At 37.3% G+C, this 72,089-nt stretch overlaps 4 protein-coding genes across 8 annotated transcripts; 1 reads left to right on the forward strand and 3 right to left on the reverse strand.

The window, feature by feature from the left end:
- Positions 1-234: 234 nt before the first annotated feature.
- On the reverse strand, positions 235-38,162 carry LOC103720937 (ent-kaur-16-ene synthase, chloroplastic). 4 transcript variants are annotated; one of them, XM_008810908.4, is made up of 15 exons: positions 38,006-38,162; positions 35,560-35,710; positions 25,716-25,762; positions 25,349-25,634; positions 25,089-25,269; positions 16,055-16,272; positions 15,840-15,960; positions 15,659-15,756; positions 15,330-15,547; positions 15,099-15,211; positions 14,923-15,021; positions 14,621-14,836; positions 14,382-14,523; positions 14,059-14,304; positions 235-695 (listed from the first exon to the last, which is right to left on the reverse strand). In XM_008810908.4, exons 2-15 carry the CDS (start codon positions 35,681-35,683, stop codon positions 372-374), a joined length of 2,433 nt encoding a protein of 810 aa, XP_008809130.1. In that variant the 5' UTR covers positions 35,684-35,710; positions 38,006-38,162; the 3' UTR covers positions 235-371. The 4 variants fall into 4 exon arrangements, with proteins under 4 accessions (XP_008809130.1, XP_026665755.1, XP_026665757.1 ...); XM_026809954.2 differs by lacking the exon at positions 38,006-38,162 and adding an exon at positions 35,828-36,148; XM_026809956.2 differs by lacking the exon at positions 38,006-38,162 and having other exon boundaries at positions 14,391-14,523; positions 35,560-36,149.
- Positions 38,163-39,017: 855 nt separating this feature from the next.
- On the reverse strand, positions 39,018-47,154 carry LOC120106278 (ALA-interacting subunit 1-like). Its single transcript, XM_039119254.1, has 8 exons — positions 46,840-47,154; positions 46,274-46,332; positions 46,087-46,161; positions 45,884-46,000; positions 45,646-45,716; positions 42,974-43,274; positions 42,303-42,592; positions 39,018-39,284 (listed from the first exon to the last, which is right to left on the reverse strand). The coding sequence occupies exons 1-8, from the start codon at positions 46,934-46,936 to the stop codon at positions 39,230-39,232; spliced, it is 1,065 nt and encodes a 354-aa protein (XP_038975182.1). The 5' UTR covers positions 46,937-47,154; the 3' UTR covers positions 39,018-39,229.
- Positions 47,155-54,417: 7,263 nt separating this feature from the next.
- LOC103700770 lies at positions 54,418-59,718 on the reverse strand. The gene is made up of 2 exons (XM_039119255.1): positions 59,464-59,718; positions 54,418-54,740 (listed from the first exon to the last, which is right to left on the reverse strand). Exons 1-2 carry the CDS (start codon positions 59,670-59,672, stop codon positions 54,650-54,652), a joined length of 300 nt encoding a protein of 99 aa, XP_038975183.1. The 5' UTR covers positions 59,673-59,718; the 3' UTR covers positions 54,418-54,649.
- An 8,325-nt stretch (positions 59,719-68,043) lies between these two features.
- On the forward strand, positions 68,044-70,465 carry LOC103720939 (myb family transcription factor IPN2-like). 2 transcript variants are annotated; one of them, XM_039119257.1, is made up of 6 exons: positions 68,044-68,488; positions 68,753-68,829; positions 68,960-69,017; positions 69,190-69,256; positions 69,341-69,410; positions 69,510-70,166. In XM_039119257.1, exons 1-6 carry the CDS (start codon positions 68,323-68,325, stop codon positions 70,164-70,166), a joined length of 1,095 nt encoding a protein of 364 aa, XP_038975185.1. In that variant the 5' UTR covers positions 68,044-68,322. The 2 variants fall into 2 exon arrangements, with proteins under 2 accessions (XP_038975185.1, XP_038975184.1); XM_039119256.1 differs by having other exon boundaries at positions 68,046-68,488; positions 69,338-69,410; positions 69,510-70,465.
- The last annotated feature ends 1,624 nt before the right edge of the window (positions 70,466-72,089 follow it).

Consider the following 72,089-nt stretch of genomic DNA (forward strand, 5'->3'; position numbering starts at 1 on the left):
TTTACAATATATTTATGCCAATTAAAATTTCTTGCTCGGCTATTAAATAAATTTAATTTAAATTTTTATTATTTTCCTTGCATCGTACAAGTATCATACTTGTTCTCTATTATTTGGATAGATAGACATACTCAAAAGTATAAAATGTAATGCATACTCATAATTTGTGGACAGCAGCTTATTTAATAATCAAGCTTAGATCATCCAGCATCATGACATAACAAACTAATAATATGATGCTACCACATCATGTTGAAGATCAAATTGAATCTTAATTGGATCACTCTGTTCAATAAAGAGAACTTTAGAAGTGTCTAAACAAAAATTCATGTACCTTTTCATTTTAGAACACATGTAAATAAATCTTTTTATCAATTAACAAGTGAAAAAATGTGACCAACTTTAAGTGGTTCATAAATCACTGCATTCACCGCACTAACCATTTCCGTTGGTGATGTGAATCCATCATTTTTCATATAAAAGAGGTGCAGTATTCTGCTCATCTTCCAAAATAGGTCCTTGCAAGCTCTTGGAACCACACTACCCTCATTCTGCAACACAAGCCTCAGCAGTTCTGCTCTGCTAGAGTCAACAATGCTCTGAATCTCCATAATAGCCTCTTCTTCAGATGTCGAACCAGAACCATGAGCAATACGAAGCAACACACTACTCAGCTTCCCTTCTTTGCCTTCCCTCTGTCAATATACTCATTAGTTTCAAAATGAAATACGAATCCACAAGCATAAGAAGAGCTTCATAGCAAGGATATTAACCTCCACTAATATCGTAACGTAGAATCAACCCTAAGCAATATATTACCCAGAACTTGAAAACTACACAGTGGTCAATAACTCAATATAGTAAGTTCGAGGTTAGTCTAACTCCTAGGAGGCAATCCCACGTTATTCCATTTTAGCTGCTGCTATTTGAACATGCCTTGACTTGTCCTTGTGATCAAAAGAAAGAACACTATAAATTTTTTTAAGACATCTTGTTCTTCAAGGGAGCAGGTATTATTTGGTTATATGAAACATAAATAGAATTAGGAAAGATAAAGTCGAAACTATTGGGTAGGACAAAATAACAATTGAGGCTATAGGGAGAAAGGTTATTTATAAGTAGAAATTTAAATAGTTTTGTTGGAGAATTTTGTTTATTACCATGTTCACTCTCCATACTTTCTCAATATTTCAACAGTTGCTTGATAGCTTCGCTTTCATCAAGGTCATCCCTATACTAAACAGCAAGTGCACATGTTTTTCATGTATGTTTTCTATAACACCGAAGGGCATTGCAACAAATGGAGTAACATCCACAAGTTCTAAGAATTTAAAGATGCAAATGATTAGACAAGATTCTAGAGTGATGCTGGAAAAATAGAGGGGAAAGACAACAACAAACACTCCAACACCAACTAGTAATTTGAGAATAGTTGTAAACCCAAAATTCCCAAGAACAAGAACAATGGATAGATAAAAACTAACCACCCAAAGAAATCCACCCAAGGGATACAGAATTTGATGGAAAAAGAAAACTCACCACCCAAAGATATCCACCCTAGGAATACAGAGTTCTAGTAATCACCACTCACAGATAATCTCCTCGAGATACAGTGCAAGAGCACGCTCACCACCCAAAGAAAAGCATAGAGATACAGAATACCCAAAAGAAGAAAAACAAGCCAAAGGCTTAATTTCTTAATTCATTCAAACTCGAATTAAATTCTCTTTGAAAACAAAACATAGGGCATGCTTTTATATAGACACGTTTGGAATGTTTTTCAAGCAATTACAATCAATAATCCTAAACATAAGGAGAAAGAAAAAATACCATAAGAAAAAAGATCATAATAAAAACGTGAGAAAAAGCATCCTAAACTTGGGCAAAAAAAAAAAAACATCATAAATAGGCGTTCCAAAATTGGCCTTTGCCTAGGCATAAACTAAAAATAAATTGTAATAGAAAAAAAAAAATTTGGCTCCCCCGATTGAAAAGGACTCTCCTTAGGCACCTATGTCAAAATCGCCATAGACAAAATTTCTTTTTGGCTCCTCCGGTTGAAAAGGACTCTTCTTAAGCACCCGTGTCAAAATCACCATAGACAAAAAAATTTTGTTGGTTCCCCCGTTTGAAAAGAACTCTCCTTAAGCACCTATGTCATGCTTCCCCGATTGAAAAAGACTCATCCTCGAGTCTAGACCAGCTTCATGTTCATCTCCATGATAAGGGGACAAGTCAGATATACTAAATGTAGCTGAGACACCACAGTCTCCTAGAAGTTCAACCTTGTAAGCATTCTTCCCGACATGTCGCAGCACTTTGAATGGAACATCATCTCTTGGCATCAACTTCCCATACTTCTTAGTTGAAAATCGCTCCTTCCGAAGATGAATCCACACCAAGTGCTTCATAATGTCTCGCTCCATTCTAGGCCAATAGAAATGAGACGCCACCAACTAAAGAGTTCTGTCTCGCCCAAAATGTCCAGCTAGGCCATCTCCAAGAGCTTCTAGAATAATTGCCTCTCGCAATGAGCATTGAGGAATGCATAACCAATTGTCCTTGGAAAGAAATCCATCCTGCAAGACAAAATGATTAAATGGCCCTTTCATGCATTCAGCTAGAATAGTATCGAAATACGGATCATCTTGATACAACTCCTTAAGAACTTCAAAGCCAAAGACCTTCACTTGCATGGTAGACAGCAAGGAATATCTTCGACTTAGGGCATCGGCCACTTTATTCTAAAGTTCGGACTTATGCTTAATGGTGAATGAAAAGATCTGCAAAAATTCCGCCCACTGTGCATGTCGTCAGCTCAACTTGTGCTGCCGATTGATGTATTTCAGTGCTTCATAATCAAAAAAGAGAACAAATTTCTTGGGCAAAAGATAATGGCTCCAATGATTTAAGGCTCGCACGATGGCATGGAATTTCTTGTCATAAGTAGAATATCGCCTCCAAGACTTACTCAACTTCTTGCTGAAATAGGCAATAGGCTTACCTTCTTGACTAAGGACAACACCAATCTCCACATTAGAAGCATTACAATCTACTTCAAATAGGCCTTCAAAATTCGGCAATGCTAACACAGAAGCTTCAGTTAGCTTTTTCTTCAAAACCTTAAAACTCTTCTGAGCTTCTTTAGTCCACAAAAAGACTCCCCCTTTCAAGCAATCAGTGATAGGAGAAATAATAATACTAAAATTTTTCATAAATCAACGATAAAATAAATCTAACTCGTGAAAACTTCGAATATCATGAATAGACTTCAGAACAGGCCAGCTTGTGATTGCCTCCATCTTGCTTGGATCCATCTTAATTCCATCACTTGAGACCACAAAGCCTAAGAAGATGAGGCTAATCATGCAAAAGTGATACTTTTTCAAGTTCGCATGCAACTTTTGCTCCTAAAGCTTCTCAAAAACTTGACGAAGATACATCAAGTGCTGATCAATGTGCTTGTTGTACACTAAAATATCGTCAAAGTAAACCACAACAAACAAACCAATAAAAGGTTTAAACACATGATTCATAAGGCGCATAAAAGTGCTCAGGCATTTGACAATCCAAATGGCATAACCATCCACTCATGCAATCGATTCCTTGTCATGAATGCAGTCTTCCACTTGTCTCCCAGCCTCATTCGGATCTGATGATAACCGCTCCTAAGATCAATTTTCGAAAATGTAGAAGCACCACGTAATTGATCAAGTAGGTCATCAAGACGTAAAATTGGAAACCGGTACTTTATTGTGATCTTGTTCACTGCTCTACTATCAATGCACATACGCCAAGAACCATCCTTTTTAGGCACAAGAAGTGTGACAACTGGGCCTGGGCCACCAGATGGGCCGACCTAGACCCATGTCGGCAGCCCATCTGGAGGTCGCCACCTTTTTCTTCGGAGAGAGTGGGCGGTCCAGCTGCTGGGCGGAAGGGGCCACAGCTGCCTAGCCGCTGGAGGCGATGCTTGGAGGCTGCCACCTCCTACTTCGGAGAGATCCAGCTGCCGGGCGGAAGAAGCTACAACTGCCCAGCCGCTGGGGGCGATGTTTGGAAGCCACCATCTCCTACTTCGGAAAGGAGGGTGGGCAGTCCAACTGCCGAACGGAGGACTGGACAGATGCCCAGCCAATGAGCGGTGCCGCTGAACACGATATTCACCGCCTAGGAAGCCTCAAAATCCCCTATAAATATGGATCTCACTGTACGCCTCCTCCCTGAGAGCGAAGTCCTTGAACCAGAGAAGCCGGAGCGAGGGACGTCGCAGCCACTCTCCGGAGCAAGGTAGACCCTAACCCCTATTCCTTTACCTTTTGATAACGAAAAGAAAGAAAAGAAGGAAGGGAGAAGAGCCTACCAGGGTTCTCGGCCGTGGATCTTGCTTGGTGAGCTTGGCCGCAGTCGTGGTCGCAGCCGTCGACGGCCGGAGGCCCTTCCTCCCCTTCCTCGGGCGCGGTGAGCTCGACTGCCACCTTCCTTGGTCGCGGCGAGTTCGGCCGCAGCCATGGCCGCGGTGGTGGTTTCTTTCCCCCCACTGCAGTAGGGAACGAAGGAGTAGCCTGCTTTGACCGCGGGCGTCGGCCGCAAGTGCCGCCGGCCGTGGCTCAGCCCCTTCCGAGTTTGCCTTCCTCCCTTTGCAGGAGAAGAAAGGGGGAAGGAAAAGAGGGATCGGGAGAAGAGAAGAAAGAAAGGAAAAGAGAGAAGGAGGGAGGAGAAGAGAAAATAGAGAAAAAGAAGATTCGAAAAGAAACAAGGAAGAAAAAGAAAAGGAAAAGAAAGAAAAAAAGAAGGAAAAAAAAAAGAAAAGGCCCGAACGGGTCGGATCTGGGTTCGGATCCGAAACCCATTAAGCCCAATAAAACAAAATGGGTTTAGCCAAATTTGACTAAACCCAAGCCCAATTAGACTGGGCTAAGTCTGGACGAGCCCAAACTATAAATTGGGTCAAATCCGAACCCAATTAAGCTAGGTTAGTTCCAGCAAACCCAATTGAATATGAATCAGGCCCAATTCAAGCCCAATTCAACTAATTTGAGAACAAATTGGCCTCAGGCTGACCCTGACTCAAGCCCAATCCTTTAATTAAAAGCCCAATTGACCTACGTAAACCCAATTTTGTTCTAAATCGAGCCCAAAGGCTTCAAATTAGGTAAATTGGACATGAGATCCAAGCAAGTAAATTCATGTTATGATAAATTTAGAAATTATGAATAAATAGGGAATAATGTGGTCCCTATGTTATTAATTTAGGTGATCAAGGTTTGTCACCCAGACGTAAGAAATTTGAAAGCGAATTTCGGTAAGTGACCTGTCTTAATCTTATTGTAGATCATATATCACGTTTTATAAGATAAACAAGTACTATTCATGCAATTTAAATTGTATATATGATTTGTGAAAAAAGTAAATAACATTCTTAATCTTATTATTTTATGGATCATGTATACGCTTGCTTACATAATTTATAAAGTATTATTTATGCGTTTGAATTATGCATAAGATTAGTTGTTTGAAATACTATTAATGAGTTTTCACTCTACCTATGAGTACTATTTGCGAGAAGTACTACGTACGGGCTCTCAGATGCTATGGATTGGCCCCACCGATGGGTAAGAATAATTGAGCATATAGACCCCGCCAGTAGGGGAGAATAACTGGCTAACGATCTTTGCTGTGGGAGTTAAATACAGCCATAACTATAAATCTGAGAGTATAGATTTATAAAACTTTGTTTATAAAGTATTATTTATACTTTCAAATAAGGATCAAGCAAATATGCATGATTTACCAAAGATAGCATGATTCATGAAATATGGTGTTACAAATGCATTAAAATGATATTTATAGCAGGATCATGAAAGTAATGGTTTGAGGTGCCATTAATCAGTTTTCAATCTACTTATAAAGTATGATCTATGAAAGTTATAATTTATGAACTCTCAAATGCTATGGATGGCCCCCGCCAGTGGGTAAAAATAACTGAGCATATGGACCCCGCCAGTGGGGTTGAATAACTGGCTAACGATCCTTGCCGTGGGAGTTAAGTACGGCCGTAGCTATAAATTTGAGAGTATAGATTTCAAATCATGGAATAATGGCACAATTTTATGATGAATAATCATATTTATGAAACTGCATGATTGTACATGCATTGATTTATAGCTCGGTTTGAGTATATATTATATATATGAAAACTTGTATTTGATATATATGTTAGCTTCTCAAATCCTGCATAAACATGTTTAGCATTATGATTGATCCGGTAAGATTATACATGATTACTTACTGAGCCGTATAGCTCATACCAATTTATTTACATTTTTCTTTCAGATCACCGCCAGTGATAGAGGCGAGAGACACTTTTTGCATCAAGGTTTCTTTTTGGGTAAAACATATATTTGTGTACATAAACTGTTTTAGAAACTCTGTACTTTGTACCATCCAGTAAGTTATACTAGAAATGTTATATATGAAAGTTAACCAGTTTGACTGCCCTATTATGTGATTATGAGGTTTCGTGCTATTGTGGACGGTAGTCTGCAATAGCATGGCCGTGTCACAGATCAAGGTCCGGGTCGTGACAAGAAGAGCTGAAACCGCACATGGACTCATGCTTTCCCTCACTAACCCCTTAACAATTAACTCATCTTCTTGCCTTTGTAACTCTTTTTGCTCCTTAGAGTTCATCCTATATACTGCCTTGTTTGGGAGACTAGCACCGGGATGAAGACAATGCAATGTTGTATATCTCTCATAGGTGGTAGTCCAAATGAAATTTCATCGAAAACAATATCAGAAAATTTATGGAACAAAGTTTTCATGATAAGGGGCAACTTACGCTTCTCCTCATTCTCCTCTAGAACAATAAGAGCATAGGTTCTACAAGATTCCACCATGGCCTTTTCAATTTCAGTCTTGGACAAAAGATTATTTCTCTCTCCTTTAGAAGGCTTGGGACTGCTCTCTATCTTAACACAATCTTCACCCCATCCTTTATAAAGGAATATGTATTTTTGAACCCATCATGGATCACTTTTCTATCATATTGCCGTGGATGACCAAGTAATAAGTGACATGCATCCATAGGTATAACATCACAAAGCAACTCATTGGAATATTTCTTGCCAATAGAAAATTGAACAAGGCACCGCTTGTGAACCTTTACCTCATTACTCTTGTAAAGCCAAGAAAGCTTGTATGGTTGAGGATGATCTTCTGTTTTAAGCTTCAATTTCTCCAACATTGATGCTGCCACAACATTCTCATAGCTCCCCCCATCAATGATCACATCACAGACTTTGCCAAGGGAAGTACATCGTGTATGAAAGATGTTGCGAAGCCACTCGTCATCCTCTACATGTGCTGCGCTCAAGCTCCTACAAACCACCAGAGATTCTCCTTAATCGGCATAAACCACTTCCTCTTCTTCTACCTCCTCATCATATGTTGGTTCATCCAAATCTTTGGCTTCGCCTTCGTCTTCCTCCACAAGAGAAGTAATTTTACAGTTACGACAATCAGATGCAATATGGCCTATACCTTGGCATTTGAAGCATCGACGACCGATAGGAGGTAAGGAACGACTAGAACCAGCTGTTAGACTTTCTGCCTTTGAAGGAATTTTTGACAAGGACACCTTGGTGGAATTAATCTTGGAAAATCCAGCATTCCTCCAGTTAAAAGGAGTGTCTCGACTTGTAGGGCGAAAAATCTCTCCCACGTGGCTCCTTCAATTGCTTCTCCATCTTTGCTACAAGCTTGCACAGCTCGTTAAAAATCCAATAAGGTTGCAATTGTACCACGTCACAAATTTCACAACGTAACCCACCAAGATAAAAGGCTATGGTTTGCTCATCAGGCTCCACAACATCACACCACAACATTAGATACTCAAACTCAGCAGTATAATTGATAAGTGCTAAAAATACATAAATTAACCCATTTATCATAGCACTTATCATTATTATTATGCACATATTTCACTATAAAAAGATATATTTTCCTTCAACGTTGCATTCTAGTAATTTGTCAAAAGTAATTCAGGTTTGTTTGATTTTGGGTCGAATTCTACGTATGCAGGTTGGGTCAAACCCATCATCTGGTTCATAACCATGAAGCCTGATCACGCTAGAGCACATGTTGCAACCAATCTGAGTCCCTCTCTAGAGCCCGTTCAAAGAACAAAGCCGGGATCTCCCGCGCCTCACGAATCAGTTTCTCATCCCATGAAGCATGCTCTGATCCCCTCATGAATCCAGCCTTACCCCTTGCTTCGGAACAAAGTCTCTAGTGTCCACATCCCATGTTGTTCTCATACCTTCCACGTCATTCCTCTTCCGAACCAAGTCATCTTCCCTTCCATCCGCATGAACCTAGCAACCGCATTCATCCCGCGATGCGACTTCATCCTCCCAAGCTTCCCAGCCTCAAAACAGAGCAACCCATCTTCCTTAGAAGCTAGCAGCCATCCGCGATTCAAGGCCCCTTCCAGATCAGCTGCCAGCCGAGTCCCAAGCATCCAGCTTCATCTCTTCCGCATTCCAACTCCCTAGCCCTCCTTCTATCTCGGTTCATCCTTATCTTCCCGTTCACGTATCCTCTAGCTCATCTTATCTTCATCTTCCGAATCAAGCTCATCCCAAGTTCACGTGCTCACCTCCCCTATTCCGAGTCCATCCTATATCCAAAGCAGCCTTATCCCACGGACCAACCATCAGCCGAATCATCTACGGATTCATCTCAACATCCATGGTCTCCTCCAAATATCGAGCTTATCCTCCCAAGATAGAGCCAAGATCCCATCTTCTCCGGATTGTTCGCGACAGCCTCTTTCCTCTTCTTCGGATCAAGCCAGTGAACCTTCCCAGATTTCCCTCGCGGACTCAAATCAACTTCCGGATCCCTTGAGAACAGAGCTTATCCCCTTCCCATCGTATCTTCACAACAGTCTCCACGTCCCAGCCATCTTCCGGACTATTCCCAGCAAACTTCCCACACCTATCCTCTCAGGTCTCCCACGAATAGAACCAAGTCAACCGAATCCAACATTCTTTCAGATCACCTCTTCCCAGCCGAGATTCTCTCAGCCTCACACAAACCTTTCCTCCCCTGTTTTAGCTTCAAAACAAAGCCAATCTCCTATGTCATAGCTTCCAATCCCTCTTCCCAGATTTCACGAAAACAGAACAGAGCAAAGGAGCTTGATCTCTAGCATCCATGGATTCCGAACTCCCCGTTAGAATCAAATCACGTCCTCCACAGCTCTACGATCGAGTTTATCTTCCCAGATTCACGGATCGGTTCCTAGCTCGCATCCAGCCATTTCATCCCCCTGCATCCAGCTCTCATCCACGAGTTCTTCCCAGCCGAGAACATCATCCCTGTTTTCAGCCAAAGGATTCCCAGCTTTGTCCGCGATCTGGCTTCATCCTCCCGAGCTTCACGGACAGGCAAACTCGGCAACCATCTCCTCTTTATCACGGATCAGCTTCTTCCGGATTCTTCACGTCCGCGGATCACAGCCAGCAGCCGTCCGCGATTCAAGGCTTCTTCTGCATCATCTCTCAGCATGATTCACCGAATCCAGCTCCTCCCAATCTCCTTGCTATTCCCTTCATCCAAGGATCAATCGGCATCCAGCTTATCTTCTTCCAACTTCCGGATTGGCTCCAATCTCGTCGTCCAAATCTTCCATGCACGCGTCAACCGTTCCTCTACCCTTATCTCTTCATCTCTTCACTCAGGAAGCTTATCCTTCACACAATAACAGAGGCTGGTGAAGCTATAAAAGGGGAGGAGACGGATCCCATGAAAGCATCTTTCGGAGGCTGAATCCCATAGAAGACAATAGGGAGAGAATACTTTTGGGTATTATGGGAAGACTTCCCATGGAAAGAAAAAAAAATGAAATGGAACGAAGGAGGGGAAGGGGAAACAGAGCTTCTTCTACCATCGCATCATCACGCTTCCTTCTCCGACTAAAGACACCAGCCATGGCGTCTTCCTCCTTCTTCACTGTCGTCGTCCATCACTCCATGGAAGGCTAAACTCTTCTCTAGGGCTGGATGCAGCCCTAGCAAAGGAAGACGGGTTTTGTTTATTTAATTTCATATTCTTAGAATTGTATAGACATTCTTGTTCTTAATAAATATCCTTTTACCTCATGCTTAAATTCTGTGATTTCAAGTATGAAGTCTATACAAAAGTTCTTCATGATCATTGAAGTAAAAATAAGATAGTTCATGCCTAAGGAAGATGCGATGTCCTACCACCTTAGATTAGGATAGACATTTCATGCTAACTAAAGATGGATTATGCCTAAATTATTTTTGTGAAATTTTATTCAAATGCTTATTAGGCTTATAGCCGATCTGCATAATAATCCAAGAATGAAATAAATTACAAATAACCCTTATTCCTAAGTTAGTGGTTAATTTCTTGCCCTAGGTTCCCCCAAACTGATATCATTTTAATTGCATTTCTTATTAAATTGCTTAGTTTAATAGTCTTCACAAATTCTCTTTTTCAAATATTTTTAAGAAAACAACTGTACCCCAATCCCTGTGAATCGATACCCATAATCACTATCCTACCAGATACGTGCTATTGCGTGGTCTTTAAAGTTGACTATCAATAATCTTCCACAGATAAATCTTTTTGCTTAAAATTATGAAATCTGAGAAAAATATTTTTCCTGTAATTATTTGAAAGAAATTTCTGTCTTAGCACCTTTCTCATCTTTTTTCATGTCACAATTTGTCTTTTCCCTTCACGTGCCCTCTGCTTCTTAAGATGCTCCCACCAGACAGAGGTGTGTTTCTTCAACTTGATAGCTACAATTTTTATCTTGCGATCTTCTGGTACATCTCTTTATTCAAAGACACGCCCCACCATATGCAACCAATCAATAAACTCATCAAGATGTGCCCTTCCTTCAAAATTAGGAATATCAACTTTGATGTCGAACTCTTGTTGAAACTCGCGACTCCTTCGAAAATGATTAGATGTCAGGCTATGATCACGATGAAAAGGATCGGTCTCTTCTCCCTCATCATGTGAATCTTCTTCCTCTAATTCATGATTTGGGATATTATGTATCAAAGTGTGAAGACGTGCCAAATTTTGTTAAAGCCAACGCACTTCTCTCTACAATTTTTCATTCGCAGCATCACGAAGATCCCGCTCGCGGTTTGGCCCTTCAACTTCTTGCCCTCTTCGACCACGACCTCGAGTACCATGACAACTTGGGACACTCTGATACCAAATCTGATGAAAAAATAGAGGAAAAAGACAACAACGAACACTCCACCAACTAGGAATTTGAGAATAGTGATAAATCCAAAATCTCCAAGAACAAGAACAATGGATAGATAAAAACTCACCATCCAAAGAAATCTACCCAAGGGATACAGGAGTTTGATGGAAAAAAAAAACTCACCACCCAAAGAAATCCACCCTAGGGATACAGAGTTATAATGATCACTACTCATAAACAATCTCCTTAAGATAGAGCAAAACCGCGCTTACTGCCCAAAAAAAAAACCTAAAGATACAGAACACCCAAAAGAAGAAAAACAAGCCAAAGACTTATTTTCTTAATTCACTCAAACTTGAATTAAATTCTCTCTAAAAACATAATATAGGACATGCCTTTATATAGGCACGTTTGGAATGCTTTTCAAACAATTACAATCAATAATCCTAAACATGAGGAGAAAGAAAAAACACCATAAGAAAAAAAAGACCATAACAAAAAATGTGAGAAAAAGCATCCTAAAGTTGGGCAAAAAAAAAACATCATAAATAAGCGTTCCAAAATTTGCCTTTGCTTAGGTATAAACCAAAAATAAATTGTAATAGAAAAAAATTCTTTTTAGCTCCCCTGATTAAAAAGGACTCTCCTTAAGCACCCATGTCAAAATCGCCATAGACAAAATTTCTTTTTGGCTCCCTCATTTGAAAAGGACTCTCCTTAAGCACCCGTGTCATAGAGGCATCAGTAGGTGAAAGTGATACTTTAAACAATCAGCAAACATGTCTTAGGTTAAAAGATCTTCTTATTAGAAACAAGCAAGATATACTCAAGAAATTTAGTGACTGAATATTAAGTCATATAGCCTAATGAAGAAAGTTCTATATCAAAGCAATATGCAAATTAAAAATTAAATGCCATTATAGATTAAAAAAAAAATTGAGGCCTCACAAGCGTCAATGAATCTCAGGAGTATGGGTGAACCAAGAATCATCAGTATTAACATAAAATGTTGTGATACTTGACATATCCAAACTATTTAAAAATGTAGTTTTATAAAATTTGCTTCCATAAATGATATTATTGTTGATATTTGGAGCTTAGAACTGTTAATGTGGTGTAGAATGTGTACTTTTACAGTGGGGAGTAAAACAAAATGCACATCCAAAATCTGAAGTTATTATTGTGTTTATTAGAAAAAGAACATATATTTTAAATGATCAATACTTGTTTATTCATAAACAGAAAACTATCTAATATAATCTTCAACAGGAAATATTTCTTTTTATTTCACATCTTTGAGCATCTATCCACAGCAGCATTCTATGTACTGACATATACCAGATGGTACAGGGCATATGGTACTGACTTGGTATGGTATCAATAGGTATGAAGGCTCAGCCTGCCCAATTTGACATATGGTACAGGTGGTATGCCAACTCCAACAGGGTACCATGTGTCAGTACGGGAGCTACCATAGCATAGCAGTAACATAGTAGTATGGGGTCCAATAGTGAGACTTAAAATATTGATTCATAAAGTTGAAATTTCTCACATCAAGGTTTACCAAGTGTTGGCACATATAGCACCTTGTACATATTGCATAGAGCCATCTTATGTGTGTGCAATACACAAACCTTGCTTCTCTGTCTCTGAAGAAAAGTGCATGTCAGGGTGAAAACTATGGAATGGTGAAAAGGCAAGGCAAGTAGTTTTGCTAAGAATGGTGGAATGAGCTTCCATTTGTAGTGGGTTTGCACCTGACAGTAATAAATTCTTATCTTTCCATACTTGCCTTAGATAAACCAAAAAATATATGAAAGAGTCCGCATTATTCATTTGTCAATCAATAGATTGATAAAACATGAGTAAAAAAAAAAAAAAGAAATTGGCATACAGAATAAGATCTTAATGGCAGTAGAGTGGAAAAATGCCCCTAGAAACTAGATAACATAGAAACTGATGGCAAGATATGCCCAAAGTGATCGATACCTAACCAGATATTGAATATTAAAAGAAAGGAATAGATGGAGAAGCATCCAACAGAATTAAAGTGGATGAAATGAAATGTAGTGTTGTTTCTAGATAATGACTTAGGAAAAACATTGTAAGATAGCAGTAATCTGGCATGGTCAATGGTTTGGAATATCAGCACAGAAGGAACCAAAAAAGATGTTTTTAATAGGTGGAAACAAGTTTGCATATATATTTATGATTAACAGGCATAACTCCATGAAACAGCAAATCAGAGATGTCTATTGGTAAACCATAAACGGATAAACCTGTGTTTCTGCGTGCACAAAACATAATGATAAACAGCATAATGCATGTTGTTTGATAGCATACGTCTTAGTGGTTATTATTGTATGCATGCACTCACATGTATACACACAGAGAGACACACATGCATGCAGAGGGATGGAGAAAGGAAAACCAAACAAGTTTAAATGGAGGAAACTTTCAAATGAAGGTGGTGATATAAAATTTGAAAATGAAATCTGTCAAAGAACTTAAACATGGATGGGAGATAATAGATAAATAGAAAGGTTGAATCCAATAAAAAGTACAAGGGAACAGGCTTGGAAGCTTGACTATCTCAGGTACATTATGTACATAAACATGCTCATGCATGTAAGTTAAGAAGACATACTACACTACGCTTAATCAGTTTGACTCCCTAGATTTCATCTTTGAAGGTTCTGTATGATGTCCATGAAGCAATAGCTCCTTGGTAATCAGATCACAATATTTCATTCAATGAAGTATATAATGAACAAGGAAGAGAAAAATAAAAATATTACCTCAAAACTTTGCATGTCATTAAGTAGACGCCCACACAAGCTCACTAGTTTGTATAGATTATGATACTCTGGATCACCAATGGCATCAACTGAAATCTCCGGTCCAACAAAATAGAGTGCTGGGAGTATAATGGGTCCTAAAGCAAATGATACATAACCATTTGCCATATATTCATCCATTGTGGGCACTGTCTTGGTCTTCACCCACTCTGCCTCTTTCATCATTGCTTTCACCAAAGTAAGCCACTGTCAATTATAAGACCAAATGTTACACCCCCTCAAAAATACTTAGCTGAAATTAGAATTGCGACATAAGATCTCACTATCTCAACTAAATGGTCGGTGACGCTACGCTTTTGCAATGCAGATGCCTTGGCTCCGAGTTCATTAATGGTACTGCAGATAGCAGAATAGATAATTTTGACTTGTTCTGAGCAAAATTGTTTGTCATGATTTTCATCCCACCTGTTAGAGATTTGAGGAAAAGAGGATGATGATCTATAAACCTAATAAGTTAGCCAGCACTATGGTAACACCAATGAAAAAAGAAAATAAGTCATACTTCTCAATCAATGATATAAGATTTACTAATTCCTCTCTAGATCCTCCATGGTCAAAAAAGTCATCAACAACGGTGGTTAGCACGCCATTTTTGGCCCAAGACATACGAGCATCAAAACTTTCAGGGGAGAATAATGTAGCCGCAGCTGAGAAATAGCAAAATGTCTGTTTCTGCCGAGCAAATTCTAGCTGATCCAATCTGTTTTCTTTGACCCAACTGTGCAATTAAAATTATCAACATACATTGAACTAAGAAAAGGAATAGGCTTGTGTTGCACTTAAAAGTGAGGAAAGAATATCTACCTCTCAATATATTGGAGTTCTTTGCGGTATATAGACTGACATAAATTGAAATCTTCCAGTGCCAGTTCTAACAGATCCTTGTCATCAACGCCAGAAGACCTGATAAATGGTTCAATGCATGAATTGTAAGTGCAAATGCAAGACAGGATTTTCTTTCCTGACAAGTTAATACGTACGTATATGATGTTTTGAGAACCTGAAAGTTTTCAACTTTAAAGTTCTCAATATAATTCTTGTGCTCTAGGCGTTCCAAGTTGGCATAAAAGGGAAATTTAAAAGCATAATCCACCTGAGATGATAAGAATTTGAGTTATGAAACTTCCGTTGCTATTTCCAGATGTTTACAAATTTTCTGTCCTGAACATGCAAGTACATTGAGATTTTACAGGCTCAAATCAAAAACTTGCCTCCTGAGAAAGAACTTGGAGTCCATGCTCTGAATTGGTGGATAATTCCTCTCTCAGAAAATTACTTGACCAAGAACCTAGTTTATCGAGAATCTGCTCCATTGGTAAGATTTTGATTTGTGATGCCTTGTATAACTCTAGGACTGTTTTCATATCTTTCAGATGTCCTTGGATTGAATTAAAGAAAAAGCTTGAGTCACCAAATTGAGTTAAGGCAGCTGCATCACATGTCAACACATTAAATCGACACTCAAGATAGATATATACAGTATACACTATACACCACAGTAACCATGATTTAAAACCCTCTAGCTTAAGGCAGAAAGTACCTGATGATATATCAAATCCATTCATACGTAATAGACGAAATGCCATGGCACGTGTACCCATGTCTGTATTGATCTCTTCATCATTCTTCAACCAGCATCTGAATGATAGCTTAAGTCAGATTTGTAATGAGAATGTTACAATAATACAAATTTTAACTTTTTAGCATGTTTTAAGCTCTACCTATATATTTTGTCCAAAACATTCTTTATCTCATAACTAAAATGTCGAGCAATTCCAAGCCTCTCAATTTTGTCAACCACACAAAGAAGTGTGTAGATATCTATTGGATATGAAGTAGGAACTGTACAGAATCAAAAGCACAAAGTTACAAGCATGCAAAAGTATGACATATAGGCAATGTAATGTTTTCAATAAAATAAAGCAGCGGCATTTACCTGAACTTCCAAACTTCTGTAGAAGTGAACGCAAGTACTCAAGGGCTTCAGCATCATATATATGGCTCAGTGCAGCAGCCGTTGTGGAAGGTGAATTGAACAGAGATCCATTTTCCCTCTGATATTTCATAACCTCGTGCCAATCCTGTGACTTGCCCAATCCTTCTGCAACATATGCCAGATAGGCTTTCCTTCCCTCAAAACTGTTTCCAGTCACTCTGAACAAAAATACACAAACTATTACATTTTAGCCACCACACGGAGATAAAGATGTGATAATCAAAAAGATGTACATGATAAAATGAAAGAATTATGTAATAAATAGTGCTTAAATTCGGAGAATTTCATACTATAAGAAATAGGATGTGGCGACACTCTATTAGACTGTTCTGCTAAAGATCATTGGATGCAACAAATTAGACAAAAAGGTATGTAATTATGTATTATACAAAGGTTATCCAGATTTTTCTTATGATTCTTCATTGGGAATAAAATCCAGAAAGGAGCATGAGATACTAAGTAGTTTGTCACTTCTCACATTTTCAAGTTATGGTCTGGAGACTAAGCATCCTATTAAAAGAAGAAAAAGAAAGAAAGACTAAGCATAGAATTGTTCTAAATTACTATCATCCCTTTCCTGCAAAGCAATAATTCTGCCCACAAGATTGTACAAGTGAACATTCTTCTCATAATAAAAATAAGAAATTCAAAATAAATGATTTATCATCCTACAGTGTTACACCACAATGCCAATACGAAATTTACCATATAACTGTTATCTGTTTTAAACATTGAAGATTAAAGCAAGTTTCCATCTACTACCTTGCATGTGGTCTGCATATCATATAAATGCGGGACACAACAAATGCCATACAACTGTATGAACTGAACAATTACAGCTATAATGCTTGATGTAACAACTCAAAACTTTATCCCACCCTCATACGATCCCTTGATTCAAGTGATTGCTGTGTAACCATGTCCTTGTGACTCTTCTAGCTCTTCCTACCATAGCACCTCTCATCAATTGCAACCAACCATCCCATTCTCTCCCGTATGAGATCACATGCGTGCAACGAAGCTCACTCTTTCATGATCACAACTAGCCATGATTATTATCTCTCTCTCTCTCTCTCTTATAATCATGGTCATGCAATCTACCTCCCTTATATGAAAGTATAATTGGCCTCCTTAACCACATGTTTCATTCAAGACATCTAACATCTCCTTTCTCTTATGTGATACGTATAGCCATCCATCCAACCTCTTAACCATTGAGAATCATAAGCATCCAACCAAATTTCTTTGGATATGAGTAATCATAAAATTTGACTCTCTCTCATGAGAAACAGATCATCAATCTGTTATAAATCAACATCCCATTTTTTCCTCCTAATGGAATGATCAACAATTATCTACGTTCTCTTTCTCAGATTTCAAAAAACCAAAGTGGCAAAATACAAACAAGAGTGCAAGGTCTGCGCCACCCATGCTAGCTTATACTGACATATAATAGTCCATACAAGGGCATATACCGTTATGATTCACATGTAGATTTTTCATGCTTAATCATCATGAATAACCTAATCTTTGTTTCTTCTCCTTCTCGTTCATTTTGCTACAGATCAACATCGCTTTTTCCTCTTCTGTTGATGGAATGATCAACAATTATCTATGTTCTCTTTCTTGGATTTCAATATACCATTGTCAAGGTTCATTGAACCTGTATTGGGATCCATATTGATCGGTAGTCGGTACAATGTGGCATGGGTTCGTACCATGCCATTCAGGAATGTACCCTTTTTTTTCAATTTTGAATTGAAGTTGGCAAATGATTTGTCGATTCCCGAATGAAGTCCATGCCATGTTATTCCGATACGTACCGGTTTATTTTTGCCAATTTCCGAGTGAAGTCGGCAAAATAATCGGCAAATGTTTTGCCAACTTCACTCAAAAAATGGCAAAAATAAAAAAAGGCTTCTGAACCTAGAGAACTCTCTCAACCTCTCCTGCTCGCTTCCTCCCTCCCTTCCTCCCTCTCCCTCACCCTTCCTCCCCCTCTCTTTTGCTCTTTCTCCTTCTCCCTCTCCCTTTATTTCGAACCAAAGCCACGAACCATGTTGGTAATCGACCAGTTCGTTCAGTACACACCAAACCGGCCAGTTCAGCATGGTTCGGTAAACCATGAGGTCCATCGTGGCAAACTAAAAAAAAAAACATGCATAGGTTTGAACCACTCATGCTAGCTTATATTGATGCATAATAATTTGTACAAGGGAATTCCATTATGATTCATATGTATTCATGCTTAATCATCCTAACAATCAAATCTTTGTTTCTTCTTCGCTTTCTCAGATTTTAATATACCATCGTGGCAAACTACAGGGAAGAGTGCATAGGTCACCACTCATATTAGCCCACATTGATGTACAATAGCATGGGCATTCTGTTGTGATTCACATGCATATTTTCACACTTAATCATCATGAACAATCTAACCCTGTTTCTTCTTCTAATCCATTTAGAATTATAAGCATCCAACCAAGTTTCTTTTGATTATTCACAACCTTCCATTCTCTCTAATTAGAAAAAGACCACCAAACAATACAAACTCCTCTTTTATTGTATTATAGATCAGCATTCTTCTTTCCCCCTTATACTGATGGAATGATCAACAATTACCTATGTTCTTTTTCTCAGATTTTAATATACCATTTTGGCGAACTGCAGACAAGAGTGCATAGGTCTGCACTTCTTCTCTCTTATTCTGTTATAGATCAATATCTTTCTTTTCCCTTTGTGCTGATGGAATGATCAACAATATTTTTGTTCTTTTCCTGATTTTAACATGCTCTTCTTCCCTTCTTCTCTTTCATTCTCTTATAGATCAACATCCTTCTTTTCCCTTTCTGCTGATGGAATGGTCAACAATCACCTATCTTGTTTTTCTTAGATTTCAATAAACCATTATGGCAAACTAGAGATAGGAATGGATAAACCAACAATCACCTATCTTGTTGTTTTTTCTTAGATTTCAATAAACCATTATGGCAAACTAGAGACAGGAATGCATAAGTTTGCACTTCTTCTTATCCTCTTTTATTCTTTTATAAATCAATATCTTTTTCCCCTTCTGCTGATGGAATGTGCAAACAATTAAACTAGAGTCACGCAACTGCCATATGCTTATCAGGAACTCTCCCCATAAGTACGCAAGACAGCTCATCATGATATCATAAACAAGCAGCGAAATAAATTTAAATAACTAACGTTCAAACTTTAATTTAAATAATTAAAACAAGATTAAATATCTCACAAACCAACAATATTCTAAAGTCTTGCGTCAACTTTAATAAAATCCTAATCTAAAATAAAGATACCAAAATGCTGTCTCTAGTCACTCTCCCATAACGAAACCCAAGACAAGCTAGTTCTTCGGATCTATAAAAACAGTAAGAAATCGTATAGAACTAGACAACCTAATAAATAATGAATACTTTAACTAAATAAATCAGGTACTAAATAGAAAATAAGCATATTGAATTCCTTAATTCAAACCCAGATCTAGATAGATAGCATCATCAAAATATCATACACGCAAATCAAATCTTTCTCAGAATTTAAGTTTCATTCATAAATTTCAATTCTTTCAAAATATCGTGATACCGTGCACCATCTTGCGGCGTGCCATGCACCATGTTGCGACAAAGTCCTTCGGGACCGCATACCTACTTGCGACATTGTCGCACGTCTTGTTGCGACATAACCCTTCAGGACTAATCAAGTGCTAATATATTAGCCCCCACGGGTGGAATTCTTAACATGCTCAGGCTAAGAGTTCAAAATAATCATACAGTTTCATATCTCAATTCAACAGAAATACAAAAAATCAAGCAATATCGAAATCAATTGAACAAGATCAATATTTCTGATCATGCATCATCATACTATTCCACAATAAAACATATCCAATAAAATATATCATTGATCACATTCATTTATCATTAATAGAACGATTCAAAATTTATTACTATAATAATTTAATAATTCACCAATAAATCTAGAATAAGTGAAGCATTAATTACCTTGCGAGCGAAACTATATAACAAATCCAATTAATTCCAAAAATTCCTCTCAAAGCTTGGTATTTTAAAAATTATATTTTCTTCAGAATTTCTCCATAGTTATTTTAAGAATAGAAATTTTAAATTCCAACACTCTTAGGGCTGGCCAAGCAGTAGCACCTAATGTCCCGATCAGTCCAATCTAGGTCATCCAACTGATCCACTACCAATCAAGAGTCATGCTAGGATGCAAATAACACTATAGGAAGTATTAGTGGTGCAATCTAGCGGTGCCTGGGTCGGGTTAGGGGCTAGCACACCATCCGACAGCCATACATCAGGACCCCCTTCACCAGGTCCGATCAAAATCATTGAGAAAAAGACACTTTTCTTGATTTTTTTTGGATATTTTTTTGGATGTTTTCTGATGTTTCTATGATCATGGCTTAGGCTAAATAATGCATCTTATTTCTTTAAAATGATACAAATCATAAAATGAATAACATAAAATATCTTCAAATTTCAATTACATACCTTTAAAGCACTCTCAAATATCTAAAATTGGATCGAGTAGCGATGCTTCTCGTAAATATTCGAATCATCGGCATAATTAAGCAGATCAACCCACCCCTCTAACCAAGCGGTGTTGTAGTCTTGTATGCTCAACCCATTAGAAACTTGCGCCGGATTATAAGCAATCTCAAATCTCTCGCTGAAGCTCTGGCTCCGAGAGGTGTCCTCTGGCTGATAATACGGCTGTGGAGAGACCCATTTGAATATGTCGGAAGCAAAATCCGACCCATGAGATGTTCCGAGTTGCGTAGGATAGTAGCCAACGAAAGATGCCTCAAACGCACCATTCCATATACGATCCGTATGGATCGTGTGGCTATGGATAATATGATCTAGTATACGACTTGGAACCTGATACATCTATGGATCCTACTCCACAAACGAGGTCTTCTGCAGATGCATCATGTCCTAAATGACCTCGAGAAACTTGTCTCCTATATGCAATCGTATCCTCGCGGGCTCTAGCAGGTTGTCTACTATAGTCCCTATTCTATGTAGCATGCGTAAACCGGAACTCACTTTTGTATCAAAGACTAGCCTTTAGCTGTGTCTCATAAACAGTGGTCTTCTATCCTCCACTCCCTCCATGGCTAGCAGATCCACCATAACCGTTATTGCTGCTACTCCTGGACTCCTCTTCGACACTCCATTGGGGCCTTTTATTTTTCTTTTTTGATTTGCTGGATAGCTGCCTTCTTACCCTTTATGCCCCTCTCTGTCTGACTATATCGCCCTCTTGACCGAGTCGACTGAGTACCATAGTATCCTCGTGTGAGCCTCTCTCGATCATATCTCTGAGAGGATATCTCGAACGAGAAAAAAGTAGGTGGCGGGCTCCCCCGTGGCTGCGGCTGATCAGTTATGGGAAGGCATGGAATATTCATCCTAAATGCATTTTAGCCTCAACTGCAGATTGTAGTAGACATACACAAAGTCGTTGAGGCGCTTCTGTATCAAACAGTTTCTCTGCTTGTTGTGGATGAGGGTGAAGGTGGACCAATTGTACTAATGCCACTCGAGAAAACCATCTAAAAGAGAATACGGATAGCTATCCGCCATGTAGCTGCAGAAATATTGAACAAAATAGATATTAGTACTATAGTAGTAACCATCTAACGCCAGATGAATGTCCTCCTAATGTATAACATACCTGAATTCATAGTTGTCTTACTCATGACAGCTGCTCACTGTCCAAAACTGTGGCTGCCCTCTCTAAATAATTTGGTCTGTGAAGATCATCGTTCCTCTATGTTAATAATAGAAGATACTAGTATACTTACATATACCACTAAAGTTAAGTTACCTTTTCTAGACATAGGGCCGCGATTTATGGATCAAACTCCATCTTGTAAATGATATTACGCAGAGTCGCCAGAAGTTCGTCATCCATACCAATTTCAGGTACGTTGTACTGAAACTAGGAGTTCAGATAGTATACTGCACATAAAGGAGACCATCTAAGTAAAATTATATAAGTACAGGAGCAGTCTAATTTTCAATATTCTTGCTTACCTACTAGATGCAAGTTCCTACCCATTTAATAGTCCCACTGCCGTTCAATGATGTCGATGTACTCCTGGGCATGGGCTGAATCTGCCTCCATAATCCGAACCTTTGCCCTCTCCATCATGTGATACAAAAAGCTCATCTGGAGGTACCTCTCGCTATCCACGACCCACAGCACTTCATATAATGGTTTGATAGCCTTCACTATCGCAGTGGCCCGCTGCCAGAATGTCTGTCTCGTCTCCAAGTTTTCAATCCTGCTTTCTTCGGTGTCGTGCTAGGAATATCTATTTTTCTGCCACTCGGAATTGACAAACATCTAACGTAAGATTGTTTTCTTCTCAAGAAAGCTATCAAGTGCAACATAGTTGGTAGTAAACCATGTGACTCAATTGTATCCATTGTATGCTGCACCCTACGGATCTTCGCAATGTCTATCAACATGAAGTCGATACAATATGCAGCACATAGGGTCCAGAAAATGTGGCCGTCACTCCATCAAGATCCCTCCGGCGGCCTTATATTGTGATCCATTATCAATGATGACCTGCACAACATTCTCCTCTCCTTCCTGATCAATCACCTCCTCCATAAATTTGAAGATGTACGTGAAGTCGTACACTTGATTCAAAGCATCAACCGACTTATGGAAGAAAGTCTTCGTATCACAGTATGTCAGAAAGTTGATGATGCTCCACTTGGTAGGACAGGTCCAACCATCACACATCACAGTCGGTCCATATGTGGGCCACTTGCTTTTGTAGAAGGCAACTCTTTTTTTTAGCTCCTTATTGCTGTCAAGAAGCTCACCGTAGATGTTCTTCAAGCCTGGAGGATCTACACCAGGACCAGCAACCTGTAAAAAAAATGGCGGACCTGTAGTACGTATTGTCTGCCACATTCACTGGAATGTTGCTGAAGTGAAACCAGGATCCAATGGCTCGCTACATATCCTTCTTCTTATCTTCTTCAGCATTGAGTCAACCCTCTGCTGCTTCGATTCTCTGCTAGAGAATGCATGCGGATCTAAATCATGGATTGCCGCTCCTGGTGGAATTTCTCTGGATGACTTCTTTCGGCTACCAAAAGCCTCCAAAATAGATTCAATCCGGCCACCGCCTCTACTGACACCCTCCCTGACTGAGGATGTCCTCTGCAACTCTGGATCTAGCCTGCTTCTCGCAGAACTAGAGCCCAAATCAAGTCCTATGCCTGGTCACCTCCTCCTGCCACTGATCATCCAGGTCCGCCTACATGGCAGCCTAGATCTGTGCCTCCTCGTCTTCAGGAGGGGAGGCCTCCTCTGACTTTCTAGAGTGATAGGAAGGTGGCTTTGCCGCTCGGCGTTCCACCTCTGTCTGCTTTCTGGCAGCCTTCTCCTTGGCTTCTTTGTAATCAACGAAGTTCTTCCTCATCAGCAGTCGAATCTCTTTTGGGCATGCGGGGCACGTAGCTACTTTGCCAAAATCACTAAGTGCTACTTCAATCTAGTCACCCCTCCTTCCTTGAACTTCTGATGGCACCAATTGCACTGCCACTGGTGCCGGCCCTCGAGCATTCGCCCATGCTTCCAGCCAATATCACGCTCTGCAGGATTTTTTATCGTTGATGGGTCCATTCCTACAAGGACGACATCTTTTTTACCTTAGAAAATACATATGATTTATCTATTTTGCAATTTGGCATGATCTCCTCTTATTTTGCATTTTTTGAGCTATTTTTTCGAAGCCCCTATAAAAAATAAAAAAGAAGATAGAGGAAAGAAAGCACATCTTAATTAGCCTTAGCCTGAATCAGCCTTTTTTCCTCTGGCCTCTGCTGAATGAATATCTTCCAAGGCCTGAATCAGCCTTTTGCCTCTGGTACGCCTCTGTTGAATGAATTTTGGGAAGGCCTTCTTCGGCCTTCCCATGTGATGTTGTTCGGCTTTTATAGCCGAACGAAATCATTGTGGCCAAAATGGCCATAGCGCGCGCTGTGGCCTTTTCAAAAAGCCACAGCACCTGCACGCTATGGCTTTGGGCCAAAAGCCTAACGCCCACTGGAATCAGTGCGAGCCGACCGGTTCGCACCGATTCCTAGCCAAACCGGACGGAACCGTCCGATTTTGTCCGGTATGCCTCTCGTACCAGCCGATTCCGGCCCGGTAACACTATAGTTCCAGCCCCATAGGGCCGAAACCATTTTGTAAAGCTGAACCGGACTGGTCGGCGCCGCTACCGATTCGGTACGTGCTGAACCGATCCGTACCGACTGGTTCAGTATACCTTGTCCTCAACCAAAATCTCCAATTAGCATTTTGCATTATTTTGGTTAATTGGACAAACATAGTTCCAAGTTGTTTTTTCTTCAATGATTTTTTTCATAATATTTTATTGGTTATCACCCAAAGACCCTTAATATTTAGTAATTTTCATTGACTCTCAATATTCATCCCTCTTCTTCTCACCTTTACATTTGCTAGTGTCCTCACTTAACCTCTAATTCTATGTTATGCAATTTCGATATATCCAACCTATCCATTGCTTACTAAAGTCCGACGCTATATAGTAAGACATCTTTTAATATGATTATGAATTGCAATCGTCATGGGAAAGTTACTCAAACTATTGTAACAAATTAGAATAAATATACACATATGAATATACATATCTGTTGTCTAGTTATATTGTTTAAATACTTACAGACTCATACAAATAGCATATGTATAGCAAGAGAGTCTTTCATAGAGATACAAGATTTTAGAGTAACATGACAAACAATGAGATAATCAAGTCAGAATATAGTTTACTATAGTACACATGTTCTGTCATGAGAAGATTGCTCTGGAGAAATTGGAATTCAGACATGAAGAGAATTCTAAGATATAGATGACCAAGGGAATCCCATACCTTTGTAGTTCTAAATCTCTCAAGTAAAACATAGCGTCTATGTCATTTTGGCCAATAGGAAGATCTAAACCCATTTCAATGGCATATCCAAGCATTCCAGGAAATATGATATCAAAACCAATTGGAGTATGCAACTTCCCATCCATAGCAGACGAAAAATAAGATCCAATAAAGTGGAGCCCTGCATTCGAGGAACAATGTTCTATTTTAATGGGCATGCAGTAAAAAAATGCATATGATCACGTGTGCTTTGAAGATACCCCTTCTAACATGTTCTTCACCAACATTCCATCGCTTTAGTGCAAGTACACAGGCTAATGTGGAAGAGAGAGCATCCTTGACAAGAGATGGGTGGAGACGATGAATTCCCCAGGAGCCATCAGGATGTTGATTCTCTATTATCCAGTTAAGACACTCTGGGAAGCATGGAACCTGACGAAATTCTGGCAAGGGGACCATCGCTACCCATGCAGTGTCATAGGAAGAAGCTGAAAGATCAACTTTATGTAACTGTTTTCTGATTCTTTCTTTTGATACTTTAGTGCCCTACAATTTGATTTGAAAGTTTTGATTCATGCACCAAATGCATTTGATCAGATTTAAAAGAACAGCAAATTGGCATCTTACCTGAACGTTGGCACTTTTACACTTCTTCAATCCATCATCCGAACATGCTGTCAAAGGTAAAACAAAAATCAAGAAAAATATGGAAATCAGTGAGGAGATAGGAAATCAAAGATCAAAATGAACAGAGCTGAATCAGGGAAACATACATGTTAAGGGGAGAAAAGAAAAACGAAAAGAAAGAGTAATTATTGATGGCTGCCTAGCAAATAAGTTATTAGCATAAACTTAAATAGTTAATAGTATATGGCATAACAGTTGTTACTTGTATCGCGCAATGAAACAAGTATGTTATGTTTTTTAATTGTTTCTGAGTCATGATCGGATCATGACTTGTGTTTTCTCCCTCTCTTTCTTTTCTCTTCGCCACTTTTCTCTTTCTTTTCTCAATAAAATTAAAAAAGTATAAGTTCTGGGTATTTTCTTCTTTCTTCTAGATATAATTTGACTGCATTGCCAGGAGGCCTATTGTAATTTAAGCCAAACCTTCCTTCCATAGCTCATCACAGCAAGACGATGATGGTGTTGTATAAAATTGATAAACAGATGATCTCAGCCATCTGTTGAATTGAACCTTCAAAATCTGATCATCAGATAGTAATCCATCTTCCAAGTGTTACAGTTGCACAGACAAGTCACTAAATTTAAAGACAATGTAATTATGTATAGCAAAGTAAATGGTTCTAACCAATTATTATCATTATTATTATCAAACACCTGCTTAGGTGTTACAGGGACTTCAACTGAAAGAAGAAGATCCATCCCAGTTGAAATAAAAGAAAGGCATTTTTCCCATAGTTAGGTCCAGAATAGCCTGCTCTGATAATTAGAAGGATTTGCTTGGATTTTCCCTATCCTGTGTTCCTCATTGGCAGCGTCAAGGGGGTCACCTTGGCCTCTACCTAGCTTATTGACTCCTTGAAGTAGGTTAGTCCATCGACATATACTCCACTTTCACTTGATCTTGGAGGCTGCCTATTGGTAGCGATGCTTCCCATAGATCTACAGCCGACAGCAAGTCTCAAGGTGGTGTAGCTTGATAGTTGCCAGATGCAAAAGCCTCCTCTCTTCCTCTCTTACCTTCTCGATTAGGTCTGGTTATGGCCCTTAAGATTGCAGATAAATTGCAACCTAAGAGCCCAACAGATGATAAAGGTAGAAAGAACGAAAAAGAAAAGAAAAGAAGTCACCTCTGTTCTTGATATGAAAATTTCAAAAATGAAAGTGGTGCACACCAGGTTAGCCATGTCAACCTTATTTTCAGCATACACATATGGGCTTTTACAATGAACCACACCCACCACCTTCCTTAAAGATATAATGGCGAAAAGCATATTTTCTTATTGTTTGAAATAGGAAGATGGTAGATTGACAATGCTGAATAAAGGGTTCAATTTCAAGTGAGGCTCATTTCTGTAACTATGTTGTCAGATTCCCATACTCAAGTATCAAGGCATAGCATACAGCTAGCATGGGTGGGAGTGCTCTCCGTTTGGACAAGGCATCAAGGTGTAACAGATTTTGGCTTAGTGCTGTGCTGAAACTTCTGCACTTGAAGCTCTACCCAAGTCATTATGGCTTGTATTGGAGAGTAGAATATGAGTGGATGCCTTAAAGCTGACCCAAGGGCTCTTAATTTACTCTTGTTGACATTTCCTAACTCATGGTTTTTAATGTCAACTAACCAATTGATCTGAAAAGCTTAAGAATGGTTCAACAATGTATATCAGGCTGAACATCCTCACACATGTAACCCAAACCATGCATGCAGAAGGAGAAACACGTCAAAACATGAGACAAAATCGAGACAAAATCGAGACAAAAACCAATTAAGTAAATAGAAAAATAAATAACTGGCTTGGAAGGGACTTGAACCCATGACCTTAAACAATTAGCTCTCATTCCACGTTGGCTAACCAGTAAATTTGAAAAGCCAAAGCTATTAGGGAATGGATGAATAATATAAATCAAGCTTAACAACCCACCCCACTTTCCTCCCCCTAACATGCACTATCGACTATGCACGTGGAGGGACAATCAAGATAAGACATGAGACAAGCTATAAATGGCGATTGGGTTGATAAATAATTGCCCTTACAGGGAATTGAACCTGAGAATTCTAGGAACTAAGCTTTGTTGCTTGTTAACTAACCGCTTGACCTCAAAACTCAAACATTTAAGATATTAGGGAATGAGTCATCAATGTAATATTGAGGTTAACACCCCATCTCATGCTGGCCTGGACCACACACTTGGAGAGAAAAACAAATTGAGAAAATTGAGAAAACAATTCAAGATGAGAATTAGGTTATTAAATAAATAATTGATTTGGAGGATATTTGAATTTGAATCCATGACCTCTAGCAATTTCAGCTTTAATATAATGTTAACTATCCACTTGAACCCAAAAGCTTAGCTATAAGAAATAGGTCAACAATGTAAATTAGGCTTCACATCTAGGACCCAAGGAGATCAAATAATAATTCCCAGCAAGATCCAAACCAAGCAGAGATAGAATAATTCAATGGTTCAACAAAATCTTTGATGATAGCAAACTTAATGTTGAGCCCGCCTATGTTTGGCACTGTTATAGCTACAGCACATATTTGTAAGAATGATTTTACCATTGGAAAATTTGGCTCTTTCAATGCTATTAGTACCAAGGTCTGTTGTACCGCCTCCTACCACCCGATACGGAGCATACCATACTGTACTGGAAGAAAACCGGTACGAAACACACCTTCAATTCGGCGTAAGCCCCATACCACCCATACCGAGATGCATACCGGTCCATATCGTGGCATACCGAGATGAAAATTGAGAATAATGATTAGAAAACTATTTTGGCACAGAGGTGTACCGTACCGTATTGTACCGAACTGATAAGGTATCAATACAGTACCCAGTACCGAGATTATAGACCTTGATTGGTACTATTCTTGAGACAGTTAATTGTAATAATGTCTACATAGCTACACTCAACTCCAGTCAGGCCCTAGACATATTCTATTCTCGTCTAAGGCATCAGTTACGACTGTTACTACCCATAAAGGTGCTCCTTAACTATCTAAAGTAGCTGAGGATTAGAGGCCACTGCATAGAAAGACCAATGATAGCATTACATATATCCCTGCGTAGTGTTAAATCAACCATAACAATTCTTCAAAGTACTTATGTCTGTTTAGAACAATTCATGATGATGCTGTTGCCACAGGTGATACTGAGTTCAAACACTAGGGATAATTAACTATTGGCATGGATTAGCTCAGAATAATGAAATTGTGTTTCAAAATTATAATCCATCCGCCTATATGAGTCTCGGGAAAAAAAGAGGACCAACAATGTGCATGATCTGGGATCAATTTTAAAATTATAGAATGTAAGTAATAAACAAAAAAAAATTTATGAAGATAGCTAAAAATATGATTTACGATCCTAGATTCCTAGCTACTAAAAAAATTATAACAATATGCTAAACCATTACAAAGGTTTATGTTTTTAAATATTGAATAATATAGCATATCCTATTTTGCTTTTTACGAACTATCTATACAGTTTTGTATCTTTTTCAAGAATTGCCAAATCGGTACCGGTCGGCATACCAGTCAAAGCCGGTACCGGTTCGATACGGGTTCGAATCGTTACCGAACCGGCCACAGCGCGCTTGTAGCGAGCGCGAGCGCGCGCGAAAATGCCACAGCGCACTACAGTGGCATTAAATGCAACTGTAGCACAGCTACAATAGCATTAAATACCACTGTAGCACATCTACAGTGCATGGCTATAGTGGCATTAAATACTATTGTAGCACAACTACAATGGCATTAAATACTACAGTGGACCAGACTCAGTGCCGGTTTGCACCGAGTCCTGGCCGAACCGGACGGAACCGGACTGGTTTCGTCCGATTCAGCCTTGTACCGGTCGGGGCCAAAACCGTTTTTTGTAACCGAACCGGACTGGTCGGCACCGACACCGGTTCGGTATGGGGTACGGGCCGGTTCAGCCTACTTTGATCTTTCCATTCCAAGGTATGCCGAACAGGTACCAGTTCGCGTACCGGTCGGCTACCAGACCAGTTCGGACTGTCACGATCCGGACCCAGATCCGCGACACGGCCGTGCTACTGCAAGCTACTGCCCACAATTAACACGAAGCCTCGTTACTAATAATTCATAAACAAGAGGGTCATTTCATTCATAAAGTATTTCTCCAAAATGGAGCAGTACAGAGCTCTAAATTTGTACAACATCAAAATGAATTTTTCCACCCAAAAGTCTTCCGGCTCTCTGCTCCTAGTACCCTATATATCTGGAAGAAAAACAACAGAGGATATATATGAGCTATGTGGCTCAGTAAGTGACCATGTACTATCTTACCGGATCAAGCATAAGAATTCATACGATTTGCATCATTTAAGGAGATAGCAGTTATAGCCAAATACAACATTTCATAAAAGATATACACAAAAACTCGTTATAAAACAACGCATGCTCTGGCCAGGCAAGTTTATAAATGTCACGGCCCGCCTGCGCGGGGCATGTGACCATCGGGCCCACATGAGAGGGAACACGGGATTCCCCTGCCAGATGATGGCCGGTTCCGGGGTCCGTACGCGCGCGCATGCGCCGCACTTAACCCCTCACCGATTTTGCTTCTCCCCAAAACACATCTGCAGGATTTGGAAACACCTGCCTCATATGCCCAGGCTCTGGAACGAGCCTCATAATCATGTTTCAAATATCATTTTCATACAATATATCATAATCATAATTCATACCCAATCATATCTTTATGAAGAAATGCTATTTAACTAAATTCATAAATCACATGCAATCATATGCTTGATCCTTATTTTGAGAAGATACACCATATCAAATACTATTTCATCATTTCATACTTACAACTTAAACAGTAATTTGTAGTCAATAAGATTTGTGCAGGGTCACTTACCTCGGTTCGCTCTCGGAACCTTACTCTTGTCCTGACCAATTCTCTGTACCTATTAAACAGTTCAAAATATATTTTTCGTTATTCATCAATTTAAAACCTCGAATTAAACTTGAATAGATCTTAAGTCCCAACTGGATAATTGAACTAAAATCCACTTATTCACTATTTATTTTATTTTTATTTTTCTTTTTCCTTTCTTTTTCTTTTTCTTTTCCTTCTCTTTTTTTTTCTTTTCTTTCTCTTTTCTTTTTCTTTTCTTTTCTTTCCTTTCCTTTTTCTTTTCTTCTTTGTTTCTTCCCGAACCTTCCTTCTCTCTTTTCTTTTCTTTCTTCTCTTCTCCTCCCTTTCTTCTCTTCTCCCGATCTCTCTTTTCCTTCCCCCTTTCTTCTCCCGTGAAGGGAGAAAGGTGATCTCTGGAAGGGCCGAGCCACGGCCAGCGGCACCTGCGGCCGACGCCCGCGGCCAAGCCCATGGCGTCCCCGGCCGAGCCCGCGGTCGGAGCCGACGGCTCCCTCGTTCCCACTGCGGTGGGGGAAAGAAACCCACCACCGCGGCCATGGTTGCGGCCGAACTCGCCGCGATCTAGGGAGGGGAGGAAGGGCCTCCAGCCGTCGATGCTGCGACCACGACTGCGGCCAAGCTCACCGCACCAAATCCACGGCCGAAAACACTGGTGGCCTCCCCTCTCTTTCTTTCCTTTTCTTTCCGTTTCCCTTCTTCTCTTCACCGAGGCCCTCTACCCCATTGAAGAGACAGAAGGGGAAGGGACTCCGGCTCGACTGCATCCCCCGGCCAAGAACCAGCAGCGGCTGCGTCCGAGAGCAGTGAGCCTTCTTTCTTCCCCTTCCTTTCTCTCTTTGTTTCTTTCTTTCTTTGTTATCTCGAATAAATCAAGAGGAGAGAAGGCAGGGGGGTTTGGAATTTCTTAAGCGGTAGTCACCGCTTTAGCAGCACCGCTTCAGCGGCACCCGACAGCTGGACTCCTCTGTCCAGGTGGCAGCCCTCAAATGGGCTGCCAACCATGGGCCCTAGTTAGCCCATTAGATGCCCTGGCCCAATGCTCAAACATGGGCCCAAAAGGATATTGGGCCCGGATATTATACGGACCGAATCGAACCGATACCGAACCAGTACCTTGGTTCGTCCGCGATGTGGCCAAAATGGCCACAGCATGGCCATAGCGCATCCGCGCTATGCTCAAATCAGGACACAACGCTCCGTGCTGTGGTCAAATCAGACCACAGAGCACGCACTGTGGTCAAATCAACCATAGCGCGCGCTCTGGCCAAAAAAAATTGCCGCATGCCTCAAGTATCGGCCGGTTTCGGCCGGTACAGGACAGTTCCGGGCCGGTACCGCTTGATTCCAGCTCCATAAGGGGGCAGAACCATTTTCCACTGCCGAACTGGACCGGTCAGAGACCGAACCAGTTCGGTACGAGCTAAACCGGCCAGTACGGGCCGGTTCAGCATTTCTTGTTCCATTCCAAGTGTTGACACAGTACAATATGATGTGTGTACTTTGCGAACCTTAAGTAGCATGAGCATTGTGTATTTTTTAATCCTTTCTCCAAAGGTTCTTACCAAAACCTCTAGGTCTTAGGCAAAATTTCTATAACAACCAAATAAAATGTCACATAATCATACATGTTCCAAACCTCAAGGCACATACGTATGTACATATATATTATGGCACTCTACAACAGATTTACAAGGCATGCACATGGACATGGGTGGCTCAAATATGATGTGACCCAGACAAACATAATTTAAATGCTCTCTTTGGCATATTTTCAATCTTACTTCAATAGTTTCCACTCATTGATCAACAAATTTCCAAAGGAGGAGCTTAGAGTTTGAAGGTGTCCGTATATCATTTATAAGACTCCTATAAAATGTTTTTTTTTTGCTTTTCCTTTTCTCTATTGCTTATTTCTCCATAATCATTACTAATGATGCTTCTAGATCTAGTATTATCCACTGTAGTAAATGGATGATTATCTTAGAGACATGCATTGCAAAATCATAGTGATGAAATTCTTGGTTAAACCAAAAATTCAGAATACCATGCAACCCTATTTAGTCCTTCATAACGAATAACAAATATGGTGAGTGTTACAGTTGGAGCCCAACAAAACCAAGATCATATGTACAAGATACATTATGAGGCATTCATGATGTATCGTGTTTCCTTTCTCATACTTAATGGTTGTATACTTGTATATTATCTTAGCATAAGATCTCTAACATAATATAATGTCTTGATGCCCAAGTACCCAACATAATACCCATAAAAACATTTTTGGAAATTCAGTTGATTATTTTGCAGAAGCATGCAAGAACTACAGGTGCAGTTTCTAATCCTTAAAACTGGTCAGCGCAAAAGATGAGCTTAAGTAAACTTGCTTATATGGCTTTCAATTGCGTATTGGTGACTACAAATTGGTGGTAACAATTCCCGGTTGCTAAAATCAAGATTCCAAACCAACATTAGGTGTTAAGAGTACACATTTGTTAGCTTGACTAAGGATCTGATTTTGCAAAATTTATTATTAGGAAAGATTTGTTCTCATACATTGTAATTTTTTATGTCTGCCATCTGAGAGATTCATGTGCAAGAGTCTCTGATATTGACAATTTGACGACCACGATGCAAAGTCTAAGTTCAGGAATTAAGTAGAATTAGACAATCGCGTGTTTAGGACTCTAATATAGAAATCCAGAGATGGGAGGATAGTTTACTTAGTAAAACCAAAACTTGGTGGCTTATCAATAGGTTTTTGAAAATAAATAAATAAACAAATGTTTTGGCAAATGTTATCCAAGGAGTTGTGGCACCTGATCTACATGTTACATATTACTTATGGGGTTGAGAATAGTTAAATTCTTCAAGAATAATTTGAGAGGTCATTATTGTAAAAGGACCTAATAATAATTCAAATGGTTAAATCAGCATATGGAGTATCTCTCAATATTTTTTGATTTCAAGGACTTTCTAGTTGCATCATTTATCTAGATCCCAATGCAATGGAATGAGACCAATCAAAAAACATTTAATTGATTGTGCACTTTTCTTCCTCTTTCTTCCTCTCAAGTTAAGCCTACTTATAGTATAAATTGGTTTATTTCATAGCTATATAACAAGCTGGATGACAAACCCAACATGCAATACAGGGCATGGGCTAGAGATTACCCTACTTCAGTGCGCACATCTGCTAATACGGAGCTGGACCCTAAGGTATTATTTCGTATCTCCTTCCTACTTCAGTAGACAATGGAAACCCACTAAAGGTTCAGTCACAACCAAAATCTGGTTCAAAGGAGATATTTAGTGGGACCCCAATGGTTAGATGCTGAGCGTCGAGCATCCAGATTGCAGCTGTAAAATCTTCTTCCTTGACTTGTTTGACTCACCATGCAAGATGACAACTAATGAAGCATGGACATGGGTACAGCATTGGGACATGACACAATACAGATGCATTATTAGAGAAAATATTGAATAAGTAGGATACAATATGATTAGTACACAACAATAAATTTATATATATATATATTACCTCTATATGTTAAAAAACATCCAATTAGGATAGTGGTCTGCGAAGATAATATGGTCCATACTTTATATAATAGAATCAACTTCCATAAACTTATCATTTAGTCATCATTCAAATGCATAGAGACCAACCTGTGCTCTCCATTGTGATACCAACATCACAAACTCCAAAAGTAACCATTTATTATTAAAAGGAATATATTCTAAGAAAAGAAAGAACAAAAGGCACCCCCCTCCATTCCTAGAAGAAGGAGGAAAGTATCTAAGTGTATCCACTAAGTATCCCAAGTGTTTTTCATTTTTTTTAATTTTGAAATGCTGGACATTTAAAAACATAAATATGGGATGAATATCCCCAAAGTATCTGACAAGTATCATATCCAATACTTATCTGATATCATACAATATGAATTGTCCACGCTTCCTAGATGACAACCCTATACTCTTAAGCACTACTTATGATTAAGAAGAGTTACATGTGCTCCATAATTTCACAATCTGAAAGCATAAACTGTGATTTATACGCTATTAATCTTTCCTGTACCATGCTTTTAGTGAGATGATTTTTCTCTTTAACAACATATTTCAAACTGTATCAAAAAAAACACCATATTTTAAACATGATTCCAGATGCTATATGCAAAAGTGAAAAAAAAACTTGCACTAGTTATGCATGAAAAAGTGAAATAAAACTTGCAATTTATGCAGTGCCCTCTCAAAGAGCTATACGCAAAAGGTTTTCATTATGTTAACTTCCATGGAACATATGTTCTAATATGCATGCTTACAGTATGACGGTGAAGATACTGCATGCATAATGCAACAATGTCTAAAATTTACCGGTACCGGTTCGGCATACCTTGGTCTAAATTATTATCCAACACATCGGAAAAGACTAAAGAGGGATCAAGAGAGAAAAATGGTACTTAATTGTCTTTGTTTTTTCCCTTGGGAAAACGGAGGAGGTTATCCCCCACCTAGCCACCTGTCTGAGAAAATTGTACTTAATAATCATCATCATAATGATCCTTTTAGACTGATGTAAGCCAGCAAGATCACTTGATGCAATCTTTAATACATTTTAACAGTATATCTTTCCGAATAAAAGTTACAATAAGAACTAAATGATTTTTGCAGGCAAGAAAAAAATCCTCCAATTTATTATAGATCTGACACAAATAAGATGAAAACCCAAGAATATATGAAACATAGCATCAGCTTGCTTATCTTTTTTAAATAGAACTGTTGCAACCAAGTCCTAGAAAACTCATTGATATGCCTAGATATTCATTTTATTTAACTAAATGGAAACAAAGAAACTTCTTGGAACTTTTCATACCTTTCAGACCTTCAGGAGCAGCTGCTCTTGTGGATTGTGTGATCCTCAAACTAGGCATACAAATATTTCGACATCCAATGCCACAAATGGAACCACCGATAGAGAAAGAAAGGAACTGCATCATCACTGAGCTATGGTTTGGAATGTGTCACTGTGAAGAGGGAAAGACATACCAAAAAAGACCAAAAGACGAAAACAAAAGGGTCAAAAAGTGAAAAAAGTGGGAGAAAGAAAGTATAATTTTTGAGGATGTTTTAGATAGTATTACAAAATATAGACTATTGTGTCCAATCCGATGCAAATAAAAGACCAACAACTTCAATCAGAACGAAATAAAGGGGCTTTACAACCAAATATTAGTGATGATTAGTTATGAATCATATTTTGACAATATTGTTTTGGAATTAATTGTATATGTTTTCTCCAAAAACCGTACTATTTCAAATAATGTGTTGCTTTAAATGGTAAAATTCAAGGCTTTAAATCCCATCCTAGTGGTTGTGTCGATCGAGGTAAAAACCCTCCATCTCTCTCTCCTTCTTCTTTCCTTTATTTCTTTCCATCTTTATTTGTTTCTTTTTCTTCTTTATTTCCTTTCTTCCTCCTTTCCTTTTTGTTCTTTCTTTTTATTCTTCCTTCCTTTATTTCTTCCCTTTTTCTTCTTTCTTTCCCTTCTTCCTTCTTTCCTTCCTTTCTTTTTATTCTCCCTTCTTTCCTTTATTTCCTTCCTTTTCTTCTTCTGTTTTTCCTTTCTTTCTTTTTATCCTCCCTTTCTTCCTTCCTTTCCTCTTTCTTCTTCTTTCTTTTCTTCTTTCCTTCCTTTCTTATTCTTCTTCCCGACATGGCTGGTTTTCGGAGTCCTAACCCCATCCCAATCCTATTTTCTCAGGGGATAAGACGAGATGGGCAGGACAACCCCCATCCCTCCAGGATTTAAAATATTGGTAAAAAATTCATAAATTTTCCTAAGTGTGAGAGAAATATTGCAATAAAAGAGAAAAATGAGGTATTCTAATCTCTACCTTATCTTTTTCTTCATATATATGTATGTATATATTTTCATTTACATCATCGTAGCAGGACCCTACTTTTTCTCTCTCATCATTCTTTATTTTTCTTTTTGCTTTTGTTTTGATAAGGACTTTCTTTGTCTTGTAGTTTAATATCCTATTGCTATCATGATAGATACCCTATAGAGCACCTCTCTCTCTCTCTCTCTCTCTCTCTCTATCAAGCATATATTGTTACTCACATTCACATTATGCTCTTTTTGTTATAACTCCCTTATCTCAAGACAAATAAATCAATAAGCTATTGGCTTACATTGCTTCTACCTCTATTGAGGTTCAATGGAGATTGGAGGTACTCCCCATGGAATAGGTTTCGATCCCCTAGATGTCACTGTCTTGACCTGCTTCATAATGTCGAGCATTAATCTTTTATAAATTTAAGATTAAATTAAGTAAATATTTCTTGTTAGGTCAATTTATTATCTTTGAGAAATTTTTTCACCTTGGCAACCCGTATAATATAATCCTGTCTCAGTCTCTAGCGATGCTATTAAAGTTGTTCATTTTGTGTCCGCTTGATGCAGACATAAGGGACATCCAAAACAGATGTTTTTTGCTTTCAGTTATTCAAATGTTACAGCTCAAATGATGAACAATGCACACCATGCCTATCATGGGATCTACACTTGCAGGATTAAAATCTCGATAAATACCATGAGAATCTTAGCTCGACACTCTCCGCATACACGTGTGCCTTCGTGTGTCTAACTGGCCTAATTTCCCTTAAAAGATGAGAAACTGTGCATACCCCCTTGAAAGCTTGAAGCTTGCTTGCGTGCCCGTACCATTATCCCCCATTGCAACAATCTAAGCTGGCTTTAGCAAGGGTTCAAGTGCCAACGATTCCAGGTCATGCCTCTCATGCTATGATGTCCTCTGCCAACACTAGGCTTGCATGCGAGCTGCAATAACTTGCCCTTCGCATGTTATCGACCTGTGCCGGTCTGGCACGATTAGATACAGCTAAGTACCCCCAATTCCATTCTTATGATTCAGAGTTTCCATGAAAACCAATGATCAAAACTGCACATCCCAAAACAGAAGGGTACACACAGTCTTTCCCCTTTGAGAAAATTCATGAAGAGATGAACTGAACTATGCTCACTCCTGATAAGAAATAAATTCCATCCCTCAACCAAAGATCGACTAATAAAGTAACTGATAGTAGAGAGGGGGAACAAAACAGATGTAAAATCCAGTTCCGTACTTTTGACACATTTACAATCTGTTTCGTTTTTCTTGAGAAAGATTGACATCCAATCTGAATAACCAGCCCAAGTTAACCGGTCGGCTCAACACTCCGGGTCAGATTCTAATTACTATTAACAATCGAAATATCAAGAAAGAGGGGGGAAAAGATGAAAGAGAAACATTACCAACACCTAACGAGGGCGACAACCCGTCATGTCGTCGAACGGGTCCAAATGACGAGATTGCGCCTGAAGGAACAAAGATTAGAAACCGACGCCATGAAGAATCGAGAGAGAGAAGAAGAAGCCACGGGGAAAGGTAGAAGCCCGTTAAATGAAGGGGAGAGCCTCGACAAGGACGCTCTCAATGGCACAAGACGCCATAGGTTGTGGTCCCCACTAAGCGTCCGGTTTGCCTTTTTATTGAGGGAATATGTGTCCAGTTTGTAAAGGAATCTACATTATATACATATATATACATATATAATTTTTTTATTCTCAATTCGAGAAGCCTGGGTAAAAATTAAAATGCTTTAGGTATCGAATAAAAAATATATATATATATATATACATACATGTATGTATGTATGTACGTATGTATACATACGTATATATGTTTATGTATGTATGTGTATATATATAGATTTCTGTGCTGGCATGGTTAATAATGTTCTGTACCGAGGCTTTACTCAAACATTCACCTGACTACATTGCTTAACTACGTATAATTTATCAAGCAAAGCTCTGAAAACCATAAAATTAACTTGATAAAAACGCTAAAATCATAGAAATCTCATTGACCTTAAGCACAATGAAAACTTTTCAAGTTTGTCCGCCGAGCATTTGCTCTTTCAGATAGCTGCGCACTGCACAATAAGTCCCTACATACAGGCACTCGAATCCGCTGGAAAGCCCCTCTTTCTTGTTGCACCAGCTGCGCCTCCGCATCGCCGACTCTTCACCGCTAGAGGACGGAGGCACTGCACCAGCCGCGCGGAGCAATCGGAGGAACAGATTTATGCCGACTGAGACAAAGTCTCGCTTAACAAGTTGAAAAACAAAGCCAGTGTTTCAGTTGGTGGAAAGAAATCTGAGGCCAATGGAGGAATCTGTTGTTCCCTTGATCTCGAACAACCATATCCTCGTAAAAAATGGATTAGCATTACAAAGTTAAATATCTGGGCTGCCAGAGTCATAATTTGGCACTGAAAGAAAGAAGATGTATGATTTCTTTAAACTAAACTATACATGCATTTAGTGAAAGTCTAGCCTCTCCATACAAATCCATCCCCCTCCTCAGGTACATAGCCAATTGCAACTCATATACATTTCCATAGATCTGAGTAGACGAAAATATACATGCCAAAATATGAGACAGGTCATTTGATCATATCACAAATCTTGGAGACATTAATATCCTAGAGGACTTCTGTTCCATGACAAATATGAAGGATCACCAAGTTTCCTGCAAAATTAGAAGGAATAAATCAAGGACACTACTAACAAGAAATATAACATTGCTTTTGCAACATTCAAACTACTTTCAGTTAACTTTGACATCAAGTTCCAGAGTCAAGAGTGTATTGTACCGAATCAAATGTTCACTACATTCCAAAGCCTCACTAGTACCAACTCATCGCAAGTCAGATGTACAGATCAACCTAGCATTGCTTCGTCCTAAAGCATGTTTACCATCGCGTAATGACACATGTATTGATACAATTGATACTTATTTGACCATTTTTTGTTACCTTTTTGCTTCCTAGTGTGGCTAATTATTTATATACCAAAATGCATGCTTTTCATGTGAATATGTACATGCCAGATAATTTGTAGTGTTAGATCTAGATGTGTATTGATCATTGTATAGCCAAAACAGTTTGCATGAGAAAACAAAAATAAATTTATGAGGGTTTGGAACCTTTCCTTGCCTATTTGCAACATGTGTGAGCACAGCATGGTTCCACAACATTTCCTCCAAGGACAACTGATACAACACTAATATGTGATACTATATCCACAAGCTGTATGATAGAACCCAATTTGACTTGGTTCAACCCAACCTGACCAGAACCACTCGAATTCAGACCAATCCTAATTGATATAGCTAACCAACAGAACCTAAGAAAATCAACCAGACCAACATGACATATTAGGCTCAACTAGATCCGAGCCACCCAACTTCCTTGAAACTTGATTTGGAACAAACAAATTAAGCCATCAGAATTGCAGTTCAAATCCAGAGGCATCAACTGTCGAATTGCACTCACCAACCTAGAGTTTATCAAATCGTGCTTTAGACACATCCCAGTCTCTTCGTAACATATGTGCCCCTGGGAGAAGAAAGATTTTACGGCATATATTTTTGCATACCTAGAGAACATAATAATATCTTTCTACATGTTATGCCAGTACATAAACAGGCGTTAAAGATTGTCCTCAAGCATATAAATGATTTTATGCATTTAATGGGATGTTAGACCGCTGAACAGCTAAAATTATACAGATTTTAGAAAATGTCATTTACATAAAAGTGACAATTAAAAATAACAATAATTAAACACAATCAGTTACCTAATTAGAATTTATATGTTCATTCTATGGGCTTAACTTACTATCAGTTTTATAAAAAAAAATAATATAGAAGTCATAGGAGGTACCACAATACAGACATAATGTAGCGGTAGTAGTTAGTCCAGACAAGAATAAATAGTGTTTTGGTTGCCATGGATGAATGTTAAAAAATACAAACAGGAGAGCATTTAAATATAGAAAGGTCAAAAGTGAAGTTAAGAAATAGTGAATCAAAGAGAACAATAACCTTCCTTAACTGGTGGAGCTACCAAAAAACCAGCTCGATAATCATTAGAATAGACCATAAGGTCAGATGCAAATGAAGCAAAAGATTACTTTTTCTCACATTTTAGCATGTTTAGGTGTATTTATATGAACGAAGATCTAGGTCATGCAATGCCTTGAAAGAAATAAACACTCTTTAAAATAAAACAAAAACTATACTTTGATGTTTTAATAAAATTTTAAACTGATAGTCGAATAAATTTAATTTTGCAAACATACACTTTATAAACATGTCCCAACTAATCAGTTAAGTGGATTATACAGCTGCTTAAGCAACAAAGTGGACAATAAAATGGCCAGGCAGATTAAGGAGCAGCTAAACAGGAAGCAGGCACCATTGAAGGGTTGACGAACAGAAAGCCATTTAAGTAGCCATTTAAGCACCTAAGCATCCATTTTTGGGTGTCAGCACAATACAAACCATACAATATTGTATACCTTGACTGCCATATTGAGCACATACAAATGCTAGAAATGTAGCTATCTGGTGCAAGTACAGTAATGAGATATGAACAATTGGCTAAAAAAGGCACAAGAGATATTGACAATGAGGTAAGAAATAATGACAATGTTGTTACCTCATAAAGAAGACACCTCATTCAACTAATATTATTCTCCCGAGTAACTCAAAACTTGTCCAGGAGGAAGCAAGTAAACCTCGAAAGAGATGTGCTAGACCCTCAACGAGGTTTCGGTATGATACACATGTATAATAATCCATCTTTTCCATTTATACATGTAAATAAACTTCATCTTGACACGAATGATCCACGGATTTGACCTCTTCCCATATCACCATTGGCTAAAATAACATTTTGAAAGGATCTATGATTTTACTGTATAGCCTTTCAACTATTACTGATTTAAAAAAGCCACCATAGAGGAGTTGTAGTTCTTAGATATGGATCCAATTGTTTAAGAGAAAGGTTAAGTCTATTAACGATATTTAGCCTAATCTCACACCCAACCACACAAGGTTTGTCTCTCTCAGTAAACAATTGGATCAACAACTAGCTACATAAGCATACTTTAAACAACATTGTAAAAGAGCTACATACGTCTACATGGTTTACTTTCTCCTCCCTGGATGGGGCCTGACCCAACTCCAATGGTATTGGTTTAGTCATTCATGAATTAACAATACCTACACACTAATTTTCTTGAACTGATCTAATATCAACTACTTCTACCAAAGTACCAATTACTCTTCATAGTGTCATCCATGTTTTGATGTAGGATCTAAGGATTAATTAAAAAATTCTTTAAGATAATGACCAGTCAATGTTAAAATTTCTGCATCTATGAAGATCTTCCCAAAAAGTTGTCATCACATTGCAATTTATGGAAGCAAAGTTTCATCTAATAAGATAATTATGTGTTACCTTTCAACATGATCACAAATGGATGTGCTTTAATAAATAAAATTATTCTTCTCAAAATATAAGCATGTCAACTCTGCAAATAAGAAAGTGTATTACCAAAAGTACATACTTTTCCTCAAGTACTCGAGATTAGCTATGACAAAACCATCTTTAATCTTAAGAGCGAAGTTGGCATTGAAAATGTTAGATAAAGTTTCTTCTAATATTGGTTGTTGCTGATGGACATCTATAGCAGTACTCACCTTGGTTTTACCAAGTATACCACTGTGAATGCTGCAGCCAAAAAAAAGCATGATCCTCCAACAGTGAGGTATGCAATGCCAAGGAAGTCATTCTTTCCTCCAAGCCAGCTTGTGGTAGAAAGCACCAGTTTCTTTTTACCATTGAAACTATAAGTGTTGTAATTGTTCTTTAATGTCACTGTTATAGAATCATTAGCTTTAAGGTCCACCTCTATCTTCCCATACAACTTTCTAAATGTTGGAAGGGCTGCCGTACGCATCCAAACAATGAGGTCCTCCTGCTCGCTCAACTGTTTACGTACGAAACAAAGAAGATCAATATAGTGTAAAGTCAAAAGATATACTTAATAGCAAGAAAACTCAAGGAAGCGCATTTAGAAGGCAAGCGAAATTAAGCCAACAGATATAAAGTAGGGACATCTGAGAGAGAGGTTTTGCTTATAAGGGCAAACGATTAAGGAAGCAAAGAGGACAGCAGTTAACTAGAATGATGGAGAAATAGTGCGCATTAGTGAAGATGTAAGAGATTTATATTATTCTCCATTCAAGATCAACCCACATGGTAGCAATAGCCTCTCTATAGAGATGCTGGAGAACTTCAGTGGTCTTAAACACAAACCCCATGTATGTCTTGTACGAAATATAAGCAGGAAAATAAAGAAAAGACTTACGGATTTGTTTGGATCAAGTTTTGCACCGCCAATTAGAGATCCATTCTGGAAGTTCTTAGGATAGACATCCTTTCCAAACTTGTGGTCCCTATCGCTCTTCCAGGAAATGCCCTTCTTATTCACCATTACATTTTCATTGCCCTGTTTGAAGCTGTAAGTATCATTAAATAAGCTCCAGGCTATGAGGCCACAAGGAACAATTGGAGAACCATCTGCTGTGGTTTTTTCAGGATCACAACCACTAGTCTCACTTGCCTCATCAGCAGACCTCAACTGTGCATCATTCCGGCTCTTTACATACCTGAATTTAAATGAATGTACCAATTAAGCAGAAACCGTATCTGCATCTCCATAACTTATACATTTTCTTGGTTGAGAATCTAAAGCACTCTAGGTTATATTTTCTTTGTTGAATATATAAAGCATTGCTCGAGATATGGTGTTTATATAGAAACTATTTAATCCAATGACGGAACTACTAGTAAGGAGTATGTCACGCCCCAGATCCGGAGCATGACACGACCGTGCTACCAAGGGGTACAATCCATGATAATACGAAGCCAAACATTACATCTTAGATTTCAAATCCATCTTAACTTCCAAATTCATCTCAAAGAAAATAGAATAAATAGGAATCCAATTTCATTATCCACTAAATGCAACCAATATTGGTTCAGAGCAACTAAATCCAAACATAAATACCAAACCCATAATCTTCAAAATTTAAAAAATTCTAAGCTACAAATTCATAATCAACTGAAGAACTAAAGTTCTATTATACAGATCGCCAAGCTTGCTAGCATGAACTCCAAGCTCGAAAAATTCTTCGTCCCTATTGACCCTATTTGTCTAGAGAGAGAAAAATAAAAATAGAGATATATGAGCGACACAGCTAAGTAAGTAAATCTTACATTACCTTATCGGATTCCAGCATATGTTTTTTTTCATGTTAATGCATCATTTAGGAAAAATAACAGATTTTACAAAATATAAAGCATTTCTTAGTACAGTATATTAAAACAAGTCATAAAACAAATCATGCATGAACAAATCATCCATATTTCATAAACATAATTCAAAGTTCATTTTGAAAATATATACATAAATCATTCTTCTACCATTTAGCCATATCATAGTTCAAAATATTACTCATAGATATTCATGCTACGGTCACTTTATATCCATGTCAGGGTTCGTGTTCGTAATCAACAAAGATTTTTGCTTTGTATGCCAACTTTATACCCACTGACGAGGCCTGTGTTCGTATGGATGCTAACTCCGGATGTCAATTTTTCTAATTATAAGGATCATACATAGCTATATGAGAGCCTTTAGAAAACTTATATCTTTTTCTTAAAACATACACATATATAGACGAAAAATCCTAAATGGTATGATCAAATTCATATTTCATAACAAAGCTATTTTCGCCAAAATATTTATAAAACTATTTTTCGCAATAAAGCATGATACTTCCGCAAGCAAATTTTATGCACGAAAAATATGATCATTTGAAAAATAATGAGAGCAAGATCTACTTACCGCTTTTGTCTTAGACTGTGAGACTTCGCTAGGCAACTCCACTAGACCTATTTAAAGACATTAAAAGTGAGATTAATTTATATTCGAATTAAAATAATAAGAAAAGAAAACAATTGGTTGGGTGACAATGTTCGGCGGCTCCAGGCAGGTCAGGTCTAAACAACTCGATCAATGAATCATAGAATATGGACTCGATCAGGGCTAAGGTCGTTTGACAAAGTCCATCATCAGTAAACTCCAGGAACACTCAACAGGACCGAAATGATCGGTCCAATAGACAGTTCGGACACCAAGACAGTTTAAGGACTCATTTCATGGAGGTCAACTCGGGTTCGTAAATCGAGTCGACAGGATCCTATACTGGGATCCATAATTTTTTTAGAGAGAGAAAGTAGAGAGAGGAGAGAGAAGAGAGGCTCTCTTCTTTCCTAAAATAGGGGAGAGCCAATCTCTCCCTCTGTTCTTGGATCGGACAGTGGCAACCACCAAAGCGGCTGAACCCCCAGCGACGACGGCCACAGGCAGCCCTTTGGCCGCGGTAACACCAACAACGGTGGTCGGCCGAAGAAGAGAAAAAGGAGAAAAAGAAATCATCACGATCAACCCCTTAATCAACCTTTACCATAGTTATTTTCCTCACCCACAACCGCAAGATCACATGGGTCCTAGACAGCGGCAAAGCTCGGCCAAAATCAGAGGCCGAGCTTTGGTGATTCCGGTGGTGGAACTCAAAGGAGGAGGGGGATTAAATAGGCGAAGTCCCCGAGTTCTAGATGAACTCATATTTGCCCTAGGAGTCTCCGATTTCTGCCAGAATCGGAGGAGGAAGAAGACTCCTATCTGCTTGCATCGTGCCACAGGGCACGGGAGCCTTAGGTCTGGCCACTTCGGGCCGGCCCACAAGCCCAAGTCAAGTGCGAGTCGGTCAATGGATAGGGCCCTCATAGAGCAATTCTTCTTAGACTTACATGGCATTGATATCAATATTTGAGGAACTATAACATGTGCTGAGAAATGGAATTTGTGTCAAAAAGCAAACAACATTATGTAACGATTATTTATCATTTCATGAATACACTTTTAAAAGGAGAAGCTAATCAACTTTGCTCAAAAGCTGGTGTTATGCATACCTCCTATGGTTCTGATAGAAGTTATCAAGTTGATAGTACACATAAATAGGCTGATCCATATTCTTGAGAACCTGCAAGAAACAGCAGTTTCTTGTTCACAGCATTCTAATCATTGAAGAACTAATTTTTTCATTAGATACCCTCTATACTCTGACCTTATAAATAAATAGAAAAACAAAAAGTCACAGCTATGAACTAGTCACACTACAAATTTCATATATTTAAGAGATCTCACTACCTTAAGAGTTCTGGTACAGGTCTTATCGGTTGCTGCATTCTGCATGTATGCAACCTTATCATTAGTCATGTTCTGTGGTATGCATGCACTGTCATACCAATCAACAATTTCCACAACCTATTTAAGGAAAGAAGCATATACACATTAATGATAATGTTGCCACTTGGAGGTCAAACAGCTAAAACAAAATTAATTCAGCATACATCATGGGAAGCCATAAGCGAAATAACGCCAATGGGGACAAAAATGATGCCGACAAGTGTAAATACCGAGATCACCTACAGAAAGATAGTGCAGCAGCTGTCAGTTAGGTCTGTCCAATCCATAAGCTACATTTAATACCAATAACTTGTCCGAAAGTCATGAGGCTGTGAGGCCATCAGAACTAACCCATTGGGGAGTAAGGATCGGTTTGCAAGCTGGGAGTTCTTGCTGAGTAAATTTCGAATCTGAGCATGCAAGAAAACGAACAACAATTATAAGTTACTGTTGCAAATCAGGAATCGTTTGTAGCATTCTCATCAATAATCAATTGTTCTAGTACATGGATTAAACCAGGTTATCAAAAAAATCAAATTCTTTCAAGTCGAAGGATCAAATCAGCCTCACTAGCAGCAAAGGAAGAGGAGTTGAGCAAGTCATTTGATGCAATCAGCAAATTTCAAGAGATCCACAAAAACCAAAGAGTGTTGTAATAATCTACCTAACCAAACCATTTGAAACAAAAAAGGGAGCTTCTTTGGCATAATCTTCATCCTCAAAACTAGGATACGAGAAAATCTCAACAACAGAATAAAAGGCAAGAAAAAAGCCCAAAAAAGTGATAATTATGGATCAAAAGTATCTATAGTGAGATCTCGAGAAAAACCTACCGAAAATAAAGGGCTCAAAACCAAAATAATCATAAAATTTCTTCCAAAGAACAGCCGAAAAAAGAGATTTTGACGAGAGATTACACTTGGGCCTCTTGGAATTCCTCCTGGGCGCCGACCCTTCCCCCGATCCCGATCCCGAGCTCGACCCGGCCGCAGAAGCCCCCAAATTATTCATCATGCCACCACACTAAAACAAACCTCCACAAGAGGCAGAAAAAGAAGAGGAAAAACCCCCAAATCCTTCTATAAACCTCTCTGTTTTATCTTAAACTAGCCTCTCTATCTCCCTCTCGTTTAACTGTGTGGAAAGAGTAGAAAAGAGAAAAGGGGAGAGAGAGAAGAGACGGCCGATGGACCGGAAGGTCAACCTACCGGGTCGGAGCCGAGCGACGGAGAGACGGGCGGTCAACGTATGGGGTGGAAACAATGACGTGGTTCGAAAGGCACCAGGTCCAACGAGATGGACGTTTTTTTTCCCTCTTAATTAAAAAATATACATATAAAATAAATATTTATAAGGATAGATATGTATATACGATATTGCATGTGTATTGCTTTTTTTTATATCTATCCTTATAAATATTTATTTATATGTATATTTTTTAATTATATATATAAATTAATACTATCTAATGCCATTAAAAATAAATAATTTAAAATTAAAATAATTTTAAAAAATATGTACGAATAGACATGCAAAAAGAAAATTTTATAAAATTATACATATTTATAGTAATTTTGCGAGAGTACTAATGCAGTTTCATATATTTAGAAAAATATATATTCTAGAAAAATTAAAAAATAATCAAAATTCTGCTGAGATTTACGAATATTTTTATGACTATGTTGAATCGACGAGTCAAAAAAAGACCAAGTAATATTGTCATTTTTCTTCATTTAAGATTTTAACTCATTCAAGTTGGAATATTGGATGATCATTTTGGTAGTTATATTCTCCCATTTGATTTTGATTTAATTAACATTGTAGATATAATGATATCTATATATTCTTCAATATTTTTAGGTTATTAAAGCATATTGAATTTAAATTAATTATAGATGTTAGATCGATAAACAACTTTTTGTGATTTATAAATGGTGTGTTCTTTGATTGTTAAGCGAGAATCTCACCAAGACATCGTGATTTCTTCTATAAGAATTGTCATCAACATGGGATCATACGGCATGATAATACTAAATTTTTTTTGCTCTTCTCAATTAAGAATAACTAAATTATTTTCTGTAGAATTGATTTACATCATTTGAGTATATGCCCTAAGATCGATGTTAGCATGCCGCATAGTTCCATGTTGATATCAATTCTAATGGAATAAATCATAATGCCTTCATGAAATTCTTGTCTCAACAAACAAATAACAACTCAACATTTATAAATCACTAAAAAATATTTTAATGATCTAAACATCTATAATTAATTTAAATTTTACATGCTTTAATCTTTTAAAAATAATATATATATATATATATATATATATATATATATATATATATCATAGACTCAACAATGATAATTATATCAAAATTCAATAGAGAATAGTATTATCAAAATGATCACCTAATATATCAACTTGACCGAGTTATGATCTTAAACAAAGAAAATTGACAACATGACTTTGCATTTTTTTGATTTGTGGATCTAACTGAATCATGAAAAAACAAATAAAATTGACTGCATGACTTAGCATTTTTTTTTGACTTGTCGATCCAACCGAATTATGAAAGATTCGGCAAGTGTCAATCAAGTGTTGACATTTTTTAATAATTTTTTTGAGTGTATACCCTCCTAAATATACGAAATTGTATGAATACTATCGCAAAGTTGCTATTTGCATGCATCCTCTTATAAATTTTCTTATAGGTCTACATGTAAGAGTATTTTAGTCATTTTAATTTTAGACTATTTGTTTTTTTAACGACGTTAGATGGTATCGATATATATTAAAAAATAAATAAAGGTGTAAATACAAAAAAATATTTTATGAGGATATACATGCAAATAGCATCTTTATGAAAATATTTATATAATTTTGTATATTTACGAGAGTATACATGAAAAAAAAAAATCTCAAAAAATATATCATATATTGATAGAGAGAATTGATTAGTCTAAGGCCACCGGATCACCGAAGTTGATGGGATGCAACGAGGAAACGGGGTGTTCTTATATGTTACTGTTGATTTTGTTTTCTGTGCTTCTTCTTGCTAGGGAAAACTTTGTTTCATAAAGTATTAGAAAACAGAGTTTGTTTCTTTGGTTTTTCAAGTATCAAGCTCGAGTCTGGATTAAGGTAACGACTCCTTTGGACTCCTAGCGGCTGCTTTGTCCTAGACCAATACAGGTTGAGCCTTCAATAAGGGCCACATATATTATATATAATAATAATAATAATAATAATAATAATAATAATAATAATAATAATTTATTATATAAATTTAGTAAATGTATTTAGTTTTTGATTTTTTTTTTAATTTGCCTGGCGACATTATAAAACCTGAATTAAATTTAATGAGATGTATTAATTAAAAGAGGCAATAGTTTGGTAGGGAGAAGAGACCGTTACTGAAAAATATAACAGGTATCAAATGCAAAAGCAGCATTAATGTAGATTAAGGTTTTAGCTTCCAATTATAGTATTTAAATGCAAGAATACTTGCAATTGTATTTGCTTATACTAATTAGAATTTTTATTTTTTTTTTTGCAAAGGAAGAAGCATTTTGATAGAATGTAAAGTTTGTGGCAGCATTTGGGATTAAAGCTGATCATGGGTGGAGGCTTAAGCATAGAAAATATCAAATTTTATATAGGCCCAGCCCGAAGCCCAATAAAAATGAATAGCGTTTAATCCAGAGGCCCAGCCTATGATCAGCTCTATTTGGGATGTATGTCGCACACACGGTTAAAATATGGATGGCCTTCTCGGAAGTTAGCTTTCTCTTGTGTTTGGCACAAATCATGGTAAAAGATGGTTGACATCAAAATAATGGACATTCATGCAAATAGATTAGCTTGCTGCTTCGAGTTTTATTTGCAGATTATAATTTCCAAAGATAATCAGAACAATAATTTGCCTTTGGTGATCCAGGATTCAACCTGAGATCAGATGGTCATGGAGCTCATTCCTGCCCTTGACCCATGGCAAGACCTCCTAAAAATTCTAATTTTCAGACCAGTCTATCTAAGGATCTTTCGGGCCATCAAACACTGAGGATGGGCAGACCCACTCAAACTTCTCACTTGAAAAATTCCAATCACCTTACATCATGTGGTTGAATATGAAACACTAAGCATAGTTTCATATTCAATTACCCTCGACGACAAGTATTGTGATTTACACCAATCACCTTACATCATGTGGCAGAACTTTTTTCTGTGTCCATAAAGCAAAAGCTTCCAAACATTGCTCAAAAAACAGATATGTGCAATGCACGAGGTACACTTTTTACTTTTTTTAATTATTTTTCAAATATAATATAATAATATAATAAATTATAATAAATAAAAAGTTTCGGTAGTTAAGTTTTTATTGCGTATTAAAAAATAAACTTTAACAATTAGTAAACAGAAATTCTATCATTAATACTAGCGTCTATATGAGTGGAGTCCTACACAAGCTAAGTCTTTATAGAGAAGCTCTTATTATTACCATTGGCATTATGAATACCGACACTATGTAATGTATGAGATATGATTTTTACTTCCTATTCCAGTTATTTTTAAAATGAAATATAGTAATTGCAATAGCCAAATTTTGGTTGCACATTAAGTAATGAATTTAATGATGGCCAAGAAGAAACTTACACCATTAATACCAAATTAGTAATACCAGTCTTGTGTGATGCATTTGGTACAGTTTCTTTTTCTTTTTTTCTAATTATTCTTAAAATACAATATAACAATTAAATAAATCATAATAAATATAAAGTTTCAAACTTTATTAACATCTATTGAACATTGGATAATAAATTTTAATTAAGAAAAGATATGTTCCGCATTGTAAAACAAATACATAGGAGGCTGATAATGGGCGAGTAGGGTTGGATGCGGACCAGGTTAAAAATTTACCTATCCAAGGCTATTTATTAAATAGATTAATTGTGTAGATCTAAAATTGACCTATTTATTAAACTAGTAATTTAACCCAATCTATATAGCCTATTAACTAAACGGGTCGAATCAGGTTAAATAGGTGAAATAGGCTAGGTAAATTTTTAACGAGTTAACGATCTAAAAAGATTAAGCAGGTAGTACTAAACAGGATGGAAATGAATTACATAGGTTTTAAATGGATTAAATGAGTCGTGAATGAGTTAAATAGATCAGGCCATGACATTCACTCAGGTCAAAATGGATTAAACAAGTTAAAAGTCTAAATCTGAATCAGACAAATTAAATAAATGGACATAGATCCATTTATGAAGCGAACCATATTTTACACCAAACCTGCACTTGCTTAAAGCATGTCGGTTGTGAGCTGGATTTGTCACCTCTAGTTGGAATTCTCCATCCATGACTGAACCAGTTTGGTATCGTTTCAGAGTTCTCAAGCATAGTGAGGAGCTTCCATTTTGCTTGTTGATTAAAAAAGAAAATGGAAAACCTCCTTCCTCTGGATGCACCTCGCTCATCTCAACACACACACACACACACACACACACACACACAGAGAGAGAGAGAGAGAGAGAGAGAGAGAGAGAGAGAGAGAGAGCGGGTTAACATTTGCTAGGCTTGGGGGAATGAAAGAGGAAGAGAAGTAGGTGGATGCAAACGTAGGGATGACCAGATGTGGGGGGAACTTGTGTGGACTGGGTTTAAGACAGGAGAAGTAGAGGTTGGTGGAGAGTTGAGATTTAGATATGAGATAATTGATTAACTTAACCCTAATAATAATGACTCTAATGCAATGATCTCATCCTTCACATTGAGGAATCTATGTTTCGGTTATGGAGATCGTAAGGGATGTGGGTTCAATGAACCATAGCATACTGAATCCTACCAAGCCTTCTTAACTTAGAAAGAAGAGGGTTCGAGTTGTATCGCTCCTGCAAAAGAATGATTGATCTTCTTTCGTCACGTCGACTATTGGATCACAGCTTACACATATTTTAAAGCACTTCATTTTTTTTATCAGCCTTCATAAACTTCAAAGCGGCTATTATGCGATCCAATGGTTGATATTGTGAAAGAAAGTAAATCATTCATTCGCACGAAGAAAAATACAACTTGAAGCCTTGGTTTTCTCACATTCTCCTCGTAAAATAATAATTATAATAAAATAAAAGTGGCAGGTGAGAAGGGGAAGAAGGCCTATTACTTTCCTTTTATTAGTTACTTTTTCAAGAGAATCCAAGCTCTCCATTCTCTTTTCTTGGTAAATAGAACTCTCTGTCTGCCAAGTTAAGAAAGCTCTGAAGAGCTTGAACATTATGTTACCTTATGGGTGGCAGGATTTGGTGGATTCGATCTCATTTCTTAGCTCTACTATATGCTGAATTTATGGACCAATTTAATGACTTCATTTGTTATTTTTTCTTTACATTCTTAAACCAATGGATGGAGGCTCATGTGATTGAGATCAGTGAGCAATAAAGAGGGTTATTTTTGGTTCTTGGATTGACCCCAATCCAAATGCCCCCCTAGACTATATTTGGCCACGAGTTGAAGAAGAGTTAAATAGAAAAAGTTCCTTTAAACTTTTTATTCCTATTAAACCTTTAAAAAACTAGAAAATTAACCAATTTATTCCGAGGGCAAAAAATAATTTAGAAAACTTATAGAGGCTTTTGTTCCATCGAACCAAGAGTAAAGTATTCCACCCAATATGTTGGAGTAGTTTATTATAGCATACAGTGGATTAGGACTAACTCAGCCTATCTACTCCAGATTGCTAACTTATTTTGCAACTGAATATAACCCTAATGGCTCCTTACTGAAACCTCCATTGAGTGTGCCTCGTCCTCACTGTATAGCCAAGTCATCTGCTTTTTACTATTTTTCTGAAACTTTACAGCATCCACTAAATCAGTTGATCTTGACTACTTTGTTGCTGCTGAAAACTTTTACTCTTCCAATTTCTAGACATTTATCGGCTTACATCTTGTGATGCTTACAGCATGAAAAATCTCACTATGTCTTGCTTAAAGTAATCTTATAAAGTAGACAAAAACATGAGCCTCCATCCATTGATTTCATGCAACCATACGTAGTATGCTCTGGAACTTAAATATTTACAAATACAAAGGCTTATATGGCCAGCGGATGGCATCATTATTGATTGGAAAGGCATTCCTTAGAACTCTACAAAAGCAAGAATATTTAGAAATATGATGAGAATTTTGGTTGATCAGTGAATGTGTCACTGTTTGTCAAAGTAGATGGAACGAGTTCTATTCTAAGCTACATGGCTCAAATTTCTTGGCAATAAAAAAAAAAATCAATGCATGGCTTCATATTTGAATGGCCAATTCACACGAGGATTCAAAAGCACTTACAATATGGGTACACTTGCAATTTCTTTTAGAATATCAAAAACGAAGCATGATAAAACAAGCTTGCTTTATCAATCTTGTAGAATAAAGTTTGTAATAGGTGCACAATTATTTATATTGCCTAAGACATTGTGCTTACTCATAAGAACTATATCTTGGTGAATTAGCATGAGATTTATAATCTTTGTTAGTAGATTAGCCATTTTAACCAACTTGTTTAGATGGACGATGTTTTGTTGATGGCATTGTTGTGATCACATACCATCCAAGAATCCATTACCAGAGCAGCCGACCATATATCTATTTTAACGGCTAGCTTGGTCACCTGGGTGTATTGGCTTATTCATATCAACCATACAATCAGCTAGGTGGATACTAACAAACTATTGCAATGTGAGACTATGGAGTGACACACTAAATTTAAAGATTTATGCTGAATTTAAATATTAAAACTGAAACTTAGGTTGATGAAGAGCCTGACACTTAATTATATTGAAATATCTGTCACATTCATCTTCATTTTACAAGTGGCAATCAGGTTAGATCGATTCAAATACGGATCAAATCAAACAGAATAGATAATCCAATCCAACCTGTTTATTAAATAGATAATCCAACCTGACTTGCATATCCTGTTTACCAAATAGAATAAATCAAGTTAAATGAGTTAACCAGGTAAAGTAGATCTTAACAAATTACTTGTGTTTTAAAGGGTTAAATAGGTTAAATGAGATAGAAACAAGTTAAAATGAGTCTTAAACATGCTAAATGGATTGGGTCACAACTTGATCTAATTATTAAATAGGTTAAAATGAATTAAGCAGATCAAAAGATCTAAACCCAAACCCAGTCCATTTAATAATTGAGTTTAGATAGGTGGACTTGTTTATGAACCAAATCTGTTTATGAACCAAATCTATTTCTACCAGATCCGCAAATGCTTAGAGTAAGTCAATTGCGGGTTGGGTTGCTCCACTCAAAATTAACATCGAATTGGCGGTTCTCTAAAAAAATTAGTTCCCACAAAATAAAATATACATCATCTTCTCTGTAGATTTCATGATCAAACACCCCAAAGCACTGGAGAATCACAACTCTTGTCCTAATGTCTCACATAAATGAGCTTTAATTTGACACTGAATAATGAGGACTAGATTGCAAACCCATACAATAGGTCAGATGGTGTGATTATAATTCAATGCCAATAATACCTCCAAATACTAGCGGCACTAAGGTTTTAGCATACTAGATGAGAAAAGAAGGGTGATTAAATTGAGAAATGATCCCTGAAACTAACAATCTGGAATTAAAACCCAATACAGACCTTCAACATTTGAACACGACGATTCATGTTTAAAATAAAAAAAATCAACGATGATGTAATTATTTATTGCGCTTAACAGCACGCCTTCCTTGGCCTTTCTTCGGTGGACCCTTTCCACGACGCTTCAACATTTCAAGTTTAGCCAACCGCCTGTAATGAAAAAAATACCCATTCATATCTAAGCTAATGATGTTGACTAAATTTATTACGAATGCAATTTCAACCATGTTAAGCATTTTCAGGACTATAATGCTTCTAGGAAGATGCATCTGATGACAAGTCTCAAATATTCTAATTATGTACAGCACCATCTCCAGATTTTCTGAGAAACAAACATTTTAAATTAAAAAAGAAAAAAAAGAAATATTGACAAAGTCTGCCACATAACAAATCACAGTTTTGTTAGTTATTATACAAATCAAAGCGGCTCAAAGTTTCATTCATATACAAATCATTGAAATATTATACAAATCAAACCAAAGGTTTTGGTTATGTTTCTACTACATTTTGTTTGTTATCTTATCGACATGCTTATTGGCCCTACTTGCCAAATAAGCAAGTAAACTACAAACCCAACATAACAAAGTTTCTTTTCTTTTTCTTTTCATTTCTTTTTTCAAACTATGATGGGGACAATTTGATCTTTTCTTTAAGAATGATGCAAAAACTACCTAAGAACACTTGGGTCAGCTTTCTCTAGATCTAATCCACAGATTCCATATGGAGGAGGGGTACCACCACAGGACTATACCCAGCTTGCAGGCTGCATAACAAAGTTACTAACTAAATAGTTGCATAACGCTCAACAATCACATATAGAGATGGTAACATTTTCCTCTTAAATCATGCAGGTGCGGTCAGGATATCCTTATTGACAGTCTGATATGAACTTCAGCAATGGCTAAAATAACAAGTGCCTAAGGTAAGAATAACTACATATCATGTTCCTTAATTTATTCAGGAACTTGCGGGTTCAACCTGATGGAATTTCCATTGCAAATGCTATGTAGTATGGCTTGATATTTTGGCGAACAAAAAGTGAATATTTCTGAAATTTTCAGTCTATGCTCAAAATGCCTCAAAGATATCATTAAACTATAAAAGTACTAGTTGATTTTTTTTTTTTTTTTTTGGCTGAAAACGGGTTCTCATACAGTACGTGTACGAATACACCCAATAAAGTCAAAAAACACTAGCTCACGGAGAGCCAGTGGCAACTCTCCCTCCCCCAACCAAAAGGTGTACCCTGAATGAAAGTACTAGTTGATTTCAACATCTGATTATTTCAAGAAAACTAAAATTTTTTAAGCCTGTATGATTTTGAACAATGAAATGAAACTACTCAAATATATGGATTGTGAACAAGTTGAAATGCCCTAGTTTCAGCTCATTCAAGGACAAGAGATATTGAATAAATTTCTGTCCGCAAGCAACTATGACTGTCTGACCTTCTCAAGTAAATGTCAGCCCTTAAAACTATATCAAGCAGTTATGGCGTTTGATCTTATCAAGTAAATTTCAGCCCTTAAAACAGTATCAAGCAGTTATGGCTGTTTGATCTTATTAAGTACATCTCAGCCCTTTAGATTATATCACCTACCACACATATAATCTCCCAATTACATATGTTTCCACTCATAATCAATTTTATTATGTTAATAATCCTCTCATCTGAATTACATCCTCAGCCACTAAGAGTCCAAAAACTCCTCTTCTGCTCCCACTTAAGAGCTATGCGCACCCCACGTTAAGACGCAATCGCAACTATATAGAGTACCAGATATTATGGATGTTGTAGTTTGAATCCTTGTAAATTTATTTCCATACTTATCCTACATTTAAGATGCAATCACAACTCATGTCCTTTGTTTTCTCCTGATCAAATTCTTCACACATAATCATGTGAGGAATCAACCAAAAGAAGTCGGATACTCCAGGCACCCATCTATCCCAAGTCAATCACTATCATCCGCTTACACATGGATGGACAACAGCAATACAATGTGAGCATAGAGAACAAGTGTTTGTGACTGCCTAGAATTTTCAAATTATTTACCAACGTTTACTTTGGAAAATGAATGCAAAATGGCATCCAATATATCAATATATAACATTACTGATTATTTTGCATAAAACAGATCTACATTTGCCTGTTTTGGATGGGACGACTATTTTTAAATTTTTTAATAATCATCTTCCTAATCCTAACTTGCTGCTCCAAGTTAGACAATTTAAAAGATCTTTACAAGAAGTTATTGATGGAGGCACATATCAATTTAAAGATCTCCTCAATTATTATTTTTTTAAACTAATACAAAATATCAATTTATTTTTTAAATATTAAATAATGATCAGTTATATTTGTTATTATATTTTTCTTTCAGTATGTGCATTGGCACATACACATTATTTAGTATTTTTAAAAATATGAAAATTCTGCTCCATGATCTTAGTTCCATAAACACCAAATCTTCTTACTTTAGAAACTAAAATAAAAAGAAAATGCTAAAATGTTTGCTAATTTTACATGATTGGGCTTACTAGAAATAAAATTCTAAAAACCATAAAGTCCAGTAAATTATAGAAGATGAAAATAACAGGATTAAGTTGGATCTTATGATCCAAAGGATTAGATGATGCATAATTTACATATAAATCTTATGATCCTACTCGAGCCTATCCAGATTGTCTAGTGTGGTTTTGATCTGGATAGTAAGCATAAAATAGATGAGGGTTGGTCCAGACAAGAGGATATAGAGAAGGTTGCTCGTGGATCTTAAGAAAGATAACAAAGGTTGCTTGTGCTATGAGCCTAAATGATATGGAAAGCCTGAAATAAGCAAATCATTGTAGGTCACACTTAACACCCAAATATGGCTGCAGGAATATTGGTCTTAGCAAATGAATACTTGGATCAGATGAAAACTTCACTTCCAGTTCTTCATGAAAACTTGGTTAACCGGAACATTACGTTATCATCAAAGATCTCTTCTCACCTTCTATTAGTTAAATAAGTGACCACATTGCATGGATACATGAAGGTTAATTTTTGACCAACAATGAAGAAAAGTCATCACGTGTTGGAGCCAGATTCATCATTAGGAGCACCAATTAGGACTTCCAACTGTTCCCATGACAGAGGTAATGAGTGCAGGCATTGAAGGTCTTGAACAATTTATATGGGAAGAAATTGAAGATATGGCTGGCAAGTACAAGCCTGAATATGATGCAGTGAGTCAACTGCAAATTGGCCGTGAAAACTAGGGAATTGAGGGAAGTGAATTGCAATAAAAGAAAGTCAAGAGTTTGAAGCATAAAATTGAAGATCAGAACATAGTTCTTTCATTTTAGTTTCTAAAATCTGAAACTTTCATTGACCATCTCCCAAATTTTTACAGAATTGGGAACATTTGCTCTTCATGAGTTAATCTAAACTGCTGATTCAGAACAAGAGTATAGATCAAGAGTGAAGAACTGAACATATCTTCAAGAAACATAGCAGTCTCATTTTTAGTTTCTAAAATCTGAAACTTCCATGGACTTCTTTCCAATTTTTACAGAGTTGTGAACGTTTGCTCTTCATGAGTTAATCTAAACTGCTGATTTACCATCTAGAAAGAAGGCATAAAGTTGAGACTTGAGACTTTAGAAGCTCCAATAATTACCATAATTCATGGATAATGTAATCATATTGTTTCAACTTTCATGCATTTTCAATAGTGGCTCTAGATCGATTTTCCAAAGCGACCAATCTTAAAGGTCATCATAGCAAAGCAGGTTGTTTTTCTCAACTTCGGAATCACAGACAGTCTGGAGATACCCATTACCCAGCTATCCTTAACCTACTAAGGCTTTCAACATCCAAGAATCAACAGAAGCGACTCTAAGGATCAACTGAAGCGACTGTGAGCAATTTATTGGCAAAATTTTTCTCAAGATTACAGGTTGGAAGGCTAAATATGTTTCGTCTCCGGGCATACTGGAACTACTTCAGTCAACTTTTGTCTCACAATCCCTCTTGAGATGAGCAGGTAATAACGTCATATTTGATAATGTGCACCAAAGTTTCTCTTCTCAAATCATGTTGGAGGACATCTAAATGCCATGGTCCCTTCGGTCAAATGGATGAGAGAAAAGTGCTTGACAAGGTAACGTTTAGTCTGTTAACCATGGAGTAATTTTTCTCCCATTCAGATGAACAATTTTACATTTTGAAACTTATCCACTCAAGGGAGGTGTATTTCTACTTATGTTCTTGGTGGACAACCAAGATAACATGAAGAACAAGAAAAATCCCATTAAAAAATTTACGAAGAAAATATAAAAGCGATTACCTACAGGATATCACAGAGCACAGAAACTCCATGAGAAATGATGCCGCTAGTTGGAATACAACATCATGCAAACATAGTCGGAATCTCCTAAATAATCATCCACCCTTTTCTCTTTTCTAATACTCTTTTAACAGGGCTTATTCTTCAAACAAGGGGGTTCATCTCAGAGCGTCCCCGCACTAACGTACAACCAAACAAATGGCAAGCATAAAGAGAAAAGAAAGAAAAGCACCCCTTTTTTTCGTTGGGATTCAGCTTGACCCACGGAAATCATAACCAGTTCCTAAATAATCGTCCAACTACTTCTAGATTAATGGATTTCCTAAGCATGCATCTATATACAGTCCAAGGCCAATTCTGAGTGGGTTCTCTTCCACATTCCTCGCAGAGGCATAAAAGCAAACATGGCAGGCATAAACAGATAGGAGCATAAGCCAGCAAATACGTACGAACGAACGAACGAACGAACGAGAGAGAGAGAGAGAGAGAGAGAGAGAGAGAGAGAGAGAGAGAGAGAGAGAGGCGTAGAAGAAGCGTACTCCTTCTCTTCACGGGCCAAGACGAGGGGGTCGTCGTTCTTGATGTCGTAGGGGTACCACTGGGCGACCTTGTCGCCGATGAGCTTCTTTCTCAGGATCTTGTGGGGCGACCGCTTGCCCGTCGGGTTGAGGATGTGCCCGAAAATCCGTGCCCGCGCCTCCGTCACCCCCTTCACCGCCGCCGCCGTTAACAGGCTCTTCAGGCTCATGATGCTCGCTCTCGCGCTCTCGCTCCGGGGGTGAAATGGACCGGACCTGGCCCGAAACAATAGCTAAAACATTAAAATTAACTTATGATAAATGGAAGCAAAAGAAAAATATTATTTAATGTTAAAAACTATCATTTGCATATATAGTGATGGAGTTCAATCTATATAGAGAGTATGATTTATTTGGGTATTATCTTTTTAGGTCAAATTAAAGTAAAAGAAATAGAGTTGAACCTAATCCAATCTTAGAGAGAGAGAGAGAGAGAGAGAGAGAGAGAGAGAGAGAGAGAGAGAGAGCATGTGATAGTTAATAGAGTGAGAAAGCTACTAGGATAGTTAAGTTATTGTACAATCAAAAGATATTTTCTAATTGCAAAACCATCATTTTTATATGTAGTATAGATCTATTGCCTCCTACTTTCGGTATTTTTCTTATTTTCCACCTAAAAAAATAAACAAGAACAAAACAAATTGATGATGAGCATACTCTTGAAGCCTTGTATTATGTTGTAATATGATGATTTGATTATAGAGAAAATGAAGCAATTCCTTCAATCCACTCAACTCTGACACCTTAAAGAAAATAATAAAAACTAGGAGTACTCGTGAAAATAGCATTCCAAGTCTCCTTTTTCATTCATTATAGATTAAAAAGAGTTTGGAGGATCCTTTGAGTTTGTCAAATTTGCCAATGAAAAATATATTAGTTGATATAAATAAAAACTTCATCATATATTAGTCATCAGCATGAGCCGCTTGGAAAGAAAAATATATAAAGAACCAATCTAATTTTCTCTTTTGTATTTAAATTGCACAACCAATAGAATCTTTCTAATGCATAAAATTCTTTGTCGCTATCCAAACTAATTTCTCTCTATCTAATAAACTTATTTCTTTTCTATCTTTGTTTCCTTTTAAATAGTCTTACCCACTTCTGATCACTATCTTCTACTTTATTTCTTAATTTCTATTTAATTTCTATTTATTTAATATTATAGTTTTATTTGGTATTTCATCTTTCACTAAAACCATTTAATCTATTTATCCTGTTTTATCTATCTTTTTGTTGTTACTAAATTTGTATTGCCCATTCTTGTGTGCCAATTCACTAGAAAATTGATTAAAATCCCTCTATTCATGTAAGGGAAGTCTAGACCCCAAAAATCAGATTGGATTTCTTTTTTAATTTTAAAAAAATTACATTTTTTAAACAATTATGACTAGTTAAAATAATCTTTAAAAAATAAAATTTTTCTAGAACTAAATCTTGACTTTTACGTCAACCTTATCTTTTATCACATTGCCTAATTCGTTTCAAATTAGAAGATACATCCGGTTCAAATCTTTTCTGAAAAGAAAATTTTTATTTTAATCAATCTGTTTTGAAAACTAAATATCATGGTAATTCTTCATATGTAGTGTACAATGAATCCTTAGGGTCATCACACCCTCATAATACTCATCAAGCGCTTTGTTTTGGTGTATAGCATGCCAAAACGAATGCTATATGAGAAAATGATGATCTTTGAGAGTTATAATTCGCGATTGAGAAGTGGATATGGTGAATCCTGCTCCCAAATCTTATTTAGATATATCCAAAATAGCTAGATCATGTGAGGCATAGGAATATTAAAGATAAGAATATTAATTTAACTAGCAAGTTATAAAACAATGACTATATAGTTACCACATGTAAAAAAAAAAATCTTTATTTATGGAAAATATATAATATTTTTTTAAAAAAGTCTAATCTAAGTTTTTTAAAATCTAAGCATATAGCAAATACTATACAAAATATTATTCAGAAGGCTCTCTAAGTTATTTATTTCTAAGACAACTTAAGGATGGTATTGTCACGCTGCTTTAGCGGCCGCTTTTAATTATACACGACCATTGTACGACTTTGCTCCCTTTAAAAGTAGTTTTATTTATAAGTCAAATCATGGCTACTCCCTTATGTTATTTTGAGAGAAATAACATAAAAAATAGGGTTTTTTTTTTTGCATGAATACTCTTCTAAAAATTCAAATTTGCATGAATACCCTCTTCAAATTTATATTTATTTCTATATCCTGATAAAACACTATTTTTGCATAAATATTCCTAATATAATGATTTTTCTAATACCATTAATTAAAACCATATATATTTTAATTAAAAATAAAATAAAATTTTGAAGTTACTTTTTTGTTCTCCATCACGATTGCCTTATAAATGTTTCTTTTTGCACATATACCGTTAAAAATATTTTAGTCATTTAATTTGAAACTGTTAATTTTTTTAATGGCGTTAGATGACATGGGTACATATGCAAAAATAAGGATAGAAAAAGGATAGAATAGTAAAATAAGTGTTTTACGAGGGTATGTATGCAAATATCAATTTTGAAAGGATATTCATGCAAAATTATTCATATAAAAAAATCTAAAAAATATAATAAAAATGGTTCAAAAAATATATTAATTTATATAACAAAAAAACAAAGAGATGGAGATATTTCTCTGTTATCACCTGTTATTTCTCCTTAACATCGTTATAATAGCCATTAATTTCAATCATATTGTAATGCCAAAATTCCAAAAGATATTTCTTGAGATAAGTAGTAGCCGTTATATCCGTTATGGCGCAATAATGGTTTCGATGCAGGGCCATTATAACGGAATAAGACGTTTTTTCCAATCTTTAGCCAAACTAGGGCAAGGCCGCTAAGGTCAAACCACATAAGGCCCAATAAAATTTGGCCCATTGATTTCGTCCAGGCCAAGCCCAATTAGCTATTGCCTATTGCGAATCTTGGACTAATATGATCGCTTTTAATTTTCCTGAGGAGAGAGGCTAGGCTTCTCTAAATTGGTGAATCTAACATGAGGACCATCCATGCTTAAAAGACCAAATAAATTGCTCTGGATCGTTGTAACGCCACGTTTCTGATTCAGATACTCTTTCTGTTATTTAACATCAGGGAGGCAGACATTTTTGATCTTATCATAGATTTTGGATTTAGGGTGTAATTTAACTAAATTCTAAATTTCGAAAAGAAGTATATGTAAGTATATACAAATGTGCTTGTGCATTTACTTGATAACAGTAGTATTCATAAGTGTAAGCAGCTCCGTAATGTTCTAAGTTAATAGTTCACACGATTCGTGACCTGCAATGTCTGAAATGAATGGTCAATACGTAGGCAGAAGACTTGTGTTTTAGTTTGTTGTTGGAATTATTGAAACCACATAGTTTTTGAGCTATTTGTGTCATAAGTTTACCGAATTATACATATGATATGAATCATCGACTTAAGCGGCCCACCATGCATTTTAGTAAAGGTTTCGACCTAGTTGCACCCCTCGGAAAAAATTGAAGCTGCCCCTAACATAATCTGACCCTTATTGTCTAATAAATTTATCAACTTATCATTTCTTGGCATTCAGCATGGATGGTCTTAGTGATATAAGAAATTAGATCTTTCTTTTAGGATCAGATCAAAATCTACTTGTCTCCTATATTATTGTGTTATTGTTTCATTAAATATCATCTAACATTATCTTGGGTAGTAGAGTTTTCGTTCAGACTGCTGTAATGGGAAACAGAAGTCCTTCACTTAAAGGAAGTCAATCTACATGTAGGACTAATTTACATGATTTTGACATGTCATTCATGCTTTTAGTTAGTGTTCTCACAACTTTAAATGAACCCGTCTATCTTTCCTTGAATTAGAATGCCAAAGGGTCCTGAAAACTGTAGTTTGTCAACATACCCATTTCAAAGGGAAAACGTAAAGATGAAAAAAAGGGAACAATAGCAGGAATTCTTTTACAATCGTAGTGCTTTAGAAAAGCTTGGTGATTGTCTTAACAATTCTAAATTAAAAACTCATCATGGTGAAGACATCATTGACCAGATACTATGGTTGTTCACATGTTGATCTCCATTTAAGTGAATGCCCATAAACAACTTATAAGCTCCTTTTAGAACAATTTATATAAATTTGTTTTAGAATTTTTTTAATAGGTTAAGAAAAATGGTGTGGTACACTAGAGATGGCAAGAGGTTTAGATACGCACCAATCTTCGTGGATTTGAGCTTAGTATAGCTCATGAGTTCGGAATATTATGCTATAGTCTTGATAATTTATTGGTGCTTTAGCTAATACACCTTAAAACCAACCGTTCCAAGTCAGGCTAGGTTAACCTGACTCGCATTTCTGTCCTAACCTCATTGAAGTTCATTCCATACCGAATCATACCGAAATAGGATTACTACATTCTTATTATGAGAAACAGTCATTCAAGTGTGTGCAAATAGATACTATGTTTACATATGGATCTCTTTGTTGTTGCATTCTATTTAGGATAAGAAATAGGTGCAACGGGGCCTGCTTTTGATATATCATAAGATTATCAAGACAAATGATGCAAGAATGATACTTGGGAAAGAAATGTGGAAATGGAAAAGGAGGAGAGACGATAGCTAGTGGAGAAAGATGAAGGAAACCCACTACATTAGTGAAATCGAACTTTAGAAAACTTAACGCCTCTTCCTTTGGCCATGAAAAGAAAATCTGAAAGATCTTGGCGAGTTGTAGATATAAGCTAGTACACACAAAGAAAGAAATCACCAAGAAGCAAAACAACAAATATTCACTATATCTGGAAAAATAACTTCACATCTTTAAAATTATGCTATAGCTATTTCATGATCACTAATTAAATTAAAATATATTTATCTATTTTAAAAAATTGATCATTTGCATAAATATTCAATTTGTAGAATTGCTTGGAGTATGAAAAATATGCAACAAAGAATTTAATAAACCAGACAACATTTTGACTAGGAATTGCATTTTGCCTCTAGGGTTGCCAATAAAGCTAGAGCCTGCGTGAAGCTTACCAAAGAGAACGAATATATTATGCAAGGAATAATTCTAAAAAGCATCTCTAAATGCGTGCTTGAAATCTAAGCTAACATGGCTAGTGGATATGATTTGGAGCTCAATGAACTAAAAGATAAATACCAACTTTGCAAAGTATATTAAATGGGACAGCTCCTTTGCACGGGGATTTTATAAGGAATCTTTTACTGCTAACGGAGCTGAAATTTCCTTGTGGAATGTGCTGACTGGATCCACTTTAGACCAAGTACAAAGTATGAGTGTTGTATGTGGGGGAGAGAGACAGAGAGAGAAGCTTGCAATTAACACCCACTTCCTCTTAAACCTTGCTTTTGCCTTCTGCAAGAGTGCAATTAGGGGCGCAACCGAGTTGAGTAGCTAGAAGCTCTAGCTCAACTCGACTCAAATTACTCGGACTCGAAACTTAATTTGAGATCAATCCAACTTTAATATCTAAGCTCGGATTTGACTCGATAAAAAAAAAAAATATTTGAGATCGACTGGATTCGACTCGAATGTCAACCGAATCATACTAGAGCGCGAGTTCAAATCTTGAACATAATTAAAAAAATATGGTTAAAACAAATATAGTATAATACCATATTTTAAAAGATTAAATTAATGATATATTATAAATAAAATATAATATTATTTAAAATATATGTATACTCGACTAAGCTCATGAGTTTTCAAGATGAGTAACTTGCAACTCGAACGTGGCTTGAAAACCTGTTCTAGCTACTTGAGTTTGGTAATAATCAAGTCAAGCTTGAGCAGCTTGTCAGCAGCTCGGCCAGAAAATCCATTCAAAGGCAAAAGGAAAGCTTACCTATAAATGCGGACGGCTTATTTGTATCTTTTAGTTTAATGGGACAAATATGTGCCTATTCGGGTTTAATATGCACTAAGTTCTATTAGGCTGCAATGAGAGTTGAGCAGCTTGTCTAATTTGATTCTTTTTACAACGGTTTTCCTAGCTCAAATTATATTTCTGGTTTTCTATAGTATAAAGCCCAGCCAAACAAAAATGCGAACCTACAGAGGATATATCCGAACAAAAAAAAAAAAAAAAAAATTAATGGCAGCCTAACAAAACCAAATTGTGTTTTGGTTGATATTTTTGTTTTTAGGTGATTGTTTGACTTGGTTGACTTTATTAACGCGTCAAGTCAACTTAAGTTTGTGTATATACTGTTGGTAGGGTCCATTATAGACTGGCCCTGTCACGACCAACCTGTCCGAATTGAACCAATTTGGAGGATACTTTTGTTGTGCATCGTATGTGGTGGAAATGGCAGCACTTTCCAAAGCGATTACTGTAAAAATGAGTGCTGATGCTATTATTCCTTCAGAATCCTGGCTTTATTGGGGCACTCTTTTAGAATTCTCAAGAAAAGTATATAATGATTAAATATATGTAATGATTAAATATATGGATAATCACAGTTACATTATTCAAACATGATTCCACTGAGGGAAATTTGCATACGTACAGTGGAAGTTAGCAAATTTCAAGATAAATTTAAAGGTTCAAAGTTCAGAAGATAATCTGAAAACAAAAAATGTAAACTAATTGTTATGCTACATGCTAATGCATGATAGAAGCAAGAAGGGGTTCCAACCACAAATTATGTTAATAATTCGTAATTAAAGGAGTATTTCATGAATAGGCCAAGAATAACCTGCTTAATTTGTGATTACTAAATGATAATTTGTGTAATATCCAATATTTGAGTACTAGACAGATGTTAGAGAATAATTTCAAATTATTGTTGAAAATATTTGATAATTAGGAACGAGAGCATCAAAATTCTATTAAAAAAATATGGTTATAGAATCAACCAAAATTATGATTTGCTGAATTTTTCAAAAACAAAATATTAAGTTGCCGATAATTCATTATATTATTCTCAAAATGTAAACCTTCAATGTAATGCAAATTATCAGGAAATTCGGAAATAATTATAAGAAAACTTATCTATGATGGATAAGTTTACAGGAAAAAAATTAAGAAAATGAAATTGAAAACAAAACTTATTTCAATATATTTTCAGAAGATTTGAGGCGAATCTTCCTTTAATTGTCGAAGAAGAAAGCATCTATTCCCTTCTGGAATAACGAATGGTATTCATCTGTCACATAGAGAGAGAGGGTGAGAAGGAAGGGGTGCGAGAGGAGAGAGGAGAGCTTTATAATGTTCTTACTCATCCTCTTGTTTCTTTCCGGTGGGGCCTAGAGTGTCAACTGGCTGGGTCTGACTTGCTTTTGTTTGGATTTGGTTGATGGAAATTCTTTATGACATTCTTCTATTCGACCAAAGCGATTAGGTTGAGCCTAAGAAAAAAGATAGGTCTCCCCACACATTACACCATCAATGGCTCCACCCCAAGGGCCTTTATTGAAAGATGTTTCCATGCCCAACCACCAACATTAGGGGCTCAATGCAAATCTATATATATATATTTTCAGCGCCCACCAAGTTCTTTAAAGTGCTTACCAATCCATTTCTCATGGTATTGATACGGAAGATCACAACCAAATCTATACTCTGACTGTCCTTTGCTGCATTATATAAAAATTTGAGGACCTAAAGTGCTTTTCTGTATATAGAATATTGATCATATACGAGACTGATGAATGATAATTAATAGGAAAAATACCGTGATTCATGGGAAGTATATCCAATATTATTTTCTGGATTCAAGAAATGGTACACACTCCTGTCTTGTCTTTTTCTTTTTTCTGAAAAAAAGAAGACACTGAAACAATGCGTTTAGGCTAATTTCCAAATGTCACGATAATTAGTATATTTTTTTGTGAGGGAGCATAATAATTGCTAGTTTGTGAGAGAACATAATAATTAGGAGTTTAAAGTGCATGATTGACAAAAGTAATTTAAAGTGTACGACTTAATTAAGTTGTTAAACATTTCCTTTTGGGAAAAAACCTGTAAGATGAGGTAAGCATAAAGAGGAACTTGAAGATCGAAGCCTAAAAATGGCAAGCACAAAACTTGACCTCCTGGCAAAATGTAGAGATATTTGTCGGTTTGTCCAACTTCACATCACCATGAAACCTCTCTCTATTGGTGGTGCATAAAGAACTAAATAGCGGCCTTGTTCATCACCAAAAAAAAAAAAAAAAGGAAACATGGCCTTGTTCCTAACCATTGAATCAAAAGTTATGAATATGAAGTTTGGTTTATGATAGCACTGGAGCACAAAGTGCTTGCTCCACAAAAAAAAGGGAGGGGTGTGGGGGCATGGGAGTTTTGGAAGGCATGAAGTGATTGAAAGGTGCACTTGAAATAAGCTCAAAATTCAGAAAGGTAGGGCTGCATACTAGGCCAATATGATTGCATGAAGGTCTCTCCTGTTCCCTTACTGTGAAAAGTTCCAAGTGACTACAAGAATAACAGCCCTATAAAGACTCTCTCTCTCTCTCTCTCTCTCTCTCTATTTCTCTCTCTCTCTCTCTCTCTCTCTCTCTTACACATACACACACATCTTATGGCAAAGGAGGACTTCAAGTCGGTACCTTTTTTCACAGGGTTAGAATAGCATCCCATGGCTTTCCGAAAGAGAGAGAGAGAGAGAGAAGAGAAGAGAAGAGAAGAGAAGAGAAGAGAAGAGAATAGGAGAGAGTAAGCTCAGGCCATCTCTCCAGAAAACGCACCCAATTCCTCCATATATGCGACCCTTTTGTTTTTGAATCTCTTCCAATTCTATACCAGGAGAGAGAGAATTAGAGAGAGAAGAAAGAATGTTCCCATCCAAGAAGCCTACTATGAATTCACATGAACGGCCGATGTGTGTCCAAGGGGACTCTGGCCTTGTCCTCACCACCGATCCGAAGCCCCGGCTTCGGTGGACGGTTGAGCTCCACGATCGCTTTGTTGATGCTGTAACTCAGCTCGGAGGACCTGACAGTATGACGCCCCCCTTGTTCTCTCCTCCCTTTGTCTATCAGTCTTCTTCTTCTTCTTCTTCTTCTTCTTCTCTCTCTTTTCCTCCTTGCTGTCTCTTGCTTTCTCCCCCTCTCTCCTCCTCCTACTCTTCTTTTACTATTTCTTCTTCTTCTTCTCCTCTCTCTCTCTCTCTCTCTCTCTCTCTCTCTCTCTCTCTCTCAGTCTCCCTCATCCTAAATTCTAGTGATCATCTACAGATGATAAGTGCTGCCTTTGGTTTTGTAGAGGCCACGCCGAAAACCATCATGAGAGTTATGGGCGTTCAGGGTCTTACTCTCTACCACCTCAAAAGCCACCTTCAGGTATGTCCATGTGAAATAGCGATGTTTTCTTTTCCTTCTTATACTGTTTAACTATCCATCATCTAGGGTTGATCGAGCTTCATAACCCCTTATCCAATCGTCGTTTCTCCATTCATGCTTTATTTTGTAGAAATTCAGACTTGGGAAACAACCACACAAAGAAATCAACGATCACTCCATTAAGGATGGTGAGTGAGATCTGACCACATGAATGTTTTTTCTTACTAGTACAAACTTGTGATTGCTTTATAACAATTTGCCCCTAAATCAATGTAATGTTTAGGATCTTCAACATCTTCCTTTGTTTCTATCGTGTTTTCTTGTTTAACATACACTTACTGTTTTTAACTGTGACGGCAGCTTCAGCATTAGACATGCAAAGAAATGCAGCATCTTCATCGGGGATTATGGGTCGAACCATGAATGAGTAAGCTACCAGCATGCCATGTCTTTACAAAGGGAAGGATTTAGATATTGAGAATGTTCTTGGGTTGCAAAATTTTTGTAGCAGGAACGTGCATATCACTGAAGCACTTAGCATGCAGATGGAAGTCCAGAGGAGAATACAAGAGCAATTAGAGGTGACCATAAATTCTGAAAGCACCTCTTATTTTCAATTTACACTTGTTTGATAGCACCAGTGCTCTCTGTTAAATTCTCCATACATTTTGGATCACTAGGTGCAAAAACACCTCCAAATGAGGATAGAGGCTCAACGCAAGTACATGCAAACCATATTGGAGAAAGCATGCCAAACACTTGCTGGGGAGGGCATGGCCTCAGTGAGCTACAAAGGTCATGGAAATCAAGGAGTTATACATGTGGGTGCCATGAAAGATATGGGCTCGCCCATGAGCTTTCCTTCACTCCAAGATCTACATTTATATGGTGGAGATGATCAACTAGATATGCAGCAACATATGGATAGGCCTCTTGATGGGTTCTTTCAGGCTAATGAAGGCGTTTGTCTAGGCAAGAAAAGGTTCAACCCCTACAGTTCTAATGGGAAGAGCCCTTTGATTTGTGCTGATGACCTCCGTCTGCAAGAACTGGGATCAGCTGCAGCATGCATGGGCGCACAGGAAGAACCTTCTAAGAATGATCAGCTCCAAATTGCATCATCTGTGATCGGTGGTGGAATTGACATGGACTCAATCACGGATGTATATGAGACCAAACCGGTGCTCTCGACTGACGGCACGGGCGAGAAGAAGCATGAAGGATCACCAAAGCTCGAGAGGCCGTCTCCACGAAGAGCTCCTCTTCCTGTGGAAAGGATCAATCCAATGATCAGAGGTGGTACATTACCGCAGACTAGAAACATATCCTATGGGTGAGGATTGCCGATTCCACAAGAAAATTCACTCTTGCATGCATGTTTAAATAAGTGACCCGAGTGGGAATGGCTAAGTAAATCTTTAAATCAAATTGACGTTAGGGTTTTACGGTCAAGTATAAGTTATGATGCTATGAGAGGTACATCATGTCAAAAACTCCAACACATACATTTACCGTTGTCAGTCTTTTGTTGTAACGTATGGGTGACTAAGTTATGATGCTATGAGATTACTTAAGTAAATCATATTTATCTAATGGTTTTAGATCGAGGCAATGAGAAGCATCTGTTCTTTCTTTCTTTTTTTTGTTTCATTGATGTAAATGCTCGTCCTCTCATGCAGCAAATGAGCTGTTGAACTTTCGCGAATTAATTAACATGCATGTAGGATACTTGCAGCATGAAGCCTACGTGTGTTTATCATTAACTTAGATGCCGTGTGAAAGATTAATGTTCTTGACTGTTCTGCTATTTATGCTTTTAATCTTGTATTTATTCGGTGATTTGTCTTTTCTTATGCCAATGGAATGGCATGGACCTAAGAAACTGAGGGTAGAAAACAGTACTAATTTGAGCTATGGTAGAGAGAGAGAACATATGAGCTATGGTAGAGAATATTATTATTTGAAAGGAAGAATACTTTGAGCTATGGTAGAGAGAGAGAACATATGAAAGATGGGACCTTGGCTCACTTCATCTTATTCTGTTGTTTCCGATGACCTTTATGACGAGAGTGCCCTCATTTAGAATTCTCATGTTAGCTCATGTGGGTCTTCTTGTCTCCTCCCTCGTTCTTTAGCGAGGCAGTAGCCGTTTCTGGACTTTGCTTTTAGATTAGTAACTCCAGGTTTGTTACTCCCATCATTGCAGGCAATAACCTTTGCAGATTGATATCAATCATAGATTCATGGTACAAATTAAAATACCACGCAGACCTACAAGTCCTATGCACAACACCTTACGCACAAGTATATTAAAAAAAATTTAAAAAACGAAAAATAAAGCAAGAGACATAGCCCTCATAAGAAGCTCTTCCTTTAATTTTGAGCGAGGCAGACAGAGAGTATCTCCTCTTCCTTTATCTTTTTTTTCCACAGATCATCACACTCCATGTTCCATGAGCATTAGAAGAGTACCCGAGGTCTATGACACCTTGGACTAGTTTATATGGTCCTCTAAGATCTCTCTAGTTAGAGGCTTTTCCTTTCTTTCTTTTGCTCCTGGGGTAAAGAGGAGGAGGTGGTTCAGTTGCCTTTATTGGTCTGAGAGAAATGTAGGGAGGGTGCAAGTTGGCAAGAGAATGCTCCAATCCTCAGAGAGAGAGAGAGAGAGAGAGAGAGAGAGAGAGTTTAAAAGCTAAAGGAAGAAACAGAACCCAAGAGTGCAGAGAGAGGATAAAGGCTAAAAGGAGAAACAAAACCCGAGAGTGCAGTACTCGAGGAAGCTTCTCTGAGAGCTTTGGAGGGCAGGCACGGTGGGGGAGCATTCAATTCAAGATCTCGAGGCATATGTGGACGGGTCCGAGGCTCCTTTCAAGCCGAAATCATCTGCGGGGAGAACAAAGCACCTCGGATAAAGGGACGGACAGCACTAATACAGTTTGGGAGAGGGCAGAGAATACTGTTTGGAAGAGGAGAGAGAAGAGGGGTGGGGAGGGTGGCGAGGATAAAGGTAAACAAGGATTCGAGATAAGAAAGTACCATCGGAAGAGGGGAAGCTTCGCTTCTTTTACAGGGTAGTTTGCACTAGCAGCAGATAACAGCCGTTTGTGCGAACAAAAATCACATACAACGGGCACCATAAAAACAAAATATTGGGTGTTTGTTTTTTATAATATATTTTCTCTTACATAGACAATCCAAAAATCAAATAGGGATAGAAGAATTTTTATTAACGGAGTCCGTCGGTTTTTTAATTTTTAAAA

This window comes from Phoenix dactylifera, unplaced genomic scaffold (assembly GCF_009389715.1).
Source record: "Phoenix dactylifera cultivar Barhee BC4 unplaced genomic scaffold, palm_55x_up_171113_PBpolish2nd_filt_p 000515F, whole genome shotgun sequence".
Classification (NCBI taxonomy): Eukaryota; Viridiplantae; Streptophyta; class Magnoliopsida; order Arecales; family Arecaceae; genus Phoenix; species Phoenix dactylifera.

Excerpts from the sequence above, each read along its gene's own strand:
- LOC103720939 (XM_039119256.1), top strand. The coding sequence starts at position 68,323 with ATGTTCCCATCCAAGAAGCCTACTATGAATTCACATGAACGGCCGATG. Across the intron at positions 69,018-69,189 it reads CGATCACTCCATTAAGGATG|CTTCAGCATTAGACATGCAA; the intron begins GTGAGTGAGATC and ends CTGTGACGGCAG. Across the intron at positions 69,257-69,337 it reads ATGGGTCGAACCATGAATGA|CAGGAACGTGCATATCACTG; the intron begins GTAAGCTACCAG and ends AAATTTTTGTAG.
- LOC103720937 (XM_008810908.4), bottom strand. The coding sequence starts at position 35,683 with ATGATGCAGTTCCTTTCTTTCTCTATCGGTGGTTCCATTTGTGGCATT. Across the intron at positions 15,961-16,054 it reads ACAGAAGTTTGGAAGTTCAG|TTCCTACTTCATATCCAATA; the intron begins GTAAATGCCGCT and ends GATTCTGTACAG. Across the intron at positions 14,305-14,381 it reads CCGACCATTTAGTTGAGATA|TGGCTTACTTTGGTGAAAGC; the intron begins GTGAGATCTTAT and ends TATAATTGACAG.
- LOC103700770 (XM_039119255.1), bottom strand. The coding sequence starts at position 59,672 with ATGAGCCTGAAGAGCCTGTTAACGGCGGCGGCGGTGAAGGGGGTGACG. Across the intron at positions 54,741-59,463 it reads TTGGCCCGTGAAGAGAAGGA|GCGGTTGGCTAAACTTGAAA; the intron begins GTACGCTTCTTC and ends TTTTCATTACAG.
- LOC120106278 (XM_039119254.1), bottom strand. The coding sequence starts at position 46,936 with ATGATGAATAATTTGGGGGCTTCTGCGGCCGGGTCGAGCTCGGGATCG. Across the intron at positions 46,162-46,273 it reads CGATCCTTACTCCCCAATGG|GTGATCTCGGTATTTACACT; the intron begins GTTAGTTCTGAT and ends ATCTTTCTGTAG. Across the intron at positions 42,593-42,973 it reads AACTTGATCCAAACAAATCC|TTGAGCGAGCAGGAGGACCT; the intron begins GTAAGTCTTTTC and ends GTACGTAAACAG.